The following is a 70594-nucleotide window of genomic DNA, read 5'->3' on the forward strand; positions in this document are numbered from 1 at the left end:
CCGCCGGAACTAGTGTTCGGTTTTCATCGGAAGGCAGACGAAGGGAGGAGGCATTCTATCTGTCTTTAGATGGCAATGCGGAGATCGAGGAGTTGTTGGAGCGCGACTACATGGCGATGGAGCAAGAGTTGTTGCAGCGCGACCGCCTGGCGGAGGAGCAGCGTATCGCCGATTTGCGCCGCCAACGGGACATGGAGCAGCAGCGCACCGACGCTCTGAGTCGCGAGCAGAGCGCCCGCAACTGGGCCGACTACGTGGAGGTCGGCGCCCGGCAAATAGCCCTAGAGGCTGTCGGGCACGCACGCGTTCGCGACGCCGATTTTTACTACCAGCTCATCAAGTGGGTTTCCCACTTGGAAGCTGAAGCTTCGATGGACCACGCCGGCATGGAAAGGGCCAACGCGCACGAGCAACGCGCCCTATCGCACCTCTTGCAAGTCCGAGGCGAGGCGCAGGACGCCGGTGCCGGCATTTAGCGTGTACCACAGATGGCGGCCGACATTGTCTAGTTAGCTAAGAGTAAGTTAGTACGTGTACGCTACTAGAGTATTAGTGGGAGTAGATAGTTAACTTGGCTATGATGGTTGTCAACGTGGAAGTTCAGTACTCTATATGTGGATCAGACCTATTACTTTGCTCTGAATGTTGAACTTTCCGTTTGAACATATGGAATGAGCTGTTATTTTTTAAATGGGTTGTATTTCTCCTCCACGGGTTTAAAGGCTGACTTGTGGGCCTAGCAAGTTGACGCGTACACAATCAGGAGATGATTGTACGTGGAGAGGATGACAGCAGGGACCCGCCAAGGTCATGGAGTACGCAAGCAAGTGCCTCCTTATTTCAAGACAATAAAAAAATGGCTCCTCCTAGTGGATTTCTGACATCTGGATCCCATGTCATTGTCAACGTAGTCAATAAACGAGAGAATTGCACAACGAGCGGCTGACACCAGGGGCCCAGCAGCTCGCTCAGTTATTTTTGTTTTGGGTTAATTTGATAAATGCCACTCCAAATCTGGTGTATCCGAGAAATGCCACTGCAATTTCCAAACTTTGAAAAATGCCATTTCATGCCATTTCTAGTGGCATTTTTCGAAGTCTGGAGTGACGTTTTTCAAAGTTTGCAAACTGCAGTGGCATTTTTCAAAGTTTGCAAAAATTGCAGTGGCATTTTTCAAAATTTGGAAATTGCATTGGCATTTTTATGAATCGCCATAATTGGAGTGGCATTTATCTAATTTATTTTTGAGACGGAATCAGGGTGTCAACTGGGCTGTGCGGGACACTCTGGCCTGTCTAGATAGCCTTTTCTTTTATGTTTACCACAGACCAGCCTAATAAATTATTTTTGCTTTCTGAAAATGGCTAGCCCTGTTTTTTTGTGATTTGTCAAGTAAGTCGTTTTATCAGGCCTGTAGGGCTGCAAATCTTTCAAGACGAGGAGAGCTTCATTCGGCTAGCCGAGAAAATGACCTATCAGTAATGAAAAATGGGCTGTACATTTTTAAAACACATCAAACCGGCAATTAGTTTGAAATATCTTTTTTTTCATTTCGAGATTTTAAATTGCATTGATTTTTATGCGTGGACAATTTATTGGATTTTATATTGATATACATTTATTTTCAAAATCAGTCTGAATGTGACTCGAAATTTCGGGATTAAAAACAGTTCAAACCGCACCGACATATGCAAAATTTCGTATAATTTTTTAACTGTGGCCACAATATGAGGTGTAATGCTAACAAAAAGAATATGGGCTCCAAAAAACCCCGTAAGAATTAACAAATGGGCTGTAAATTATTTGAAATAAAGGCAGATGGGCTGTATGCTGTTTTCCACAGATTTGAGGCTTTCCATAGATGGCCTGTATACTGTTGAATGTCCATCCAACGGCCGTCGTGCTTCTTCAATCTCTGCTCTTCCTGCTCTAGCCGCTCAAACAAGCGCCGGCGGACTGCCTGCTCCCTCCTCCCCGCGGCCGGCTGTGCTGCCGCGCAGGACTCACCGCCCCACCGTACTCCCATCGCTGGCCTAGCCATCCCTCTACTCACCCACAGTCCCACACCTGCTGTTATTCTCCGACGATGGCAGACGAACCAGTAAACCCTCGTACAGTCGTACTCCCCTCCGCGTGGGAAACAATGGCCGAGTCTTTCCTGCCTCCGTGTCGTTCCCTTCCTAGGCCTCGCCGTCGTCCACCGCCCTGGTGCTCTCGGCGTGGCGTGGCCAACGTGGTCAACGACCGACATGCATCTGAAGTGGACTGTACATGGAGAGGCTGACAGCTGGGTCCACGGCCACACGCAAGGAAATGCCTCCTTATTACACGCAAAATAATGATTCCTCCACCTAACATCTGGGACCCACCGAAAGGGTCTCTCTATTTCACGAAAAAATGTTACCGCCGCTGACAACTCGGACCCACCGGCTATATCTTCGCACGCAAGGAAGTGCTTCCTTATTACGCACAAAAAATGAATACTCCCCCTGCTAGCTGGGACCCAGTATAGTGGGCCTACTAAGTTGACGGGGATGAAGGACTTTGTCAACTTAGTCAATATGCATGATTCTAGCTCGACTGACCGTACGATGTCCATCCAACGGCCGTAGTGCTTCTTCAACCTCTGGTCTTCTTGATCTAGCCACCCAAAGCAGCACCGGTCATGCCGCCTGCTCCTGCCTCCCGTGGCCGGCTGTGCTGCCGCGAAGGCCTCACCGCCCCCATACTACTCCCACCGCTGGCCAGGCCATCCCTCCACTCCACTCACCCACACCCCCTGTTATTCTGCGGCGACGGCAGCGCAGCCGAACCAGTGAACCATCGTACTCCTCTCCACGTGGGCATCCACTGCCGCGTCTTCCCCGGCTCCGCGTCGTCCCCTTCCTAGGCCTCGCCGTCTTCCACCACCGTGGTGCTCTCGGCGCGGCGTAGTCAATATGGTCAACCACCAAATTCCATCGGAAGAATACTGTACATGGAGAGGCTGACAGCTGGGTCCACGGCAGCCGCAAGGAAGTGCCTCCTTATTATGCGGAAAATAATTATTGCTCCACCTGACAGCAGGGACCCACCGGACGGGCCACCAGTATTTCGCGAAAAAAACGTTTGCCCTGACCGTTGGGACCCAACCGACGGACCACCGTATTTCGTGAAGAAAACGTTCCCCCTGTTGTCAGCTCAGACCCACCAGAAGTGCCTCCTTATTACGCACAAAAAAATGAGTACCTCCTGCTAGCTGGGACCCACCTTGGTGGGAGGCTGACTTGTGGGCCTACTAAGTTGACGGGGACGAAGGGCTTTGTCAACTTAATCAATATAAATGATTCTGGCTCCAGTGACCGTACGATGTCCATTCAACGACCGTAGTGCTTCTTCAACCTCTGGTCTTCTTGCTCCAGCCGCCCAAAGCAGCGCCGGTCGTGCCGCATGCTCCTGCCTCCCGTGGCCGGATGTGCTGCCGCAGAGACCTCATCGCCCCCTACTATTCCCACCGCTGGCCAGGCCCTGCGGCGACGGTAGCGTCACACCGACCGCGGTAGAGTCGAGGGGCCGGGAAAGTAGAGCCGCCAGGGAGGCCGGCAGGTAGCTGACCGTGGAGGAGCCCGAGGTGGTGGATCCCAACATGGTGGCGGCGGCACGATCTCAAGGACGGCGACGGCGCGACGTGATCGACGAAAACGGCGGCGACGGCGTAGGGTTTAGCGAAAGCGTTTGACCTAGTCTGATACCATGTAAGACAATAGGTTTGGGGAACTGGCTCAATCCTCTAACTCTCTAAGGGTGGCCTATCACATATATATAATGAAGGGGCACAACGTTACATCATACGTACACATACGTACACATATACAGAAGCTATACAGTCTAACACTTACCACATGTTGAAGCAATGCCGAACGACCTAGTATGTAGAAGACGAACCTGTACCGCCCTGCCCGGACGTGGATCCTGACCCACTCGCGGTTGCCGTTCGGGACGAGGTTCACCACCGACTGAATGCTCCTGAAATCACCTCGCCCTTCACTGTCCATGGTGATGGTCCTCGACACCGGCACCCACGCAGAGCTCGACGCCGGCCACCGGAGCAGCAGCACGACCACGAGCACGACCAAACTAACCGTACGATAGCACTCCATGTTTTCCCTACTCACGTATCTTGGTCGTTTTGCTATGTGGAGGACAGGAATCGATCCGACCAGGCGCGTACGAGTCCCGTACGTATGAGTGAAGTCTATTTTAAACCTTGAATTTGTAGGCCTCGTCGTAAACAAACCTCCATCTCTAAATCCCTAAAGTTCATACCCTATGCTCATCGATCCTGGTCAATCTTGACCCCGAACCTGTTTATATTGGTTTGGCACGCTAGGAAAATAATGATCCCGGCCGGGATTACTCTCTAGTCCCACTGACTGCACGGGACCACATGTCATATTCATCTTCCCCAATCTCTCCATCTCACTCTCTCTCTCTCAACCACGGCATCTCCTTCCTCAGGCATGGTGACGGGCTGCCATTGACTTGGACGCCGCGGTGTATCTGCCAATCGAGCCGTCGTTGTACCCAGCCACTCCTCACGCGCCGCTCGATGTCGTGCAAGCCACTCCGTGTTTGCATCGGCCGGCAGCATGGCGAGCGTCAGACTCGGGTGTGGCTGTTGATGGGGAACGACCGAGTCGATGGTGCCGTTCCAACAGCCGCGACGCGCCTTGCGGCACAAAGGAGCCCCCTGCCACGCCGAGGCGCCGCCGCGCTCGCCTGTTGCAAGCGTTCTTGGCCGCTGCCATCTCCGTCGCGTGGCTCGGCTCCATGCTCGCTGTGTGTGCACGCCGATCTGCCGACCGCAGTGCCATGCCGGTACGGCTACCTCCGCACCTCGAGCCAGTTGCGGCCACGAGTCGCCGCCCCGTACGAGCTTGAAGCGTCACTATGCACTGGCGCGAGCACCTTTGTCGCTGCTTGTCGAGGGCTCACCGGCTCATTCTGGCGGGCTACATGCAGATAGGCGGCGGGGCCTGTAGGCGTGTTCCGCGCAGTGGCACATCGGACGCCGGGCAGGAGTTTTTCCATGTGCTGCGCCGGCGGGTGGATGGCGGCGTGGGTCATGAAGTGGCGGGGCGGCGGGCCATGAACAACGACCGGGCCAACGTCCACGGCGGCGCCAGGGGCGCGGTGGGGCACTACATGCCCTTGTCCGTAGATGAGCCCCGAGGCGGGCAAGTGTCGCCGTTCCGCCATGTTGGTGCCGTCCAGGCGCTGCGCTGGTTTCAGGAAGGAGAGAGACAGGAGGGGATTGGGGGTAGAGGATAGATATGACAAGTGGGGCAGGGATGTAAGTGAGAGTAGACTTTGATCCCGGACGGGATGTATCTTTTCCCGGTGCGCCGAGCAGGTTAAGGGTTGAAATTGACCGGGATCAACAAGCATAGGGTACAAATTTTAGGGATTTAGAGGTGAAGGTTTATTTCCGACGAACCCTACAAATTCAAGGTTTAAAACAGACTTTACCCCGTATGTATTAACACAGCCCTTTTATGATCCTCAAAAAAAAAAACACAGCCCTTTTGTGATCCTCATAAAATAAACACAGCCCTTTTATGTAACGTTTGGCTGGTGATTATATGGAGAGCTCCTGTTGGACGCTCGTGAGCGTCAAAACGAGCTGGTTTCGCTAAAGGTAGCGCGCAAATGGGGCAGCCCCAGTTCGCAGGCGCCGAGCGAATCGCAAAAAGAAAAGCGCATCGGCTGGGAGTCGAACTCCCAACGTAGCGATGCGTACTAGCAGTGCTAGCCAGCTAAGAGTACGCCTTATATATGGCAGTACTTGATATACAATCTAAAAGCCGTAGGTACGAGTTATTTCAACATTTTCAACATTTCTTGGACAAAAAACAGAAGATTTTATAATAATATTTTTTCTTCAATACGGTGAACAAAAGGGAATTCCGAACTTTTTTGGAAAGGTGAACAAAATTTGAAAACAGGAACAATAATCTAAAATTGTGAAGAAATTTCGAAAATCTGAACAATTTTTTAACTGTGAACAATTTTTTAAAATAATTTAAAATACTCATTGAACATTTTCTTAGTATACCATGAACATTATTCAAATACGCACTGAACATTTTTTTTAAATATGATGAACATTTTTTAAAATGCACTCGAACAAAGTTTTCTATACACTATGAACCTTATTGTACAGGAGTGAACATTTTCTAAATGTACGGTGAACATTTTTCTTCAACACGGCGAACAAAAGGGAATTCTGAACTTTTTTGGAAATGTGAACAAAATTTGAAAAAAGGAACAATAATCGAAAAACTTGAACAAAATTTGGCATTTAAAACATTTTTCTGAAAATTTTGAACCTTTTTTCGGAAATATTGAATTTATGAAAAAACAAAATAAAAAACGAAAAACAATAGAAAAAGAAAAGAAAATGAAGAAATAAGCAGGAAGAAAAAGAAAAGAAAATGAAAAACAAAAATAATGAAGAAAACCGGAAAACCCTGCAAGAAAAAACAAAACAGGGAAAAACCGGTTCAGGAACCTTCTAGAAAGATCCCAAAACCGGTTCCTCGCTGCTAGTGGGCCGGCACGTGTCGGTCGCTCGCTTCGCTTCGCTTCAGCGAAGCTGCGCCAATTTGACGCTAACGGGCGTCATATAGGATCCACCGATTATATGCGCCTTAACAGTGGCGGAGCCAGCGGCCGGGACACTTTTCCCGGGCTCGCTACGTAGCGGGATCCCCTATACAGCGATAGCGTGCGCCCCCCGGAGCTCCCCGTTCAGGGTATGGGCCGGCCCGTTTTGCGGTTTATTTTGCCACCGGTTTTGCGAAGGTTCTAGAACCTTCCCAGAACCTTTTTTTTTGTTTTTTGCGTTTTCTTTACTGGTTTTTCGTTTCCTCCTTTTTTTCCTTTTTTTTCTTTTTTTCCTTTTCCTTTTTCTTTTCTATTTTCTTCTTCTTCACTTTTTTGACTATTTTTGGCATTTTTTATTTTCATTCGTTAAAACCATTTTTTTCATTGAATTCAAAAAATGTTCAACCATGTAAAAAAATGTTCAAAGATTCAAAAAATGTACATCAAATTCAATTTTTTGTTCACCAGATTTAAAAAGTGTTCATAAAAATTCAAAAATTCTTCATCGAACTAAAAAAAAATGTTCATTGGATTCTGTTTTTTGTTCATTGCATTTTGACTCGCTCTCTTCATTTTGCCAGAAAAAGCATGATCAATAGAAGTCCAAACTTTTCCGTACCCCCAGAGGTAGTTCAAAGAAAGGCAAGAGGAATATCGGCGTACTCATGAGTATGGAATTAATCAGAACTAGTCGTCCCCCATAAGACATAAGCCTGCCCTTCTAGCATCTTAGTTTTTTTCTCAAATCCATCTTCAATGCACTTCCATTATTTGTTGGTAAACGTCTGGTGATGAATTGGTATTCCGAAATATCTAAATGGGAGAGATCCCAACTCACTGATGACCTACAAATATAAGGGATCAATCGCAATCCTTTTCATAAGTAAGAGTGTCGAACCAATGAGAGTTAAATGCCATGTTGGACGCTTGTCCTATTGAAATTGCATGTTGGTACAAGCATGGAGTGGAATTACTTCTATCATAAGACTTTAAAAAGGCAGGCACGAATTGCACATGGTTGCAGAACTGGTGCCTTAAGCGAATGAAAGAATTTTCGGATGAACAAGGCTTTTAAGTGCACTTCCCAAATCATTTTGGAACAAGCCCGGGTTCCTTCACTATAGGCTACGAAGATTTATTCTTACTCTACAACTTCTGACCTCTTGATGCGAGTCCTATGACACGCTTTGCCTTGTAAGTATAGTCCTCATCATTGTTTGTTGAAATGCTTCTAAATGATAAATGTTGATTCCTTTGGTCTCAGCCTAATGGTGACTCAATGCAAAACAAGACATGAAATGGTTGGTTTCTTCTACCCAGTAATTACATCGAGAAAATGTTATTGGCTTCTAGAAGGACATTGCCTTTGAACATGGCATCACGACGCTTAATGACCAACAATTTGCAGATTTCTTGCTACTTCCATACTACAAACGATAAGTTTATCACACATCAATCTACATTTTAAACATATATTTCTGATGAAGTTATTTCTTCTTGTAGTGACCATTGGATCTTGATTGTGATTGTACCAAAGCTTTGTTGGGGAACGTAGCACAAATTCAAAATTTCCCTACGTGTCACCAAGATCTATCTATGGAGAAACCAGCAACGAGGGGAAGGAGAGTGCATCTACATACCCTTGTAGATCGCTAAGCGGGAGCGTTCAAGAGAACGGGGTTGAAGGAGTCGTACTCGTCGTGATCCAAATCACCGGAGATCCTAGTGCCGAACGGATGACACCTCCGCGTTCAACACACGTACAACCCGGTGACGTCTCCCATGCCTTGATCGAGCAAGGAGAGAGGGAGAGGTTGAGGAAGACTCCATCCAGCAGCAGCACAACGGTGTGGTGGTGATGGAGGAGCGTGGCAATCCTGCAGGGCTTCGCCAAGCACCGCGGGTGAGGAGGAGGACTTGGGAGAGGGGGAGGGTTGCGCCAGAACTTGGGGTAAAGCTCCCATGCGCCTCCCCACTATATATAGGGGTGGAGGGGGCTGGTTTCTTGCCCTCCAAGTCCATTGAGGCGTTGGCAAAGGTGGGAGGAAAGAAATCCCATCATTTCCTTCCCCACCGATTGTTATCCCCCTTTTTTAGGGATCTTGATCTTATCCCTTCGGGATATGATCTTATTCCTTCTAAGGGGGGAACTTGGTGCGCCTTGACCAGGGGTGTGGGGCCTTGCCCCCACTACCCATGTTCATGTGGGTCCCCCCATGCAGGTGGGCCCCACTCCGGAACCTTCTAGAACCTTCCCGGTACAATACCAAAAAATCCCGAACATTTTCCGGTGGCCAAAATAGGACTTCCCATATATAAATCTTTACCTCCGGACCATTCCGGAACTCCTGTGACGTCCGGGATCTCATCCGGGACTCCGAACAACATTCGGTAACCACATACAAACTTCCTTTATAACCTAGCGTCATCGAACCTTAAGTGTGTAGATCCTACGGGTTCGGGAGACACGTAGACATGACCGAGACAACTCTCCGGCCAATAACCAACAACGGGATCTGGATACCCATGTTGGCTCCCACATGTTCCACGATGATCTCATCGGATGAACCACGATGTCAAGGACTCAATCACTCCCGTATACAATTCCCTTTGTCTAGCGGTATAGTACTTGCCCGAGATTCGATCGTCGGTATCCCGATACCTTGTTCAATCTCGTTACCGGCAAGTCTCTTTACTCGTTCCGTAACACATCATCCCGTGATCAACCCCTTGGTCACATTGTGCACATTATGATGATGTCCTACCGAGTGGGCCCAGAGATACCTCTCCGTCACACGGAGTGACAAATCCCAGTCTCGATTCGTGCCAACCCAACAGACACTTTCGGAGATACCCGTAGTGTACCTTTATAGCCACCCAGTTACGTTGTGACGTTTGGTACACCCAAAGCATTCCTACGGTATCCGGGAGTTGCACAATCTCATGGTCTAAGAAAAAGATACTTGACATTAGAAAAGCTTTAGCATACGAACTACACGATCTTAGTGCTAGGCTTAGGATTGGGTCTTGTCCATCACATCATTCTCCTAATGATGTGATCCCGTTATCAACGACATCCAATGTCCATGGTCAGGAAACCGTAACCATCTATTGATTAACGAGCTAGTCAACTAGAGGCTTACTAGGGACATGGTGTTGTCTATGTACCCACACATGTATCTAAGTTTCCTATCAATACAATTATAGCATGGATAATAAACGATTATCATGAACAAGGAAATGTAATAATAATAACTAATTTATTATTGCCTCTAGGGCGTATTTCCAACAGTATCCCACTTGCACTAGAGTCAATAATCTAGTTCACACCGCCATGTGATTAACACTCACATGTCACATCGCCATGTGACCAACATCCAAAGAGTTTACTAGTGTCGCTAAACTAGTTCACATCATCATGTGATTAAGACTCAATGAGTTTTGGGGTTTGATCATGTTTTGCTTGTGAGAGAGGTTTTAGTCAACGGGTCTGCAACATTCAGATCCGTATGTACTTCGCAAATCTCTAGGTCATATTGTAAATGCTGCTTCCACGCTCCACTTGGAGCTATTCCAAATGGTCGCTCCACTATACGTATCCGGTTTGCTACTCAGAGTCATTCGGATAGGTGTTAAAGCTTGCATCGATGCAACTCTTTACGTCGAACTCTTTATCACCTCCATAACCGAGAAACATATTATTTCTCTAAGGATAACTTTGACCGCTATCTGGTGATCCACTCCTTGATCACCTTTGTACCCTCTTGCCAGACATGTGGCAAGGCACACATCAGGTGCGGTACTTAGCATAGCATACTATAGAGCCTATGTCTAAAGCATAGGGGACGACCTTCGTCCTTTCTCTCTCTTCTGCCGTGGTCGAGCTTTAAGTCTTAACTTCATACCTTACAACTCAGGCAAGAACTCCTTCTTTGACTGATCAATCTTGAACACCTTCAAGATCATTTCAAGGTACGTGCTCATTTGAAAGTATTATTAAGAATTTTGATCTATCCTTATAGATCTTGATGCTCAATGTTCAAGTAGCTTAATCCAGGTTTTCTATTGAAACACACTTTTCAAATAACCCTCTATGTTTTCCAGAAAGTCTACATCATTTCTGATCAACAATATGTCAACAACATATACTCATCAGAAATTCTATAGTGCTCCCACTCACTTGTTTGGAAGTACAAGTTTCTATAAACTTTGTATAAACCCAAAATCTTTGATCATCTTATCAAAGTGTATATTCCAACTCCGAGATGCTTACTCCAGTCCATGGAAGGATCGCTGGAGCTAGCATACCTTTTAGCATCCTTAGGATCGACAAAACCTTTCTGATTGTATCACATACAACCTTTCCTTATGAAAACTGGTAAGGAAACTCGTTTTGACATCCATCTGCTAGATTTCATAAATGCAGCTAATGCTAACATGATTCTGACAGACTTAAGCACCGCTACGGATGAGAAAATCTCATCATAGTCAACTCCCTTGAACTTGTGAAAAACTCTTCGCCACAAGTCGAGCTTCAAAAACGGTGACATTACCGTCCATGTCCGTCTTCTTCTTAAAGATCCATTTATCTCAATGTCTTGCCGATCATCGGGCAAGTCCATCAAAGTCCATGCTTTGTTCTGATACATGGATCCTATCTCAGATTTCATGGCTTCTAACCATTTGTCGGAATTTGGGCCCACCATCGCTTCTCCACAGCTCGTAGGTTCATTGTTGTCTAGCAACATGACCTTCAAGACAGGATTACTGTACCACTCTGAAGTAGTACGCATCCTTGCCACCCTATGAGGTACGATAGTGAATTGATCCAAAACTTCATGATCACTATCATAAGTTTCTACTTCAATTCGTGTAGGCGCCATAGGAACAACTTCCTGTGCCCTACTACACACTTGTTGAAGTGACGGTTCAATAACCACATCAAGTCTCCACCATCCTCCCACTCAATTCTCGAGACAAAACTTTCCTCGAGAAAGGACTCGATTCAAGAAACAATCCCTATTGCTTTCGGATCTGAATTAGGAGGTATACCCAACTATTTTGGGTGTCCTATGAAGATGCATTTTATCCGCTTTGGGTTCGAGCTTATCAACCTGAAACTTTTTCACATAAGCGTCGCAGCCCCAAACTTTTAAGAAACGACAACTTAGGTTTCTCCAAACCATAGTTCAAACGGCGTCGTCTCAACGGAATTACGTGGTGCCCTATTAAAGTGAGTCCGGTTGTCTCTAATGCCTAACCCATGAACGATAGTGGTAATTCGATAAGAGACATCATGGTACGCACCATATCCAATAGGGTGCAACTATGATGTTCGGACACACCATCACACTATGGTGTTCCAGGCGGTATTAATTGTGAAACAATTTCCACAATGTCCTAATTGTGTGCCAAAGCTCGTAACTCAGATACTCATCTCTATGATCATATCATAGACATTTTATCCTCTTGTCACGACGATCTTCAACTTCACTCTGAAATTACTTGAACCATTCAATAATTCAGACTTGTGTTTCATCAAGTAAATATACTTAGTATCTACTCAAATCATCCGTGAAGTAAGAACATAACGATATCCAATGCGTGCCTCCGCACTCATTGGACTGCACACATCAAAATGTGTTACTTCCAACAAGTTGCTTTCTTGTTCCTTTTTACTGAAAACGAGGCTTTCAGTCATCTTGCCCATGTGGTATGATTTGCATGTCTCAAGTGATTCAAAATTAAGTGAGTCCAAACGGTCCATCTGCATGGAGTTTCTTCATGCGTATATACCAATAGACATGGTTCACATGTCTCAATCTTTTCAAAAACGAGTGAGTCCAAAGATCCATCAACATGGAGCTTCTTCATGCGTTTTATACCAATATGACTTACATGGTAGTGCCACAAGTAAGTGGTACTATCATTACTATCTTATATCTTTTGGCATGAAAATGTGTATCACTACGATCGAGATTCAATAAACCATTCCTTTAGGTGCAAGACCATTGAAGGTATTATTCAAATAAATAGAGTAACCATTATTCTCCTTAAATGAATAACCGTATTGCGATAGACATAATCCAATCATGTCTATGCTCAACGCAAACACCAAATAACAATTATTTAGTTTTAACACCAATCTCGATGGTAGAGAGAGCATGCGATGCTTGATCACATCAACCTTGGAAACACTTCCAACACATATCGTGAGCTCACCTTTAGCTAGTCTTCGTTTATTCCGTAGCTTTTATTTCGAGTTACTAACACTTAGCAACCGAACCGGTATCTAATACCCTGGTGCTACTAGGAGTACTAGTAAAGTACACATTAACATAATGTATATCCAATATACTTCTATCGACCTTGCCAGCCTTCTCATCTACCAAGTATCTAGGGTAATTCCGCTCCAGTGGCTGTTCCCTTTATTACAGAAGCACTGAGTCTCGGGTTTGGGTTCAACCTTGGGTTTCTTCACTAGAGCAGCAGCTGATTTGCCGTTTCATGAAGTATCCCTTCTTGCCCTTGACCTTCTTGAAACTAGTGGTTTCACTAACCATCAACAATTGATGCTCCTTCTTGATTTCTACTTTCGCGGTGTCAAACATCGCGAATACTTCAAGCATCATCATATCTATCCCTGATATGTTATAGTTCATCACGAAGCTCTAGTAGCTTGGTGGCAATGACTTTGGAGAAACATCACTATCTCATCTGGAAGATAACTCCCACTCGATTCAAGTGATTGTTGCACTCAGACAATCTGAGCACAAGCTCAACGATTGAGCTTTTCTCCCTTAGTTTGCAGGCTAAGAAAATCGTCGGAGGTCTTATACCTCTTGACGTGGGCACGAGCCTGAAATCCCAATTTCAGCCCTCGAAACATCTCATATGTTCCGTGATGTTTCAAAAATGTCTTTGGTGCCTCAACTCTAAACCGTTTAACTGAACTAGCACGTAGTTATCAAAACGTGTATGTCCGATGTTCGCAACATCCACAGGCGACGTTTGGGGTTCAGCACACTGAGCGGTGCATTAAGGACATAAGCTTTCTACTGTCCGCATAATCGCTACTGTCAACTTTCAACTATATTTTCTCCAGGAACATATCTAAAACAGTAGAACTAAAGCGCGAGCTATGACATAATTTGCAAAGGGTTTTTGACTATGTTCAGGATAATTAAGTTTGTCTTATGAACTCCCACTCAGATAGACATCCCTCTAGTCATCTAAGTGATTACATGATCCGAGTCAACTAGGCCGTGTCCGATCATCATGTGAGACGGACTAGTCATCATCGGTGAACATCTTCATGTTGATCGTATCCACCATACGACTCATGCTCGACCTTTCGGTCTCTTGTGTTCCGAGGCCACGTCTGTACATGCTAGGCTCGTCAAGTCAACCTAAGTGTTTCGCGTGTGTAAATCTGGCTTACACCCGTTGTATGTGAATGTTAGAATCTATCACACACGATCATCACGTGGTGCTTCGAAACGATGAACTTTCGCAACGGTCACAGTTAGGGGGAACACTTTCTTGAAATTTTAATGAGGGATCATCTTATTTACTACCGTCGTTCTAAGCAAATAAGATGTATAAACATGATAAACATCACATGCAATCAAATAGTGACATGATATGGCCAATATCATATTGCTCCTTTTGATCTCCATCTTCGGGGCTTCATGATCATCATCGTCACCGGCATGACACCATGATCTCCATCATCATGATCTCCATCATCGTGTCTCCATGAAGTTGTCTCGCCAACTTATTACTTCTACTACTATGGCTACCGGTTAGTAATAAAGTAAAGTAATTACATGGCGTTGTTCAATGACACGCAGGTCATACAATAAATAAAGACAACTCCTATGGCTCCTGCCGGTTGTCATACTCATCGACATGCAAGTCGTGATTCCTATTATAAGAACATGATCAATCTCATACATCACATATCATTCATCACATTCTTCTTGGCCATATCACATCACATAGCATACCCTGCAAAAACAAGTTAGACGTCCTCTAATTGTTGTTTGCATGTTTTACGTGGCTGCTATGGGTTTCTAGCAAGAACGTTTCTTACCTACGCAAAAGCCACAATGTGATATGCCAATTGCTATTTACCCTTCATAAGGACCCTTTTCATCGAATCCGATCCGACTAAAGTGGGAGAGACTGGCACCCGCTAGCCACCTTATGCAACAAGTGCATGTTAGTCGGTGGAACCTGTCTCACGTAAGAGTACGTGTAAGGTCGGTCCAGGCCGCTTCATCTCATGATGCCGCCGAATCAAGATTGGACTAGTAACGGTAAGCATATTGAACAAAATCAACGCCCTAAACTACTTTGTGTTCTACTCGTGCAAAGAATCTACGCAATAAACCTAGCTCATGACGCCACTGTTGGGGAACGTAGCACAAATTCAAAATTTCCCTACGTGTCACCAAGATCTATCTATGGAGAAACCAGCAACGAGGGGAAGGAGAGTGCATCTACATACCCTTGTAGATCGCTAAGCGGAAGCGTTCAAGAGAACGGGGTTGAAGGAGTCGTACTCGTCGTGATCCAAATCATCGGAGATCCTAGTGCCGAACGGACGACACCTCCGTGTTCAACACACGTACGGCCCGGTGACGTCTCCCATGCCTTGATCCAGAAAGGAGAGAGGGAGTTATTGAGGAAGACTCCGTCCAGCAGCAGCACAACGGCGTGGTGGTGATGGAGGAGCGTGGCAATCCTGCAGGGCTTCGCCAAGCACCGCGGGTGAGGAGGAGGATTTGGGAGAGGGGGAGGGTTGCGCCAGAACTTGGGGTAAATCTCCCATGCGCCTCCCCACTATATATAGGGGTGGAGGGGGCTGGTTTCTTGCCCTCCAAGTCCATTGGGGCGTTGGCAAAGGTGGGAGGAAAAAAATCCCATCATTTCCTTCCCCACCGATTGTTATCCCCCTTTTTTAGGGATCTTGATCTTATCCCTTCGGGATATGATCTTATTCCTTCTAAGGGGGGATCTTGGTGCGCCTTGACCAGGGGTGTGGGGCCTTGCCCCCACTACCCACGTTCATGTGGGTCCCCCCATGCAGGTGGGCCCCACTCCGGAACCTTCTAGAACCTTCCCGGTACAATACCTAAAAATCCCGAACATTTTCCGGTGGCCAAAATAGGACTTCCCATATATAAATCTTTACCTTCGGACCATTCCGAAACTCCTCGTGGCGTCCGGGATCTCATCCGAGACTCCGAACAACATTCGGTAACCACATACAAACTTCCTTTATAACCCTAGCATCATCGAACCTTAAGTGTGTAGACCCTACGGGTTCGGGAGACACGTAGACATGACCGAGACAACTCTCCGGCCAATAACCAACAGCGGGATCTGGATACCCATGTTGGCTCGCACATGTTCCATGATGATCTCATCGGATGAACCACGATGTCAAGGACTCAATCACTCCCATATACAATTCCCTTTGTCTAGCGGTATAGTACTTGCCCGAGATTCGATCGTCGGTATCCCGATACCTTGTTCAATCTCGTTACCGGCAAGTCTCTTTACTCGTTCCGTAACACATCATCCCATGATCAACCCCTTGGTCACATTGTGCACATTATGATGATGTCCTACCGAGTGGGCCCAGAGATACCTCTCCGTCACACGGAGTGACAAATCCCAGTCTCGATTCGTGCCAACCCAACAGACACTTTCGGAGATACCCGTAGTGTACCTTTATAGCCACCCAGTTACGTTGTGACGTTTGGTACACCCAAAGCATTCCTACGGTATCCGGGAGTTGCACAATCTCATGGTCTAAGAAAAAGATACTTGACATTAGAAAAGCTTTAGCATACGAACTACACGATCTTAGTGCTAGGCTTAGGATTGGGTCTTGTCCATCACATCATTCTCCTAATGATGTGATCCTGTTATCAACGACATCCAATGTCCATGGTCAGGAAACCGTAACCATCTATTGATCAACGAGCTAGTCAACTAGAGGCTTACTAGGGACATGGTGTTGTCTATGTACCCACACATGTATCTGAGTTTCCTATCAATACAATTATAGCATGGATAATAAACGATTATCATGAACAAGGAAATGTAATAATAATAACTAATTTATTATTGCCTCTAGGGCGTATTTCCAACAGTATCCCACTTGCACTAGAGTCAATAATCTAGTTCACACCGCCATGTGATTAACACTCACATGTCACATCGCCATGTGACCAACATCCAAAGAATTTACTAGTGTCGCTAAACTAGTTCACATCATCATGTGATTAAGACTCAATGAGTTTTTGGGTTTGATCATGTTTTGCTTGTGAGAGAGGTTTTAGTCAACGGGTCTGCAACATTCAGATCCGTGTGTACTTCGCAAATCTCTAGGTCATATTGTAAATGCTGCTTCCACGCTCCACTTGGAGCTATTCCAAATGGTCGCTCCACTATACGTATCCGGTTTGCTACTCAGAGTCATTCGGATAGGTGTTAAAGCTTGCATCGATGCAACTCTTTACGTCGAACTCTTTATCACCTCCATAACCGAGAAACATATTATTTCTCTAAGGATAACTTTGACCGCTATCTGGTGATCCACTCCTTGATCACCTTTGTACCCTCTTGCCAGACATGTGGCAAGGCACACATCAGGTGCGGTACTTAGCATAGCATACTATAGAGCCTACGTCTAAAGCATAGGGGACGACCTTCGTCCTTTCTCTCTCTTCTGCCGTGGTCGAGCTTTAAGTCTTAACTTCATACCTTACAACTCAGGCAAGAACTCCTTCTTTGACTGATCAATCTTGAACACCTTCAAGATCATGTCAAGGTGCGTGCTCATTTGAAAGTATTATTAAGAATTTTGATCTATCCTTATAGATCTTGATGCTCAATGTTCAAGTAGCTTAATCCAGGTTTTCTATTGAAACACACTTTTCAAATAACCCTCTATGTTTTCCAGAAAGTCTACATCATTTCTGATCAACAATATGTCAACAACATATACTCATCAGAAATTCTATAGTGCTCCCACTCACTTGTTTGGAAGTACAAGTTTCTTATAAACTTTGTATAAACCCAAAATCTTTGATCATCTTATCAAAGTGTATATTCCAACTCCGAGATGCTTACTCCAGTCCATGGAAGGATCGCTGGAGCTAGCATACCTTTTAGCATCCTTAGGATCGACAAAACCTTTCTGATTGTATCACATACAACCTTTCCTTATGAAAACTGGTAAGGAAACTCATTTTGACATCCATCTGCTAGATTTCATAAATGCAGCTAATGCTAACATGATTCTGACAGACTTAAGCATTGCTACGGATGAGAAAATCTCATCGTAGTCAACTCCCTTGAACTTGTGAAAAGCTCTTCGCCACAAGTCGAGCTTCAAAAACGGTGACATTACCGTCCATGTCCGTCTTCTTCTTAAAGATCCATTTATCTCAATGGCTTGCCGATTATCGGGCAAGTCCATCAAAGTCCATGCTTTGTTCTGATACATGGATCCTATCTCGGATTTCATGGCTTCTAACCACTTGTTGGAATTTGGGCCCACCATCGCTTCTCCACAGCTCGTAGGTTCATTGTTGTCTAGCAACATGACCTTCAAGACAGGATTACTGTACCACTCTGAAGTAGTACGCATCCTTGCCACCCTATGAGGTACGATAGTGAATTGATCCAAAACTTCATGATCACTATCATAAGTTTCTACTTCAATTGGTGTAGGCGCCACAGGAACAACTTCCTATGCCCTGCTACACACTTGTTGAAGTGACGGTTCAATAACCACATCAAGTCTCCACCATCCTCCCACTCAATTCTCGAGACAAAACTTTCCTCGAGAAAGGACTCGATTCAAGAAACAATCCCTATTGCTTTCGGATCTGAATTAGGAGGTATACCCAACTATTTTGGGTGTCCTATGAAGATGCATTTTATCCGCTTTGGGTTCGAGCTTATCAACCTGAAACTTTTTCACATAAGCGTCGCAGCCCCAAACTTTTAAGAAACGACAACTTAGGTTTCTCCAAACCATAGTTCAAACGGTGTCGTCTCAACGGAATTACGTGGTGCCCTATTAAAGTGAGTCCGGTTGTCTCTAATGCCTAACCCATGAACGATAGTGGTAATTCGATAAGAGACATCATGGTACGCACCATATCCAATAGGATGCAACTATGATGTTCGGACACACCATCACACTATGGTGTTCCAGGCGGTATTAATTGTGAAACAATTTCCACAATGTCCTAATTGTGTGCCAAAGCTCGTAACTCAGATACTCATCTCTATGATCATATCATAGACATTTTATCCTCTTGTCACGACGATCTTCAACTTCACTCTGAAATTACTTGAACCATTCAATAATTCAGACTTGTGTTTCATCAAGTAAATATACTTAGTATCTACTCAAATCATCCGTGAAGTAAGAACATAACGATATCCAATGCGTGCCTCCACACTCATTGGACTGCACACATCAAAATGTGTTACTTCCAACAAGTTGCTTTCTTGTTCCTTTTTACTGAAAACGAGGCTTTCAGTCATCTTGCCCATGTGGTATGATTTGCATGTCTCAAGTGATTCAAAATTAAGTGAGTCCAAACGGTCCATCTGCCTGGAGTTTCTTCATGCGTATATACCAATAGACATGGTTCACATGTCTCAATCTTTTCAAAAACGAGTGAGTCCAAAGATCCATCAACATGGAGCTTCTTCATGCGTTTTATACCAATATGACTTACATGGCAGTGCCACAAGTAAGTGGTACTATCATTACTATCTTATATCTTTTGGCATGAAAATGTGTATCACTACGATCGAGATTCAATAAACCATTCCTTTAGGTGCAAGACCATTGAAGGTATTATTCAAATAAATAGAGTAACCATTATTCTCCTTAAATGAATAACCGTATTGTGATAGACATAATCCAATCATGTCTATGCTCAACGCAAACACCAAATAACAATTATTTAGTTTTAACACCAATCTCGATGGTAGAGAGAGCATGCGATGCTTGATCACATCAACCTTGGAAACACTTCCAACACATATCGTGAGCTCACCTTTAGCTAGTCTTCGTTTATTCCGTAGCTTTTATTTCGAGTTACTAACACTTAGCAACCGAAACGGTATCTAATACCCTGGTGCTACTAGGAGTACTAGTAAAGTACACATTAACATAATGTATATCCAATATACTTCTATCGACCTTGCCAGCCTTCTCATCTACCAAGTATCTAGGGTAATTCCGCTCTAGTGGCTGTTCCCTTTATTACAGAAGCACTGAGTCTCGGGTTTGGGTTCAACCTTGGGTTTCTTCACTAGAGCAGCAGCTGATTTGCCGTTTCATGAAGTATCCCTTCTTGCCCTTGACCTTCTTGGAACTAGTGGTTTCACTAACCATCAACAATTGATGCTCCTTCTTGATTTCTACTTTCGCGGTGTCAAACATCGCGAATACTTCAAGGATCATCATATCTATCCCTGATATGTTATAGTTCATCACGAAGCTCTAGTAGCTTGGTGGCAATGACTTTGGAGAAACATCACTATCTCATCTGGAAGATAACTCCCACTCGATTCAAGTGATTGTTGCACTCAGACAATCTGAGCACAAGCTCAACGATTGAGCTTTTCTCCCTTAGTTTGCAGGCTAAGAAAATCGTCGGAGGTCTTATACCTCTTGACGTGGGCACGAGGCTGAAATCCCAATTTCAGCCCTCGAAACATCTCATATGTTCCGTGATGTTTCGAAAATGTCTTTGGTGCCTCAACTCTAAACCGTTTAACTGAACTATCACGTAGTTATCAAAACGTGTATGTCCGATGTTCGCAACATCCACAGGCGACGTTTGGGGTTCAGCACACTGAGCGGTGCATTAAGGACATAAGCTTTCTACTGTCCGCATAATCGCTACTGTCAACTTTCAACTATATTTTCTCCAGGAACATATCTAAAACAGTAGAACTAAAGCGCGAGCTATGACATAATTTGCAAAGGGTTTTTGACTATGTTCAGGATAATTAAGTTTGTCTTATGAACTCCCACTCAGATAGACATCCCTCTAGTCATCTAAGTGATTACGTGATCTGAGTCAACTAGGCCGTGTCCGATCATCATGTGAGATGGACTAGTCATCATCGGTGAACATCTTCATGTTGATCGTATCCACCATACGACTCATGCTCGACCTTTCGGTCTCTTGTGTTCCGAGGCCACGTCTGTACATGCTAGGCTCGTCAAGTCAACTTAAGTGTTTCGCGTGTGTAAATCTGGCTTACACCCATTGTATGTGAACGTTAGAATCTATCACACACGATCATCACGTGGTGCTTCGAAACGATGAACTTTCGCAACGGTCACAGTTAGGGGGAACACTTTCTTGAAATTTTAATGAGGGATCATCTTATTTACTACCGTCGTTCTAAGCAAATAAGATGTATAAACATGATAAACATCACATGCAATCAAATAGTGACATGATATGGCCAATATCATATTGCTCCTTTTGATCTCCATCTTCGGGGCTTCATGATCATCATCGTCACCGGCATGACACCATGATCTCCATCATCATGATCTCCATCATCGTGTCTCCATGAAGTTGTCTCGCCAACTTATTACTTCTACTACTATGGCTACCGGTTAGTAATAAAGTAAAGTAATTACATGGCATTGTTCAATGACACGCAGGTCATACAATAAATAAAGACAACTCCTATGGCTCCTGCCGGTTGTCATACTCATCGACATGCAAGTCGTGATTCCTATTATAAGAACATGATCAATCTCATACATCACATATCATTCATCACATTCTTCTTGGCCATATCACATCACATAGCATACCCTGCAAAAACAAGTTAGACGTCCTCTAATTGTTGTTTGCATGTTTTACGTGGCTGCTATGGGTTTCTAGCAAGAACGTTTCTTACCTACGCAAAAGCCACAATGTGATATGCCAATTGCTATTTACCCTTCATAAGGACCCTTTTCATCGAATCCGATCCGACTAAAGTGGGAGAGACTGGCACCCGCTAGCCACCTTATGCAACAAGTGCATGTCAGTCGGTGGAACCTGTCTCACGTAAGAGTACGTGTAAGGTCGGTCCAGGCCGCTTCATCCCATGATGCCGCCGAATCAAGATTGGACTAGTAACGGTAAGCATATTGAACAAAATCAACGCCCACAACTACTTTGTGTTCTACTCGTGCAAAGAATCTACGCAATAGACCTAGCTCATGACGCCACTGTTGGGGAACGTAGCACAAATTCAAAATTTTCCTACATGTCACCAAGATCTATCATGGAGAAACCAGAAACGAGGGGAAGGAGAGTGCATCTACATATCCTTGTAGATCTCTAAGCGGAAGCGTTCAAGAGAACGGGGTTGAAGGAGTCGTACTCGTCGTGATCCAAATCATCGGAGATCCTAGTGCCGAACGGACGACACCTCCGTGTTCAACACACGTACGGCCCGGTGACGTCTCCCATGCCTTGATCCAGAAAGGAGAGAGGGAGTTGTTGAGGAAGACTCCGTCCAGCAGCAGCACAACAGCGTGGTGGTGATGGAGGAGCGTGGCAATCCTGCAGGGCTTCGCCAAGCACCGCGGGTGAGGAGGAGGACTTGGGAGAGGGGGAGGGTTGCGCCAGAACTTGGGGTAAATCTCCCATGCGCCTCCCCACTATATATAGGGGTGGAGGGGGCTGGTTTCTTGCCCTCCAAGTCCATTGGGGCGTTGGCAAAGGTGGGAGGAAAAAAATCCCATCATTTCCTTCCCCACCGATTGTTATCCCCCTTTTTTAGGGATCTTGATCTTATCCCTTCGGGATATGATCTTATTCCTTCTAAGGGGGGATCTTGGTGCGCCTTGACCAGGGGTGTGGGGCCTTGCCCCCACTACCCACGTTCATGTGGGTCCCCCCATGCAGGTGGGCCCCACTCCGGAACCTTCTAGAACCTTCCCGGTACAATACCTAAAAATCCCGAACATTTTCCGGTGGCCAAAATAGGACTTCCCATATATAAATCTTTACCTTCGGACCATTCCGAAACCCCTCGTGACGTCCGGGATCTCATCCGAGACTCCGAACAACATTCGGTAACCACATACAAACTTCCTTTATAACCCTAGCATCATCGAACCTTAAGTGTGTAGACCCTACGGGTTCGGGAGACACGTAGACATGACCGAGACAACTCTCCGGCCAATAACCAACAGCGGGATCTGGATACCCATGTTGGCTCCCACATGTTCCATGATGATCTCATCGGATGAACCACGATGTCAAGGACTCAATCACTCCCATATACAATTCCCTTTGTCTAGCGGTATAGTACTTGCCCGAGATTCGATCGTCGGTATCCCGATACCTTGTTCAATCTCGTTACCGGCAAGTCTCTTTACTCATTCCGTAACAAATCATCCCGTGATCAACCCCTTGGTCACATTGTGCACATTATGATGATGTCCTACCGAGTGGGCCCAGAGATACCTCTCCGTCACACGGAGTGACAAATCCCAGTCTCGATTCGTGCCAACCCAACAGACACTTTCGGAGATACCCGTAGTGTACCTTTATAGCCACCCAGTTACGTTGTGACGTTTGGTACACCCAAAGCATTCCTACGGTATCCGGGAGTTGCACAATCTCATGGTCTAAGGAAAAGATACTTGACATTAGAAAAGCTTTAGCATACGAACTACACGATCTTAGTGCTAGGCTTAGGATTGGGTCTTGTCCATCACATCATTCTCCTAATGATGTGATCCCGTTATCAACGACATCCAATGTCCATGGTCAGGAAACCGTAACCATCTATTGATCAACGAGCTAGTCAACTAGAGGCTTACTAGGGACATGGTGTTGTCTATGTACCCACATATGTATCTGAGTTTCCTATCAATACAATTATAGCATGGATAATAAACGATTATCATGAACAAGGAAATGTAATAATAATAACTAATTTATTATTGCCTCTAGGGCATATTTCCAACAAGCTTAGCATAGCCTACTACCTTTATTCTCTCAAGAACTCTCTCAAACCTCTGGATTTGACATTCATTCAAGAATTCTTGAGAAGGTATTGGCAATTTTGTTGCATAAACTGTACCCATCTCCCATATTGTAATTGATTACACAACTGTCCATCTTGTTTTCTAGCGCTTTTGCCAAGTACAACAAGCGTTGAGGAGCGAACTCGAGGGCCATCGTTAACAAGAAAGAGTTGCAACACACAACCCATGTATTAAGGTACCTGAGATACCAAAAACTTATTTCTAGTTGCTTATACGCTGCAATTTACAGAAACCCTATTTTTTAATGTAGGGATGTGTTGAAGCTGCTTCGCAATCACATTTTTAATTATATGATTTTATGTTCTTCTTAGTCACATGCCAGATCTCACTTTTTAAACAAAATTTCAGATTCCTCCCCAGCAACTCGGGACCAATCTCTGTGGCTTATATGTTCGCAAACATATGTCTAGACTCTGCCCAACTGCGAAGACGAGGACTACTGATAACTTAATCTCGGTACACCGATATCTCTAGTAATTATTACTCTTAGAGCATGCATGCAAATCTTAACATAATAAGACAACACAGATCCTAACATCGATGAACGAGCAACTGATGCCTGATGACGACACGAGGGAGGTAAGTGCAAAGATTGTTTCATTCCTTACCAAACATGCTATCCCAGAGAATCATTGATTTTAAGATAACAAACATTGCTAGTTAATTCTGTGATTGATTGTCTGTCTCATGTGCTCCTTTGGTATGTTTACTATCCTTCATACATGGTAATCTTCCATCATAATTAGACTACATGCACTAGTAGAAAAACGACCTTTAGTACCGGTTTGTAAGGACCTTTAGTCCCGGTTCTGGAATCGGCACTAAAGGGTGGGGACTAAAGGTACCCCCTTTAGTCCCGGTTCAACACGAACCGAGGCCAAAAGCCCACCACGTGGCACGAGCCCACGCGGTGGTCTGCGGGACCTTTAGTACCGGTTGGTAACACTAATCGGGACTAAAGGATTTTTTTTGAAATTTCTGAAAAAATGATTTTTTTTTAAATTTCAAATTTCTGAATTATTTGATGATTTAGTCTCTAATCACCCCTCATAACTGCTCAAGTGTACACCACTCATTCCAAATCATCTAACTTTCCGGCCGGTCACCCATCCTCTCACTACTCCAGCCTGAGCATGCTTAACTTCTGAGTTCTATTCCCCCTAGTTTCTAAGTCAGCACTTGTTGTTTTCCTGACAATAGTAAGCTGTCAATCCTATTAACCCTCAGGAGTTTAGCTTGAGTATGAAGTCACACGTTTCACTATTTGAGTTTGAAAATATTATTCTAAAATACAATAATTATTTAGTAACAGTAATATTTCTTGAATAAGTAGTTTGACCACAGTTTGACCAAAATTCGAAAAAGCTAAAACAATTATTTAGCAACACTAATATTTCTTGAATAAGTAGTTTGACCATAGTTTGACCAGATTTAACAAAATTCAAAAAAAACTGAAATTTGAGCATAACTTTTTTCCTTTAAGAATTTGAGGATTCTAAAAATTTGCAAAACGGCCTACGGCGGTCGAAATTGGATGCGGATTTTTGTGCTGATTTTTTTGATATATTATGCAATTTTTTTTCGACATCGTATGCAAAAGATATGGTTGTTTTACTTTTTCCTAACATTTTTTTGCAAACCATGTCAAAATTTATATTTTTAAATTTCCCTAACTACTAGATGTAGTAACATAACTACATCTCGAAGGATTTTAATTTTTGAATTTTTTATCATTTTCTTTTTTTTTAAACAGAAAAGGCGATACATGGGGGGGTAGAGTTTGAAAATTGCCCTTTAGTCCTGGTTTGTGTCTCCAACCGGGACTAAAGGTTAGACCCCTTTTGTCCTGGTTTGTGATACAAACCGGGACTATAGGTTGGCCCTTTAGTCCCGGTTTGTGTCACAAACCGGGACTAAAGGGGCTCGTGGGACCCCGACCTGACGCCAGCCTGCCACCACCCCGACTAAAGGGGCACGAACCGGTACTAAAGGTTCAACACAAACCGAGACTAATGCAACCGTCCTCTACTACGTAGCTAAGGTGTGGATATGAAGCATGCGCTCAGTTTGTGTAAAAGCCAGTGTGGATATGGTTTGCTATACCTGTTAATGTGAGCTGCTGATGTTTAGGTTCTATGCTGTTCATACTCGTACTCCTCCTGACAATATGCCTTCTGAGTTATGATAATGCTACAAAAGACCCAGAGTGGTCGGACTCTTCTCCGGACCCTGCGCAAGCGGGAGCTATGTGCACCGGGCTGTCTTTTTTTATGGTTTTGTGATAGTTGTTGCAGCACATAAACTCTTCGTTCTAGTATTTTGTTAAACCTTGTAATTATCTCTCCTTGTGGTGTTTGCTTGTGCCTTGTTAAACCTTCCTAACATAGACCCTTCTCAGCTGCAGGTGTTCTCAACTCCTGCTGAGAACCAGACGCAAGTGGTATCCGTGTGATGGCAACAGACAACAAGCTCCTGGGCGAGTTTGACCTTGTCAGCATCCCACCAGCACCAACAGGCAAGCAACCGCCCGAAGACCAAGACCGTGTCCACCACAGTTGCACGCCGGGAGAGGAGCAACAGATGTTACCTCCACATGTTCGCATTTCCCCCAGCAAATCCAGGCCGCTTGCTCTAGCGAAGGTAATCTGATCTATTCATGACTAACTGTTATTTTTTGATTTACCCTAAGAAGGATATTCTTCAACTTAAGCAGAGTTCCTAGTCTCTAGTAAATAAAACTGTTGGTGATTGTCGTTAATTTTGCATGGTCTTTACTACAGTGCTCTCTTGTAATTAGATCCTTTAGACCATATATAGGAGTTAATTTGACTGGAGAAGTGCAAGTTAAGCAAAAGAGAATATATTATAATCTACTCCCTCCGTTCCTAAATATAAGTCTTTCTAGAGATTTCAACAGGTGACTACATACGGAGCAAAATGAGTGAATCTACACTCTAAAATATGTCTACATGCATCCGTATATTATAGTCCATTTGAAATATCTACAAAGACTTATATTTAGGAACGGAGGGAGTAGTCTGTAATGTCAAGGCATGCTGTAGTTTTTTGTCGTCTCCTGGTAGTATAAGCCAACATTTGGTGTTAGATTGTCTTGTGCCTTTTTGGATCAGTCGCTATAAAACATTTTTGGTTTGTGAAGTTGATGCTGGTAGTACTTTTGTGGCAAAGCTATGCCACCAGCTTATCAAAGATGATGCTGTAGGGGCGCTGCCAACAATTAGATTCTGTGATAGTCTGTCGTTAGTATTGCTAGTTTATGTACAGTTGATGGGTTCCTCTCGTTTTTGATTTTAGCAAAGCATGTCGCCTCCTTGCAATAGTATCAGCCAACACTTTTGTGTGAGGTTTTCTAGTCTCCTTTTTGATGACTCACTATGGAACATTTAGTAGTTTGTGAAGTTGTTCTGGTTACAGATACTTTAACTTGTTGCGTGTGGATTTGAAGCTCTGATTTGGTCCTATGGCCTCCAGGTTCCGTGTCATGGAATGGATGGATGATTGTGAGCGACGAATGGGTCTGGCGGAATATGCCTTGCGGGTCTAGGGAGTCCTTGGAAGCGGACGGCGGAGGCGCCCAAATGTGCAAGGTGACGGCCCTATTTGAAGGCAGGTGGGAACTCGCTCGATGTATCTCAGCAATCAACAGGCACGATGAACTAAGAGTGTCTTCTTATGGTTTAAGTGTCTCCTCGGAATGGACCAGGATACCCGGAAGGGAATATATAGGCTGAAATACAAAGAAGGCCCAGTCGAGCGAATCTCAAAGATAATGCGAGAACCTGTGCTCGTGCTGAGATAGGCATTTTCATGTTTATGTTTACTTTTTTGTTGGATGCGGTTGGTTGAATTGTCTCGGGAATTTGTAAAATCTGGATGGAATGGCGATGTTGGTCTTGTATCATACATACACACATACAGTTTTAAAACAGATTATACTGGTTGGCTCCATGGAAGAATGAATGTCAGCTTGTTCATTCATTCACTTGGTATTTATACAATATAAGAGGTAATTTATGAAATTGGGTGCATCATGAAAATGTCTAATATCTATGTATGTTGATGAACACCGTCTGATGATTTTTGGAAAGCAACTGAATGCTTTGAAATTCACCACTAGAAACTGAAGGCATGTATGTTTAAAAATTGTGTTTCTGTGTACTTGAGAAAGCAGAGGATCATTTTTGGCTGGCAACCATGAGCTAGTCTGGAAGGCCATTGATCTTGTACTTCTTGGCATACATACATACAACTCCTCTGTCTCTTTGCCACGATCTGATCGAGCTAACGCTGCTGTGGATTCTATAGACCCCACACTCTTTTGTTTAATTTGTTATGAATCCAACACTGCAATAGCAAGCATACATGAGAGTTATCTTTTCATCAGTGCATTGTACATGATGGTTGTTTCACCACCACAGCGGCACCAATGCATGTTGCTCCAGTTCAGGCGCCCGCCACAGCTTAACCTGTTTGCAGCTGAGCCCTTCAAAAAAAAACCTGTTTGCATCTAATGAATAAGTGACCTCCATCCTTGTCTAACCTTTGACAGCAGACACACAAAGTCTCACATCTAATGCCTCGGCGGTTGATGTTCGACAGTGTGGGAGACTCCACAAGAACACGTCCTGGTTCTTTTTGCATTGAATTCCCTCCTTCACTTCCATTGATGCAAAACCTGACCAGGCATCATCTCTCTTACATATAGTTGATATGTCGATTTAACAGAGAACATGCCCTTGCCGTCATATTGCCAGGCGAAAAAAATCCTCAAACACTTCTCGGATTGGTGTTGCCAGGATCCTCTTGCCAGAAACTACCTCGGACCATCGCCTCATCCCACTCCATTGTCACAGAATCGATGAGGTCTGTGACTTTTGTTACTAGGCAGTGGCCTCTCCGTGTGTTTGGTCATCTCGATCCATCTCTAGAAATCCACGGCTCGCTCCATATTTTAACATTTTTACCATCTCCAGTTCTCCATATGATCCCTTCCTTCAACTCTACTCCCTTGAGAATTAATACTTCGGCATGTATAAGAGATCCCTGGATTTGCCTCAGCTTCAAAGAACAGAGCAGTTAGCTAGGAAAGTACTTGGTCTTCAAGACCAAGTTAACATTAATTTGGAGCACAACGTCGAATCTGTGTAGGTAGTACTAGTATCTAATTTATGTTTTATATACACGCGGTGCATTTCTCTTCTCTAATCTAATATACGAAATCTTTTTTTCTTTATCGTAATTAGTAGGAAAGCAGACACAAGTTTGTTTGGATAGGACCCGCAAAAAAAAGTTTGTTTGGATAGACAAAAGGAGACGATTAGGGATTAGCAGAGAGAGATGATATCACACGAAACAAGTTACAGTTAGTGTGAAAAAAATCCTCACAGTATGGAAACTACCTTCCTGGCGTTATTTTAGGGAGGGGAGCTTAACAAATCTTGGTACATTAGTTATCTCGTCTTCCTCCTTGAAATCAGTAGGCACTTCCAAAACCAACACATCCCCTTTGATTGCTGCTATCCTTTCGCCTCCTCCCCATTACTCCCCCTCCCTCGACCCCTCCACCCCTCCCGTTCGTCCCATTGGCTCCGGTGAGCGTCACGCGGATAGGTCTCCCATCCGACGTCCCAATGTTGCCCAAGCCGTAGCCATCTTCTCTATAAATGGTCAACCCTTTTGTACTGCCTTTGATCTTTCCCTCGCGCCCCACACATTACTCCTGCCTTTGATCTTTCCCTCACGCACACACGTTGCTCCTTTGATATTTCCCTCGCGCACACACGTTGCTCCTGCCTTTGATCTTTCCCTCGCGCCCCACACATTGCTCCTGCCTTTTCCTCAAACGAACACACAACAAGTACCCAAGTGCCATGTCCATGACATGCGGTGTCACTGAGCGGCCAGGGGCGCACACCAAGAGTTATCTAGTTGAGTGGCCACACCCTATTTTTGACGCACTGGCCATACCTTTGGCTGCTGCCCAGCAATCGTCCACAATGTCAGGTTTGTTGATTTTGTCCCCCATCTCTCGTTTCTCCATCTAATAACCTTCTTCAAGGAAATCTTGGCCTGGTGTCAGTCAACCTGACAAGTGTTCTATTTTGTATGTGCCTTGTGATGCAGATGGTCCTCCTTGACCTGAGGAGGCAGAGATGCAGGCAAGTAGCACACTTCCGCACAGGCATCAATGATGATATGCTCCTGACAAGGGCGATGGGTCATCCCGTGTACATGATGGGTGTTTGATTCGGAAGATCCACACGAGTTCATCCAAGCAAATGTACTGAAGAAATTATATGTGCTTCCTTGCAAATCAGTAGAATTCTTAGGAAACCGTTGTAATTTTATAAATATACAGAGAAATGCCCATCTATATGTATTCCTAAGGAAACAGTTATGTGTGCAGCCAAAATGCCCTTAAAATAAGAAAAGCATGCATCTAAAGAATCATTCTCATATTGTGCAACTAGGTAACTGACCCTTTTTAATCCAGGCTCCATGCTACCAGAAAGAACCACAACCAGGAGGGACTCGCTCCCACTCTCCCAGTCGTAACCATTAATCCCTTCCATATGATCAATGCCGATGTACCAATCATACCTGGCACAACTCCAGTATAAGAGCACCGTTTCAATCAATCAATCAGAGTTTTAGCTTGGTGAATCATGCTCTACTTCTTGTGATGACACACATATCCAGTTCGCTTGGTGCAAGCGTTTCTATTGTTAGTAGTAATTATTTACACTTGATGGGTTCATCCGAATGCTCATGTATTATTGCTAGCTAGCATGCATGTCTATGAGTGGAGTAGAGGTTATTAAAAATTGGTGTCATGATTTGGCATGTAGAACATTATATAGAGAAGACTCTATGGTTTTAAGCAACTTACTGCATCTTTGCCACCAATTTGCCTTTCACTCATGTGTTAATCCATCCAATTCTTCCCAACGCGTTATGCTGCCGAAATTTCTATCCGAGATTCCCCTGATCTTAATGGTGCATGGCAAGGCAATAAGTTAACTTGTACTATCCGCAGATCAGTAGAATTCTTAGGAAATCGTTGAAATTTTATAAATATACAGAAAAATGCCCATCTATATGTATTGCTAATGTACCTTGTGACATTTAAATTGGTCACAGGCACCATGCTACGAGAAAGAACCACAGCCACGGGGGACTCGCTCCCACTCTCCCAGTCGCAACCATCAGTCCCTCCCATATGATCAGCGCCGACGTATCAATCAACCTATCCAGTTTTAGATTGGTGAATCACGTCATATTGCTCGTGATGACACCCATACCCAGTTTTAGCTTGGTGCAAGTCTTATTATTAGTAGTGGTATTAGTAATATTACTATTTTAATTTTCTGGGTTGATACGAATGCTCAAGTGTCATTGCTAGCTAGCATGCATGTCTACCAGTGGAGTAGAGGTTATTCAAAATTGGTGTTATGATTTGGCATGTAGAACTGTATATAGAGAATACTGTGGTTTTAAGCAACTTACTGCATGGCTGCCACCAATTTGCTTTTCTCCCATGTGTTAATCCATCCGATTCTTCCAAACGCGTTATGCTGCCGAAATTTCTATCCGAAATTTCCCCGACTTGTCAAAATTTTGGCCATGTTTGTAACAAAACTAAAATTTTAGGGTGTTGGCTGCAAGCTTTTTGGCCTTTGTTAACAGAACAAAAAATTTACGGTGTTGGCTGCAAGACCTTCTGGCCGCGCGTCCTCCGGATTTTGGTTGTGCGCGAGTTCCCCTCATCTTCCACCCGGCAGGGGCGGCTTCAGCCCGGTGGCCATGGGCCTGCTTCTCCTCCGGTGCTCCTGGCCTGGCGGTGCGGCTTCGGACCCGGTGCGCCCCGGGAGCTGCGTTTTCCGGCTCCCTTGGCTCGCTGGTTCTTCGGCATCTCCGCGTCACCACCACCCTTTCGGTACCTTGGCTGGCCGTCCATCCCGGTGCATCTTCGCCTCCGGCACGCTTCGGGAGCTGCGCTCCCTTCCGGCTCCCTGGGCACGCCGGTGTCCCTCCTGCTCCGGTCCTGGTGTCCTTGATCTGTGCCCCTTTCCAGATCATGGCTCGTCCGGGGCTCCGGCCACCATCGCATCCCACCACCTTTCACTCCGCTCAGCCACGCAACCTTGTCCTCCTCCGTAGCTCGCGCGTCCAGCGGTGTCCGATGCCTCCTTTGGTGTCGGGTGCGGTTCCCCTTCATGCAGTCGCTGCTCCGGCATAGGCCCAACTTCCTCATATCCGATCTGTGCTCCGATGCTCGGAATTGCTCGGAATTTGGCAAGGGCGAAATCCCTGCAGCTTATGCTGGCAGCGGTGACATCTGCGACTGCCGTCTCCTTCTTGAAGGCGCTGCCATGGCCATCTTCTGGGCCCCTCTTCGAGCTTCGGGGGAAACCCTAGGTCCAGTTTTCTGGACCGGACGACGACGGCGCCTCGGTGTCGTTCTCCTTCGTGAAGGCATTGTCTTGTTTTGCTCGTGGCGTCCTTGGTGCTAGTTCTGGAGCTGTGTGCTCGTGGCGTCCTTGGTGCTAGTTCTGGAGCTGTGTGTAGTTTGATTGTTAGTTGGATAGCTTCTCTGGTAGGAGAGTTTACCTGTGTTCTTCTTTGCTTGGGTCGAGCATATTTTCTTCTTTCCGCTTTGGGCACCATGTTCATACCCCTTCGCGTTCGTGTCATGTGTTGTACCACCACCTCATGTACTCATTCTATCTTCTTCTATCAATGAAATGATACGCATGCTATGCGTATTCCCCAAAAAGTTTTCTGAACTTGTGCTCTAGTTTTCTATTTGTAAAAGGGTACATGCACTTCCCTCTTTCAACGAGTGCTTCATTTTGCTTCGCGGAAGCCTTATGTGCTTGGTGCCATATAAAAAGAACTTAATACCCACAATGTTTCATGTAGTTTCTTACTCTCTTACTTATGCTATTGTTTGCTCGGTGCCATACAAACTGTACATGTTTTTGCTGAATCTTCTTTTTGAATGGAGTATACCTTTTTTTGTTATCTTCATTCTGAATACTCCTTAATTTGTAGTTATTTATATTCCCAAGTGGATTATACTTCATTTCTAAGTAAAAATAGTATATGTTCCTTTACCCCCAAAAAAGAGTCGCAATATGTGGTATATACCCCATTAGAAAACAGTATATACTAATTAAAAAAAGTATATGCTTCCAAACCAAAATAGTATAGTATATACTACAATATAAAAATGTACATACTTAGATACAAAAAAATTATATACTCTATACCAAAAAAGTAGTATATATTTGTCGTGAACAAATAGTGCATACTTGTATGTAGAAAAAGCTCTATAAACTACAATGCAGATAGCAGTACATACACTCGTGCGAAAAAATTAAAAAGAGTATGTTCTTCCATAAGAAGTGGTATATACTCATATAAAAAAACTATATGCTTCCAGACCAAAAAAAGGAGTATATAGTACAATATAAAAAATAAGTGTATACTCGCATAAAAAAAGTACTCCCTCCGTAAATAAATATAAGAGCGTTTAGGTCACTATTTTAATGATCTAAACGCTCTTATATTTCTTTACAGAGAGAGTAGTTTGTACTCCTTACCAAAAAATATGTATGTACTCCTAAAAAGGATACTAATATAGTTTTTATAATATTGATCAAATTTAAAGAAGTATGACTTAGAATACACTTGAGTAAATTTGAAACTGAGAGAGTACCAAATTTTTGGCCTACTTTTGGTGCCATTAATTTGCACACGGGAGTTAGTAGGAAACAAATAGGCCAGGCCCCCCTCTTTCTCTCTAGACCACAATGTAAAATGAGTGTAAGCTCGCACTCATCCTGCTATTTCCTATGCCATATGTGTGCAGCTCTACACGTGATCCGATCGAACCCCGGCTATGGCTGCTTGCTTAGCCAACCGTCGTCGATGAAGCTCATGTCCACGAACTTCTCCACCTCCGCCTCCGTCAGATGCTTCGCCCACGGCACTCTCCTAGCCATGTTTGACCCCGGTCCGGTGCACCCAACCACTGCGAACAGGACGTCGTTAGTCTCATCGCTGGCGTACCACGGAGCCCATCCCTGCGGGACGACGACGCTGGACATGTTCACGTGGTAATAGACGACGGTGGCGTACTTGTTCCACGCGCGTCCGAGATACTGGCGCCCGGTGCCTCGGAGCTCCCCGCCCTTGAACACAAAACCGCCAGGGTCGGCGGCGTGGCGCCCAGCGTGCGCCGTCACCCACCCGGCACGGCGGCGGCCGTACCGCGGGGGTATGTTGGACACAAGAGTGCAGCCGTCGTAGACTGACCGGGCATAGCCGAAGATGAAGTCGACGCCGCCCTTGATGAAGCATTCACGGAAGTAGTGCCGTCCGGTGTTGTCGCAGAGCGTGTCCTCGAAGCCGTTGAAGGATCAACGGTGGAAGGCGTTTGGGTCGGGCGACGAGGAGGGCGACGCGGCTGGGTCGGGCGTCGCGAAGGGCGATGCGGCGGGCACCGCGGCGGAGGCGGTGCGGCCTGCTGTGGGGCGGCCGCGGTGGGGCGTGATGCCCGAGGGGCGGCCCCTTGCTCCATCCTTCTCTGGTAGCCGGTTCTGGGCGCTGGAGGGGATCGACTCCGACAACGACGACGACGAGGTATGTACTCAGGTAAGTGATGGTGGTTCCGGTGGTTCGCCGAGGCCCAGTGCTGGGTGCTCGGTGGGTGATTTCATCGCCCGTGCGGAGGAGCTCGGGGGCTCCTTCGTGGCTGGCCGGTGGCGTGCTTTTGCTCCTGGAGGGCAGGGAGGTCGCCGCCTGGCGGCCCGGATCTGGCGTCCGCCGAAGGGGGTGGATGCGGGCCCAGAGGGCCGCTCGTGCGCCATTCCGGAGGCGGGTCGCCGGGATCTAGTGCTGGCGGAGCTCCCTCAGGCTCCTTCGTGCTCGTCGGAGCCGACAGGGGTTGGCGACGGTGGCGGCGGGGCTGGCTGGGCAGGGGACTCGCGGAACCTGGCTAGGGTTTCCGGGGAACCGACGACTGGGCCTGTTTCGTTGTTGGGCCAGTATGACTGGCCCAGCCTGCCAGGGGGTGGGCTGGGGGGCCCTGCGTTGGGCCTGCAGGCTTCCGCGCCAGCGGGGCCGACGGGTCCAGCATCGCGCTCTGCTGTTTCCGGGCCAGGAGGGGGGCAGGGGCTCTCCGCTGTGTCGGGGCCAGCCCAGATAGGCCTGGTGGCCTCCTGCGAGCCTGCGCCTTGGCCCGGGCCCATCGCGAAGGAGAAGCCGCGGTCGCCAGTCCCTATATATAGGTGGCTGTGGGTGCCAAAAGGAACCCTAGATCCGTCGCTAGGGTTTCCCGCTTCCCCTTCGCAGGTGCGGCGCTTCGGGCATCTCGCGCGTCGTCTGCGTTGCTCCGTCCCTCCCCCTCCCCTCTCTTGCTCATACGCCACTGCGGTGCAGATGGGCTCCCACCGTGGTGACAAGCCGCCCATGTGGCCTCCGATTCCGGCGGCGGAGCACCAGCGCGAGAAGGATCTGCGGGCGATGGCGCTCGCCAAGGTGCCTGCGACCCCTGCGGAGGACGGGGGCTGGGGGCCGCCGCCTCCTTGGTGGCTCGCTGAGCAGGAACGGAAGCAGCAAGAGGAGCGCGAGCGCAAGAAGAAGAAGAAGGAGGAGTACCGGCGGCGGGAGCTCGAGCAGAAGAAGGAGCTCAAGCGGAAGGAGTCCCAGCTCCCTCCGGGCGGTGAGCGGGGCGGGGACCCGCAGGCCAAGAAGCCGAAGCACAAGGGGGGCGGCTCGGCGCCGCTGCTGCTGGAGGCCGGCCCCGAGGCTTCGAAGGGGTCGGCTGACGCCCCGATCCCCGTGGAAGAGGTCGACGGGCCGGAGTGTTTCAAATGCGGCAGGGTGGGGCAAAATCAAAACATGTGCTCCTTCAAACCTCTGTGCGTCGTCTGCCACGAGGAGGGCTGTGACGCCCTCGATTCAACCGTACACTAATCATACACGCAAATGTGTACGATCAAGATCAAGGACTCACGGGAAGATATCACAACACAACTCTAGACACAAATTAAAATAATACAAGCTTTATATTACAAGCCAGGGGCCTCGAGGGCTCGAATACATAAGCTCGAATACACAAGAGTCAGTGGAAGCAACAATATCTGAGTACAGACATGAGTTAAACAAGTTTGCCTTAAGTAGGCTAGCACAAAAGCAACATTGATCGAAAAGGCAAGGCCTCCTACCTGGGAGCCTCCTAACTACTCCTGGTCGTCGCGGTCTTCATGAGGTAGTAGGCGCCCTCGTGGTAGTAACAGTCATCAAAGGTGGCATCTGGCTCCTGGACTCCACCATCTGGTTGCAACAACCAGGAAGAAGAAAGAAAGGGAAAAGGGGGTAGCAAAGCAACCGTGAGTACTCATCCAAAGTACTCGCAAGCAAGGATCTACACTACATATGCAACATTACCAAAGAAAGGTTGTATATGTGGACTGGGCTGCAGAAATGCCAGAATAGAGAGAAAGCCTAGTCCTGTCGAAGACTAGCATCTTCTGGAAACCACCATCTTGCAGCAAACATGAGGGAGTAGAGTAACATAAGGTAAAGTAGTAGTAGGGTTATCAACCTCGGCCAGAGATCCTTTCTCGACTCCCTGCGAGAAAGCAATCCCAGAGCCATACTATCCAATTATCATCACAATCCAATTCTCATCACCATCCAATTCTCATCACAAGTATCCAGTTCTAGTTGTATCGATCGGGATACAACTCCAAGTGTCTGTTACCGTAGGACAGGCTATGCATAGATTAGTTCTTCCCTGCAGGGGTGCACCAACTTACCCACCACGCTTGATTAACTCCCGCCAGACACACTTTCTTGGGTCATGCCCGGCCTCGGCCAAACAATACGCCGCAACCCGACCTAGACTTAACAGAGAGGTCAGCACGCCGGACTAAACCTATGCCCCCAAGGGTCATGGGCCATCTCCCCGGAAACTCCTGCACGTTGCGTACGCGGCCGGTGAGCAGACCTAGCCTCCCTTATACAAGAGAAGGCGTAACCAGTCCAACCCGGCGCGCGCCGCTCAGTCGCTGACGTCTATTAAGCTTCGGCTGATGCATACGACGCAGAACGCCCATACTATGCCCACGTGATGGTTAGTGCTATCAGGCCAGAGGCCCCTCGGATCAAATATCCAAATCGTAGTGGATTGGGAACGCGCGGTAACAAGCAGAGACTCACGAAAGATGTGACCCCGTTGCCCCGTCTCGAGGACTTGCGGCAAGGGCTAAGAATGCCCGGCCACGCCTCGTAATTATCTCACGGGCACCTTCCAGGTCAACCCGACTCCTCATCACTCGCAATTATGCTCGCGCGGGCACCCCTCAGGGTCGACCCGTCTTTAGTAACATGGTTCAGTGTAAAGTCATAGTAACCATAGTAACCGTGTGTCCAAACATCAAGGGGAAAACCCAAGGAATCACCCCCGGTGAATTTCACTCGATGTAATCATCAAGGTGAACGTAAGAGGAATCACCCCCGAGGTTCACACTTGAGGGGTTGCATGACAGAGTCGTATCGGAAGTGGTTAAGGCGGAATCACCCTCGATGACCACGACCGAATAGCTACACTACAGGGTTAACATCAGAAGTGCTGTAGAGATCTCACCCTCGGCACTCGATAGTAACCCAACAATGTCGAGCAACTAATGGGAAAGTGATGTGCGGTGCCGGGGCCTGGTCTTCAATCCCGTTGATCGGGTCTTCAATGATGAAGCAGGGGCAACAAGGACAAGGTGGGGGTCACTGATGGATCACTAACCAACCTATACTAAGCAGTTTAGGATAAGAAGGTAAGGTACAACAGCAGATACAAAAGCAGGCTATGCATCAGAATAGGAGCATACAATAACAGTAGCAAAATCTAATGCAAGCATGAGAGAAAGGAATGGGCGATATCGGGATGATCAAAGGGGGGGCTTGCCTGGTTACTCTAGCAAGGAGGGGTCATCGTGGACGTAGTCGATCACAGGGGCAGCATCGGTCTCGGGGTCTACCGGGGAGAAGAGGGAGAAGAAACAGTAAATATAAAGCAAACATAGCATCACAAGGCAGAACGTGGCAATATGTCGTGCCGGGTGTGACCTAACGTATGGCTACACGATAAAGGTGAAGGGGGAATTCAACCGGGAATGTTTTCCCGGTTCCGGAGCTGTGTCAAACAGATGACCGGAGGGGGAATGTTCCATGTTCAGATAGTTAGAGGTATCTGACAGGTAAACGAACCGCGTATCCGGATTCGTCACATTTTTCTAAGCAACTTTCATGTAGAAAACATTTTCATCCGAGTTACAGTTTATTTTCTATGAATTTTCAAAGATTAAACCATTTTCTGGATTTATTTAAATTAACAGAAAAGATAAAATGACGTCAACATGACGTGCTGATGACGTCAGCAGTCAACAGACTCGCTGACCAGGTCAAACTGACCAACAGGTCCCACATGTCATAGACAAAGGGCTAACAGTGGGTTATTTTAAATTAACAGGGTGTTAATTAGCAGTTGGGCCCCACATGTCAGTGACTAATTAGCTAAACTAATTACTTTTAATTATAAAACCATTTTAATTAGCTTAATTATGTGGTGGGGCCTACACGTCAGTGGTACTGGGCTGCCTAGTCAGCAGTTGACTGGGTCAACCCGGTCAACTGGGGGCCATGGGGCCTGCTGGCAGCGACCCTGAGGGTGGCCCCAGGTCGGCCACGTCGGCAACGCCGGAAACGGCGCCGGAGTTGTCTCCGGCGACCATATTCAACGGCGGCGCGCTCGAGAACGGCCGGAAATCGGCTACAAGGGGTCGCTCGGCCCGTGCGTAGGCTCGTTTGAGCGAGCGTCGAGCCGCGTATCCAACGATGCTGATGGGAGGGCTCGGGGGCGGCCGGAGCATCGCGGGCGACGAGCAAGGCGGCGGTGGCGTTCGGTGGCACAAGGAGAAGTGGGCTGTGGGGGCTCTTTCGGTGCGGAAACAGGTGCATTCGAACGCGGGCATCACACCGTGTCGAACGGCGGCAACGGTGGCCGTTGAAACGGCCCGCAGCGTCGGCTGCGAAGTCTAACGATGGTGGCCAGAGCTCGAGCACGCGTGGAAGCTAACTACGGTGCACGGGGAGGAGAAGGGAGAGGGGGTTGAAGCGGCTGCTCACCGGGCCCTGCAGGTGTGCACAAGTGGGCTCGGGGAAGAACCGGTGGAGCAGATCGACGGCGTGGTCGTGCGGTGGCCGTAGATGAGGAAGATGAAGAAGGCGACGACGATGGCGCTCCCGGTCCCGATACAGTGTGGAGGAAGAAGAGGTGGACCACGACAGAGCTCCCGGGCTTGTCGGAGCAGCGGACGGGCGACGGCGGCCGCGGGCTTCACGGTGGCGCGGCCATGGCGGAGAGGAGAAGCAGCAGCCCGTGGGGGAAGGGGATCTGAGTGGGGAGGCGGAGAAGGAGCGCAAGGGTGAGTGGGCGAGTGGCGGTAGGTGAGGGGGAGGATCCAAGGCGTCGAGGGGGCGTTCTCATCCCCACCCTCGTCGACGGCGAGGTGGTTCGGCGGCGACGCACGGGCGCGCGCCCTCGGTCGGTCGAACAGGGGGAGGGGAGAGCGATGCGGGGAGCTGGGTGGCCTGGGTCGGCCAGGTGGGCTGAGGTCGAGGGGGCGCGGTGGCCAGCTGGGCCAATCGGCCCAGTTGAGGGGGGGGCTTTTCCCTTTTTTTATTTCTCTTTTATGTTCAAAAATTCAGAGACATCTAGGGAATATTTTGGGCTACCAAAATACTTTGAAAAAAAATGTGGGACTGGACACTTAAATTCTTTCTAGTATTTGTCACTGCCACAAAGATTTTGGGGCCATCAGGAGTTGTCCAAGCATTTTTAGAAAATGAAAAGGACATCTTAAATACTGTTGGACTAGATAATAAATTCCCAGGGGCAATTTGGGAATTTCAAAAATGTTGGCTTCAACATGACAACTATCTAGGGATTATTTGCCATAGGATGAACTTTTTTTTTAGATTTAATGTCTGACAAATATGAATTTCTGACTTTAGATTGGATTTGAATTTGAAGTGTTATTTGGATCAAATGAAGATTAGCAACAGTAACATGATGACATGGCACCTTTAACAGGGGATTACTGTAGCATGACACTGGGGGTGTTAAAAATCTCCTCCACTACAAGAAATCTCGTCCCGAGATTTAAGAAGTGGAGTAAGTGAGAAAGACTCAGGAAGGACGGAGCTCAATACAAGATAGGTACCTGGGGGCTATCTCAGTGAACGTGGCATAGAGGCATCTCTCGAGTTGAAATCCAAGAAAGTCATCGAGAGCAAGGTAAGAAGGTGCAATAAGAAGCTTCAACTTGGTAGGCAATCATTCTTTGCCTGGAACAGAGGGTGAAAGGGGTTCAGAGCAATGGGAATAAGTATTGCGTCTGATACCAGAATAGATCGCCTCTCGGAAGGCGGCTCGGGATTTTCATAAGAAGCCAAGCGTGAGAAATAACCTTAGAAACAAGGGTGTACAGGAGAGTCAGGTTTCGATCTAGTGGAACTGTGGGTTATGGGCCCAACATGTGGGTTAAAAGCAGGAAGACGCTAACATCTTGAATGGTCATGATAGCAAGGCAGGTCAGAGGATAGCCTGTCAGTTGTGTTGGCAACAAAGTTTGGTACCAAGTGCGTGGGACGAAGAGAACCATTTTCCTGCTCGTAAGACAAGGCGGACCAATAGGCAAGTTCTCGTCCATCGGTGGTTACCGAAATGTCATCAACAATAGTAACAGGGTCTTACTGACAGAGTTGTACACCGAGGTGCTTACTTAAGCAGTGATTTATCTCCGGTCAGACAAGTTAGTTCACAAGAAAGGTTAAACAAAACAATGGAAAGGAAAATGTGATTATCATATTAAATAGACCAATGGCAAGGAAAAATGTGTTTATATCTGAGTATCAAGAGTATATCTTTGCCAAGGAAAGGCAGAGCATGATATACATGATAGAGCTCCAAATATGAAACCATGTAGACAAGGGGCAAGGAATTTATGAGGTTTACCATTACCACGGTGTTTGGATAGTTAATCAAGAAACATTTAGCATTGAGCTTCCAATGTTCTTGTGGATATTCGGAGTATTAGAGTCATGTCTCGGGATAACATTGACTAGGTCATTAGGTAAGGTCAGACTTTGGATACATAAAGGATTCATCGAAAACAACTTAATAAATAAGTCAGACAATTTCAGCAAGGAAAAGATGAGGATGTTGCCGATGGGTTCCGCTGCAATCCATCAACGTGTCAAAAAGGATGTATTTCCAAAATTATATGAACACGTTTGTGTTGGGGGAGGGGAAGGCTAGAATGTTGTCGATGATAACACAAATCATCGAGGGGCAATGATGGTGTTTCTCATCATGAATTCAATTGATATCCTAGAAGAGCTCGGAATGTTGATGATGGTCACGACACATTTGTCGAGAGATTTCATGAAGATGTAATCGATCGACGATGACATCAAGTCATAGGAATGATGAAGCGAAAAGTTATTGGAACCACATGTACAACACAAACTCGAAAACAAGCTTGCTTTTCAAGGCGAAAAATGATAAGGCAAGGAATATCAATGTAAGCTTAGCTCATTGTCGGAAATTGTGCTCCAGGAAGAAGGACCAGATAGCACAGGTAAAAAATTTAGTACGATAATGATATAGCCGATCAGGCTAGGACTGACTTGAAGGATTATTAAACTCGTAAGCAACAAAAATGACTTAGAGTTATTGAATCGGAGTGTGGAATCTATTCACTTATCGGTGTTCTCGGTTGACAAACAACCCAGAACCCATGAAGTGACAAGGACAGGGTAAGGTAGTGCTCCATCAAAAGTTCATAAGATGTAGTGCAATGGCATGATATCCTCGAAATACCAGGGGTAATACTCGAAGGTAGATCATAATAGAGGTTGGGCAGGCGTATTGACCTGCAGAAGACAAGTGATATAACTTGTCCAAGAAATGGGACCAAAGAAGAACAATCATGGTCGGAACCATGGTTGCGAAGGATCAATTCACCGATACCAGATGATATTATATCAAGGAAATAATTATTATTACACGAAGCTTACATGATAAGTTCCACATCGTGTCCATGGGCATGAACACAAAGTTCAAGGTCGACTCCCACTTCTTCAATGCATAACCTTTCATTCACTCCTCGTTTTCAAAGAAATTGTAGGGCAGAAGATTTATCTGGCGAAGTACCAGAAGAGTAAGACTCATGGGAACTCTCGGGTTCATACGAATTATGGAAGGCATAAGTTCAACCCATCAGGGCATTTTTACGAATCTATACAACCATCAACCAAGCAAGAGATACGATTTCGAAAGCAGAGTACCGAAACCAAAGCAGGTGATACAATTTACCGAAGGTATTATGTATCAGGGAAAAACTCACAAGATTTTGGATGTGAAGCACACTGTCGGATAACAACCCAACAATGGATCTGGCGATTCACGACAGAGTTGAGGTGAGTATCGGTAATCAATCAGATGAAGAAGGGGATGCAAAGGCATCAGCTTATAGAAACTTATGAATAATTCGATGCTTGAGTACAAAGGAGTTATGGTTCCAAGATGAAGGATCAGAAGCAGAGGCTCTGATCAAAAGATGAGTAAGTTGAATAGACTTAGAGGTGCACCCGATCAAATCTTGATTGGGTAAGAACCAGCTCATATTCGAAACAATGCCTGAGCCGGAAAGAAAATTTCCAAGGATTAATTGATGATCGTGTGCATTCTCACAGATGCTTAATCAATAGGATCAGAATGTTAATCCCAAAGGATTTTAACGAATATCGCTAGACAAATGGAATTAACCAGAAAGCAAGTATGCAAGAATTGCAAGAGCAACAGGTTGTAGAGGATTTTCGGAAGATCAAATAGTATTTCGAAGAATTTTGTGAATCACACGAACAACTGAGTATGAACCGATCCTCGGTGAGTGCGAGGAATTATTCGAAGGGGGGTTATTCATGGGGCAAAGAACTGCAAGGCAGTAAGCTCAAAGGATTCTCGAAAAATAGAGAATTTCGGGGCATCTTGTAATATCAGAAGCAACTAGGGATGAAGGTACAAGCGGCAAGGATGTTATTCAAGGGGATTATCGGTGGTCAGGAACTGCAAGGCAGTTGGTACAGGGTCTCGAGAAACATCGAGGAGTATCCGCAGAATCTTCTGGCGAAGCAAGCGATCATCGATAATGTCGAGGCTCTCAGGGAGGAAGTGGGTACGAGAACCTAATGTCAGAGTTTAGTAAAATGGTTAACCCGAATAGAAGAGAGATCAGAGTCCCGGAGTATAGACGAGGAATAAAAGATCCTAATACCACCCGATGGCGACGTGGGCCCGTAAGCCACACAGCCAACGTTATTAAAAGTTTTTCAGTGACTAGACTCAACTTCGGCCAAGGAGTTGGAAAGGGGGCTACCTACAGGCAGTCGGCTCTGATACCAACTTGTGACGCCCTCGATTCAATCGTACACTAATCATACACGCAAATGTGTACGATCAAGATCAAGGACTCACGGGAAGATATCACAACACAACTCTAGACGCAAATTAAAATAATACAAGCTTTATATTACAAGCCAGGGGCCTCGAGGGCTCGAATACATAAGCTCGAATACACAAGAGTCAGCGGAAGCAACAATATCTGAGTACAGACATGAGTTAAATAAGTTTGCCTTAAGAAGGCTAGCACAAAAGCAACATTGATCGAAAAGGCAAGGCCTCCTGCCTGGGAGCCTCCTAACTACTCCTGGTCGTCGCGGTCTTCATGAGGTAGTAGGCGCCCTCGTGGTAGTAGCAGTCGTCAAAGGTGGCATCTGGCTCCTGGACTCCACCATCTGGTTGCAACAACCAGGAAGAAGAAAGAAAGGGAAAAGGGGGTAGCAAAGCAACCGTGAGTACTCATCCAAAGTACTCGCAAGCAAGGATCTACACTACATATGCAACATTATCAAAGAAAGGTTGTATATGTGGACTGGGCTGCAGAAATGCCAGAATAGAGAGAAGGCCTAGTCCTGTCGAAGACTAGCATCTTTTGGAAACCACCTTCTTGCAGCAAACAGGAGGGAGTAGAGTAACATAAGGTAAAGTAGTAGTAGGATTATCAACCCCGGCCAGACATCCTTTCTCGACTCCCTGCGAGAAAGCAATCCCAGAGCCATACTATCCAATTATCATCATAATTCAATTCTCATCACCATCCAATTCTCATCACAAGTATCCAGTTCTAGTTGTATCGATCGGGATACAACTCCAAGTGTCCGTTACCGTAGGACAGGCTATGCATAGATTAGTTCTTCCCTGCAGGGGTGCACCAACTTACCCACCACGCTTGATTAACTCCGGCCGGACACACTTTCCTGGGTCATGCCCGGCCTCGGCCAAACAATACGTCGCAACCCGACCTAGACTTAACAGAGAGGTCAGCACGCGGGACTAAACCTATGCCCCCAGGGGTCATGGGCCATCTCCCCGGAAACTCCTGCATGTTGCGTACGCGGCCGGTGAGCAGACCTAGCCTCCCTTATACAAGAGAAGGCGTAACCAGTCCAACCCGGCGCACGCCGCTCAATCGCTGACGTCTATTAAGCTTCGGCTGATGCATACGACGCAGAACGCCCATACTATGCCCATGTGATGGTTAGTGCTATCAGGACAGAGGCCCCTCAGATCAAATATCCAAATCGTAGTGGATTGGGAACGCGCTGTAACAAGCAGAGACTCACGAAAGATGTGACCCCGTTGCCCCGTCTCGAGGACTTGCGGCAAGGGCTAAGAATGCCCGGCCACGCCTCGTAATTATCTCACGGGCACCTTCCAGGTCAACCCGACTCCTCATCACTCGCAATTATGCTCACGCGGGCACCCCTCAGGGTCGACCCGTCTTTAGTAACATGGTTCAGTGTAAAGTCATAGTAACCATAGTAACCGTGTGTCCAAACATCAAGGGGAAAACCCGAGGAATCACCCCCGGTGAATTTCACTCGATGTAATCATCAAGGTGAACGTAAGAGGAATCACCCCCGAGGTTCACACTTGAGGGTTGCACGACAGAGTCGTATCGGAAGTGGTTAAGGCGGAATCACCCTCGATGACAATGACCGAATAGCTACACTACAGGGTTAACATCAGAAGTGCTGTAGAGGTCTCACCCTCGGCACTCGATAGTAATCCAGCAGTGTCGAGCAACTAAGGGGAAAGTGATGTGCGGTACCGGGGCCTGGTCTTCAATCCCGTTGATCGGGTCTTCAATGATGAAGCAGGGGCAACAAGGACAAGGTGGGGGTCACTGATGGATCACTAACCAACCTATACTAAGCAGTTTAGGATAAGGTGGTAAGGTACAACAGCAGATACAAAAGCAGGCTATGCATCAGAATAGGAGCATACAATAACAGTAGCAAAATCTAATGCAAGCATGAGAGAAAGGAATGGGCGATATCAGGATGATCACAGGGGGGGCTTGTCTGGTTACTCTGGCAAGGAGGGGTCGTCGTGGACGTAGTCGATCACAGGGGCAGCATCGGTCTCGGGGTCTACCGGGGAGAAGAGGGAGAAGAAATAGTAAATATAAAGCAAACATAGCATCACAAGGCAGAACGTGGCAATATGCCGTGCCGGGTGTGACCTAACGTATGGCTACACGATAAAGGTGAAGGGGGAATTCAACCGGGAATGTTTTCCCGGTTCCGGAGCTGTGTCAAACAGATGACCGGAGGGGGAATGTTCCATGTTCAGATAGTTAGAGGTATCTGACAGGTAAACGGACCGCGTATCCGGATTCGTCACGTTTTTCTAAGCAACTTTCATGTAGAAAAATTTTCATCCGAGTTACGGTTTATTTTCTATGAATTTTCAAAGATTAAACCATTTTCTGGATTTATTTAAATTAACAGAAAAGATAAAATGACGTCAACATGACGTGCTGATGACGTCAGCAGTCAACAGACTCGCTGACCAGGTCAAACTGACCAACGGGTCCCACATGTCATAGACAAAGGGCTAACAGTGGGTTATTTTAAATTAACAGGGTGTTAATTAGCAGTTGGGCCCCACATGTCAGTGACTAATTAGCTAAACTAATTACTTTTAATTATAAAACCATTTTAATTAGCTTAATTATGTGCTGGGGCCTACACATCAGTGGTGCTGGGCTGCCTAGTAAGCAGTTGACTGGGTCAACCCAGTCAACTAGGGGCCATGGGGCCCGCTGGCAGCGACCCTGGGGGTGGCCCCAGGTCGGCCACGTCGGCAACGCCGGAAACAGCGCCGGAGTTGTCTCCGGCGACCATATTCAACGGCGGCGCGCTCGGGAACGGCCGGAAATCGGCTACAAGGGGTCGCTCGGCCCGTGCGTAGGCTCGTTTGAGCGAGCGTCGAGCCGCGCATCCAACGATGCTGATGGGAGGGCTCGGGGGCGGCCGGAGCATCGCCGGCGACGAGCAAGGCGGCGGTGGCGTTCGGTGGCGCAAGGAGAAGTGGGCTGTGGGGGCTCTTTCGGTGCGGAAACAGGTGCATTCGAACGCGGGCATCACACCGTGTCGAACGGCGGCAACGGTGGCCGTTGAAACGGCCCGCAGCGTCGGCTGCGAAGTCTAAGGATGGTGGCCGGAGCTCGAGCACGCGTGGAAGCTAACTACGGTGCACGGGGAGGAGAAGGGAGAGGAGGGTTGAAGCGGCTGCTCACCGGGCCCTGCAGGTGTGCACAAGTGGGCTCGGGGAAGAACCGGTGGAGCAGATCGACGGCGTGGTCGTGCGGTGGCCGTAGATGAGGAAGATGAAGAAGGCGACGACGGTGGCGCTCCCGGTCCCGATCCAATGTGGAGGAAGAAGAGGTGGACCACGACGGAGCTCCCGGACTTGTCGGAGCAGCGAACGGGCGACGGTGGCCGCGGGCTTCACGGTGGCGCGGCCATGGCGGAGAGGAGAAGCAGCAGCCCGTGGGGGAAGAGGATCTGAGTGGGGAGGCGGAGAAGGAGCGCAAGGGTGAGTGGGCGAGTGGCGGTAGGTGAGGGGGAGGATCCGAGGCGTCGAGGGGGCGTTCTTATCCCCACCCTCGTCGACGGCGAGGTGGTTCAGCGGCGACGCACGGGCGCACGCCCTCGGTCGGTCGAACAGGGGGAGGGGAGAGCGATGCGGGGAGCTGGGTGGCCTGGGTCGGCCAGGTGGGCTGAGGTCCAGGGGGGCGCGGTGGCCAGCTGGGCCAATCGGCCCAGTTGAGGGAGGGGGGATTTTTCCCTTTTTTTTGATTTCTCTTTTATGTTCAAAAATTCAGAGACATCTAGGGAATATTTTGGGCTACCAAAATACTTTGAAAAAAAATGTGGGACTGGACACTTAAATTCTTTCTAGTATTTGTCACTGCCACAAAGAGTTTGGGGCCATCAGGAGTTGTCCAAGCATTTTTAGAAAATGAAAAGGACATCTTAAATACTGTTGGACTAGATAATAAATTCCTAGGGGCAATTTGGGAATTTCAAAAATGTTGGCTTCAACATGACAACTATCTAGGGATTATTTGCCATAGGATGAACTTTTTTTTTAGATTTAATGTCTAACAAATATGAATTTCTGACTTTAGATTGGATTTGAATTTGAAGTGTTATTTGGATCAAATGAAGATTAGCAACAGTAACATGATGACATGGCACCATTAACAGGGGATTACTGTAGCATGACACTGGGGGTGTTACAAGGGCCATGCATCGTCTTACTGTCCCACGCGGGGGAGGCCCCTGGCACTGCAGATCATGGGCAATGTGATCCCTGGCGAGGGCTTCTTCTGCCTCCCCTTCGTGGACACGGAGGGTGAGGAGGTCCGCGCTCCTCTCGTGTCGGACACGGCGATCATTTCGGCAGCGCCCGGCAAGTTGTCAATCCCCATCTTGGAGGCGGAACTCCCCCACCTCTTCGAAGGGGAGTGGGAATGGCAGGTGTCGGCCGTCGGAGTCGATCAGTTCTCGATCGTCTTCCCCGATAAGGCCATGCTGCGGATGGCGACCCGCAGCGGCAAACTCTACTTCTCCCTCCACGACATCATGGCAGACATCAAGGAGGCTCGCCCGGAGGAGCCCAAGGCCGAGCTCATGCCGGACACTTGGGTCAAGCTGTGGGGTGTGCCGCCCAAATATCGTCGCGTGGATCACCTCATGGCCGCCACGGTGATGATTGGGCGTCCTATGGAGGTGGATCAGGCGTCGCTGTCAGGCCTGGGACCGGTGCGGATGCGTTTCGCGTGCCGTGCCCCGGCCAAGCTCAAGGGATACGTGCAGGTTTGGTTCAACAGTGAGGGATTTACCTTCCGCCTGGAGGCCGAGGCGGGCGCTCTGCAGGGTGCGACTCCCGCTCCCCCTCCCCCTCCGCCAACCAATCACGACAAGGGCCAGGAAGACACGGACAAGGACCACGACATGAGCATGGGGGATGACTCCATCGACACGGCAACATGGGACAAACTTGGTCTCAAGGACAAGGACGTGCAGGCCGCGCCTCCGACGGCGGGCGCGGCTCAGGACCAGGAGGAGTGCCAAGTGGTGGTGGGCAGCAATGAGACGGGTTTAAACCAGTACGGATCCAACATGACCATGGGCCTCGACATCGACAAGGGAGTCTCAGCGTCCTATGACTTGGAGGGTCGCTCGACGCTGGTCTCCCCAGTGGCTGCGATGGCGGGCGAGCCTCAGGCCGCGGCAAGCTCTCCCAAGGTGTTGACCGGCCTCGGCGAGGGCGGGTTGAAGCTCCAGAAGAAGACGGCGGGCTGCAAACCACCTGCGGTGGCACCGGTGAGCCCCCCAGCGGCCCGTGCGAGCGCGTCGGTCCCGCAGCGGCCGGTGGTGATGGCGCTGGCCTCCCCTGGGGGTCCGGCTGGGGGCACTTCGTCGCCCCCCCCCACCTCGGATACTCTTCGGGTGGAGGTGTCCAAGGTGGTGCCCATCCCCACGGCCAGGCGGTCCAAGGCGGTGGCGTCCCCGGCGACTCAGGAGAGGATGAGCTCTCGTCCGAAGGATGCCAAGGGCAACATGCCATCCCTCCAACGGGCCCAGCTCCTTCAGGCGCAGAAGAATCTCGAAATCGAAGGTAACCCCATGCCCCGCTTTACGATCTTTGAAGATTATTCAGATGCGAGCTTGGGTGGTATCTTAGCGGATAGTGGCGTGGAGATGTCTGACGCGGGGGAAGCGCACGAGGTGCTATCTCTCATTCGCGCAAAGGAAATTACGCAGGCTGCGCTTGCTCAGGCAGCGCTGGCCCGCGTTGCACCAGCAGCAGATGAAGCAGGGGCTTCTCTAGTGTCAGTTGTGCGGCCCGATCAGGAGGACAAAGTAGCAGGGGCTGCGCCGTCCTCCTCCAACCGTCGTCTTGCTAAGACACGTCGCGTGGCCAAAGCGGTTACCGCTCGCGGTATCCGTCTACGCAATCGCATCATATAATGCATTTCATCTTCTAGAACATCTGAGGCTTCGGCCACGCTGGGAGGCGGACCCAGTTAAAAGAGTTCATTAGGAATGAAGAAATTGACGTGGTCGGCTTGCAAGAGACTATCAAGGCCGAGTTCAACTATCGAGACCTGCTAGCTGTCGACCCGTTGGAGCGTTTTGTTTGGCATTGGGTGCCTGCGGTAGGTCACTCGGGGGGCTTGCTGCTAGGAGTTAACCTAGTTTGCCTTGAGGTGGTGGCTTGGGATGCCGGCCGATTCTTCCTGTCGGCACACGTGCGACACCGCGCTACTCTCCAAGAGTGGGTGGTGATTGCCGTGTATGGTCTGGCCGATCACTCGCTTTCGCTTGAGTTCTTGGGAGAACTCCAGACCAAGGTGATGGCTTTGGGCGCGAGCAACCTACCTCTGCTGGTGGGTGGTGATTTCAACTTGATCCGTTCGGGAGCGGACAAGAATAACGGTATTATTAACTGGACGAGGGTGGCCATGTTTAATAATGCTATTGCATCCATGGCCCTTAGGGAAGTGGCTCGCGTGGGGGCTCGATACACCTGGACCAACAAACAGCTAACGCCGGTGCGATCGGTCTTGGACAGGGTTTTTATGTCCTCGGAGTGGGAGGTGTTGTTCCCCTTGTGCTCTCTGCACGCCGAAACCAGGATTGGGTCGGACCACGTCCCCTTCATCCTTTCCTCGGGGGAGGAGAGGCTAAAACGCAGCCCGCGCTTCTTCTTTGAAACCGCGTGGCTGGAGTCTCCGGACTTTGAGCAAATCTTCCTTTCGAAATGGGAGAATTGCGTCGCTCGCATCGGGCGCGTGCGCGGTCCGATGGAGTTCTAGATTGCCGCAGGGGCGGGTATGCGTGCGGCTCTCAAAGGGTGGGGAGCTAACCAGGGTCGCGAGGATAAGCTGTTAAGAGCGCGCCTGACCGAGGAGCTCGCCCAGCTGGACGCTGCGGCAGATGTGCAGGTCTTTTCCGAGCAGGACTGGGCCCAGCGCTACCCGCTTGAAGCCCAAGTCGAGTCCCTCCTTAGGGCCGAGGAGGAGTACTGGCGCAGGCGCAGTGGAATAAAGTGGACGCTCAAGGGTGACACGAACACGAAATATTTCCACGCCTACGCAAATGGCAGACGCCGTAAGTGCGCCATCCTGAGACTTCAATCGGAGCAGGGGCTCCTATTGCGGCAACAGGATATTGTCCGACACATCTACGAGTTTTACATCCAACTTATGGGTTCCAGGGAGGAATCCAGGGCTCGACTTAGGGCGGATGTGTGGGACCCTGCGCTGCGAGTCACGGACGAGGAAAATGAGAACCTGAGCTTGGCCTTCCTCCCTGAGGAGATTGACAAGGCGACGCTGGGTATGAAATCTGACACTGCGCCCGGGCCGGATGGGTGGCCGGTGGCGATGTTTAAGCGGTTTTGGCAAGTGCTCAAAAGTCCTATTTTCGACGTTTGCAATGGTTTTATGCGCGGTACGGTAGATATCTCTTGCCTGAACTTTGGGGTTCTCTCTCTGATCCCCAAGGTCCCGGGCGCGGATCACATTAGACTTTTCCGCCCTATCGCTTTGATTAATGTTCCGTTTAAAATTTGTGCTAAGGCTTGTTCTACTCGCATGTCTCCGATAGCCCATCGCATTATTAGTAGGACCCAGTCGGCTTTCATTCGTGGTCGTAACATCTTGGAGGGGCCGTTGGTCCTCCAAGAAATAGTCCACTCCCTAAAACGCGCTCGACAGCCCGCGATTCTCCTCAAACTTGATTTTGAGAAGGCGTACGACCGTGTGAACTGGGAGTTTCTCCGATAAGTCCTCCTGGATCGAGGATTCTCGTCGGTTTGGGTTCATCGCATGATGCAGTTGGTCTCGGGAGGCCAGACGGCGATTGCGGTGAATGGAGAAGTAGGGAACTTCTTCCGCAACAAGCGTGGGCTGCGTCAAGGGGACCCAGCCTCGCCGTTGCTTTTTAACTTTGTGGCAGACGCCTTAGGTGCCATGCTAGACAGAGCTCGTTTGGCCGGCCACATCAGGGGAGTGGCGGACAATCTAATCCCGGGAGGAGTGTCTCACTTGCAATACGCGGACGACACACTTCTCCTATTCGAGCCCGATACACACAGTATCGCTTCGGTCAAGGCAATATTGTTGTGTTTTGAACTCATGTCGGGTCTTAAAATAAACTTCCACAAAAGTGAAGTGGTGTCCATAGGGATGGACGCGACCGAAAGTCAACGGGTCGCCAACTTGCTTAACTGCAAACTTGGCCAGTTCCCGTTTACCTACCTCGGTCTCCCCATTGCGGCGAAGAAGTGTGCAATCTCCGACTGGGAACCCCTCTCCTCCAAGGTTGCGAATAGGGTTTGCCCGTGGAGGGGCCGCTTTATGTCTTCAGGGGCAAGACTAATCCTAACCAACTCCAGCCTCTCTTCTCTGCCCATGTTTGCCATGGGCCTGTTCTTGCTGGCGGACGGGGTACACTCTAAGTTTGACACACCGCGGTCCCGTTTCTTTTGGGAAGGAGCGGGACCGAAACGGAAATACCATATGGTTAAATGGCAGGCCGTATGTCGTCCTAAAGCCCGGGGGGGTCTTGGGATCATCAACTCCAAGTTGATGAACATCGCACTAATGTGCAAGTGGATCTGGAAAATGACTCAGGGCGAGACTGGCCTCTGGATCGACCTCCTCCGTGCAAAATATTTCCCGCATGGGAATTTTTTTGACGCGGCTCCCCGTGGGTCTCCTTTCTGGAACTCCATTCAATCCCTCAAACCCTTCTTTGCCAGGGGTGCAAAGTTTGCGGTTAACAATGGACGCTCTACGCGTCTTTGGCTTGATCTTTGGATTGGCCAACGACCCTTATGGGCGAAGTTTCGCCAACTCTACTCCATAGCGGTCGAGCCCGAGCAACGGGTTGCCTCGGCTCTTCGCGTCTCCCCCCCCCCCTGTATTAACTTCAGGCGCGAGCTATCAGGGCCGGAGTTGGCGGATTGGGATCGCCTTCAGGCTCTGCTTGCGGACGTCCGATTGTCGGATTCCACGGATTCGATCTTGTGGAGGCTTTCGAGCTCTGGCAAATTCTCTGTCAACTCCTTGTACAGAGAGCTTTGGAAGGCTAAAATCCCGCTCAAAATCAAGGTCTTCCTCTGGCAACTTTGCCAAGATCGCCTTCCTACCTCTATTAACCTCGCTAAGCGCAACGGCCCCGCCTCCGGCCCCTGTGCGCTGTGTGGGGTCCCGGAAGATGCTGACCACGCTTTCTTCCGGTGCTCTCTGGCTCGTTTTGTGTGGGGTCCTTCCGAGCCTGCGTGCTCGTAGTTCTGGGCTGATATTGCCTTGTACCGCAACTCTTCGCTCATCTAGCGGTCTTTCCCTTAAACTTTCGCCTCTCAAGGCGCCTTATGTTGGTCCTGTGGTTGTCATATTTTACCTAAGTTTGTGGGCTTTATTAATTTAAAGCCGGACGTCCCTGACGTCTATGTTTTAAGAAAAAAGGCGATGTCCCGGGCAACGAAGTCGTTGGCGTAGACACTGAAGGTGGCGGTCTCGTACGTCTGCATCGCGTCGGCGCAGCGGCGCTTCAGGCCGTCGGTGTTGCCGTGGGCGTGGTCGTTGAAGTAGATCTCCGTGCTCGAGTGGCCCTCCCCTTCGAGCAAGATGTAGCCTTTCTCTTTTGGGATGGTCACCTTCTCCCTGCATGCACCATATGTGCCATCATAACCATACTTGCTTACCACATGCCGAACGACCTAGTATGTAGAAGACGAACCTGTACCGCCCTGCCCGGACGTGGATCCTGACCCACTCGCGGTTGCCGTCCGGGACGAGGTTCACCGCCGACTAAATGCTCCTGAAATCCCCTCGCCATTTACTGTCCACGGTGATGGTCCTTGACACCGGCGCCCACGCAGAGCTCGACGCCGGCCACAGGAGCAGCAGCACGATCACGAGCACGACCAAACTAACAGTACGAATGTACGATGGCACTCCATGTTTGTTCCTACTCACGTATCTTGGTCGTTTTGCTATGTGGAGGACAGGAATCGATCCGACCAGGCGCGTACGAGTCCCGTCCCCTATACAGCGATAGCGTGCGCCCCTCGGAGCTCCCCGTTCAGGGTATGGGCCGGCCCGTTTTGCGGTTTATTTTGCCACCGGTTTTGCGAAGGTTCTGGAACCTTCCCAGAACCTTTTTTTTGTTTTTTTGCGTTTTCTTTACTGGTTTTTCGTTTCCCCCTTTTTTCCCTTTTCCTTTTTTTTCTTTTTTTCCTTTTCCTTTTTCTTTTCTATTTTCTTCTTCTTCACTTTTTTGACTATTTTTGGCATTTTTTATTTTCATTCGTTAAAACCATTTTTTCATTGAATTCAAAAAATGTTCAACCATGTAAAAAATGTTCAAAGATTCAAAAAATGTACATCGAATTCAATTTTTTGTTCACCAGATTTAAAAAGTGTTCATAAAAATTCAAATTTCTTCATCGAACTAAAAAAATGTTCATTGGATTCTTTTTTTTTTATTCATTGCATTTTGACTCGCTCTCTTCATTTTGCCAGAAAAAGCATGATGGATAGAAGTCCAAACTTTTTTGTACCCCACAGGTAGTTCAAAGAAAGGCAAGAGGAATATCGGCATACTCGTGAGTATGGAATTAATCAGAACTAGCCGTCCCCCATCAGACATAAGCCTGCACTTCTAGCAGCTTAGTTTTTTTCTCAAATACATCTTCAATGCACTTCCATTATTTGTTGTTAAACTTTTGGTGATGAATTGGTATTTCGAAATATCTAAATGGGAGAGATCCCAGCTCAGTGAAGACCCACAAGTATAGAGGATTAATCGTAGTCCTTTCCATAAGTAAGAGTGTCGAACCAATGAGAGTTAAATGCCATGTTGGACGCTAGTCCTATTGAAATTGCACGTTGATACAAGCATTGAGTGGAATTACTTCTATCATAAGACTTTAAAAAGGCAGGCACGAATTGCACATGGTTGCAGAACTGGTGCCTTAAGCGAATGAAAGAATTTCCGGAAGAACAAGGCTTTAAGTGCACTTCCCAAATCATTTTTGAACAAGCTCGGGTTCCTTCACTATAGGCTACGAAGATTTGTTCTTACTCTACAACTTCTGACCTCTTGATGTGAGTCCTATGAGATGCTTTGCCTTGTAAGTATAGCCCTCATCATTGTTTGTTGAAATGCTTCTAAATGATAAATGTTGGTTCCTTTGGTCTTAGCCTAATGGTGACTCAATGCAAAACAAGACATGAAATGGTGGGTTTCTTCTACCCAGTAATTACCTCGAGAAAATGTTATCGGCTTCTACAAGGACATTGCCTTTGAACATGGTATCACGGCGCTTAATGACCAACAATTTGCAAATTTCTTGCTACTTCCATACTAAGAACAGTAAGTTTATCACACATCTACATTACTTTACACCATTAAACAAATATTTCTGATGAAGTTATTTCTTCTTGTAGTGACCATTGGATCTTGATTGTGATTGTACCAAAGCTTAGCATAGCCTACTACCTTGATTCTCTCAAGAACTCTCTCAAACCTCTGGATCTAACATTCATTCAAGCAAGGTTGTCAGAATCGCGATTTTGAATCGGATCGGAGCTTCGATGGTAGGATCGCAAATCGTAGAATCTTCACTATTAGGATCGTAGAAACGTAGATTCTATGAACTAAAATCATAGGATCATAGGGGTTAGTTTGGATCGTAAAGTCGTAGAATCGTATAACAGAATCGCGATTCTGATAACCTTGCATTCAAGAATTCTTGACAAGGTATTGGCAATTTTGTTGCATAAACCGTACCCATCTCCCACATTGTAATTGATTACACAAACTGTCCATCTTGTTTTCAAGCGCTTTTGCCAAGTACAAGAAGCGTTGAGGAGCGAACTCGAGGGCCATCGTTAACAAGAAAGAGTTGCAACACACAACCCGTGTATTAAGGTACCCGAGATACCGAAAACTGATTTCTAGTTGCTTGTATGCAGTAATTTACAGAAACCCTATTTTTTAATGTAGGGATGTGTTGAAGTTGCTTCGCAATCACATTTTTAATTATATGATTTTATGTTCTTCTTAGTCACATGCCAGATCTCACTTTTTAAACATAATTTAAGATTCCTCCGCAGCCACTCGGGACCAGTCTCTGTGGCTTATATGTTTGCGAACATATGTCTAGACTCTGCCCAACTGCGAAGACGAGGACTACTCATAACTTAATCTCGGTACACCGATATCTCTAGTACTTATTACTCTTAGAGCATGCATGCAAATCTTAACATAATAAGACAACACAGATCCTAACATCGATGAACGAACAACTGATGCCTGATGACGACATGAGGGAGATAAGTACAAAGATTGTTTCATTCCTCACCAAACATGCTATCCCTGAGAATCATTGATTTTAAGATAACAAACATTGCTAGTTAATTGTGTGATTGATTGTCTGTCTCATGTGCTCCTTTGGTATGTTTACATCCTTCATACATGGTAATTTTCCATCATAATTAGACTACATGCATGTTCATGTGGCTGTAAAACTGTTCATTGTTCATTGTTCGACTCTATATCTACATGTTCATGTGTGATGATGGTGTACCGTACATGATTTCTCGAAAATGGTGTATTTGGTCAAACGTGAGGGGGCTAATAACTTGAACTGCTGACTTGATTTCAACAAGTCACACACGATTTGAAATAACCAATTGTATGCGATCATAAAATAGAAGCACACGCGTATGACTCCGCAATCATGTGAAATGTTGAAAACAAAGCCCATGGGTAAAGACACAACAACTGGGTGAAATGTTAGAGACATATAACACAGTCAACATTCAAAAAATGTGGGCGATAATACAAGATATAGCATACGATGAAATGTGATAAACTATATGTGACGTATTAAGATTACCACACGATTTGTAAAACAAAATAGTGTTCGATCACTTGCTCTATCTCCAACGATTTCTTATCGGGAAATGTGTGCAGTGAGTACAAAGATCGCATGCATTTTCTTGAATGTAACTGTTTTCCATTAGTAGTTCAACATGCACAGTTTGCTGATGCTAGTCGTCCGCGTTTATCAAACATATTACACATGATTTGCAGTCCGATCGTGATTAATGACTTAGTCTAGCACACAAGATTTTCTTACGTGTCAGCGAGGGACCCCCCAATCGCCAACCCACTCGAGCACCTGGATTATTAAACTGTCTGTGATTGGGGGTAAAAACCGTGTGAATAGCGGCCGGGTGCACTACTGTGTGTCTGAAGTTATAAAATGTTCTCGTGCAGGTATAGTAGCAGATCTTCTGAAGTTTGGGATAGTTCAATCCTGGGTTTTATTTCTCATCTTATTGTAATGGCTTTCTACCGTTCGAGAAATAAAGTCTTTTTCCTGTTAAAAAAAGAAAGAAGGCCCGGCCCTCCCAATCTAGACGGCAAGATGAAATGAGTGTAAGCTCGCAATTCATCCTGCTATTTCCTATACCATCACTACTGCAATCGACACGTACGCTGAGTGCCAGGAACACTCGGCAAAGGGCCAAAACCTCTCGGCAAAGACTTTGCCGAGAGTTGCACTCGGCAAAGGCCACCCGACGTACACCCATTTGGCAAACAGGAATTTGCCTCAGCGGTTGATGTTCGACAGTGTGGGAGACTCCACAAGAACGACCTACCAGATATGATCTTTTTCAATTGAATTCCCACCTGCACTTCCATTGATGCAAAACCTGACCGGCCATCATCTCTGTCCCTTACATATAGCTGATATGTCAATTTAACCGAGAACATGCCCTTGCCATCATATTGCCAGGCGAAGGGCATGTTCGAGGGTTTTCTTCGAAAGTTGATTGATTTAGTCTCGCTACATGTCTTGATTTGCTTTTTTTTCTCTAGTAGTATGTATAATCGAGCCAATAGGGTGTGGAATCCACATTCCGTCCTTGTCTCATAGGAAAACATACACCAGTTTTAGCAGAAGATTCAATCAGATAATGAACTGTAAGGAAACCTACCTGTGAATCATGCAAAATAGAACTCTGAAGTGAAACTAAAACTAGATGATATCCATGGATACAGTTTGCCAAATAGGGATTGAAAATTTGGGGATTAATGGGATCTTAATGGTGCATCACAAGGCAATAAGATAACTTGCACTATTCGCAAATCAGTAGAACTCTTAGAAAACTGTTGTAATTTTATTAATATATAGAAAAATGCCCATCTATATGTATTGCTAATGCACCTTGTGACATTTAGATTGATCACACGTAAGTGCATATTTTTCATATAAGAAGTCAAGGAAACACTTATGTGTGCAGCTGAAATGCCTAATGATAAGAAAAGCGTATGTGCATCTACAGTATGATTCTCATATTGTGCAACTAGGTAACTGACCCGCGCGTAAAAAGACTATTTTGGCGCTGTGAAAGAATTATACCGCGCCGAGGCGAAGCACGCCTGTTGGAGATGCTCTTATCTTCTCGTCTCCATCTCCATTGACCCCTTCTCATCCCGCAGCTCTCGACACCTACTCCTACTGCTATCTCCGCCATGGCTATGGACGCGCTCCACACGCTGCCGCCCAAGCTCCGCGAGTTGGTGCTGCAACACGCCGCTCGTCGGTGGGCACCGGTGCTACGATGCAGCACTCCTCCCGGCCGTCGTCGCTGCGATGTGGCGCTCGTCATGGACTAAAAGTGCTACGGCGAGCCGAGGATAGCCCTCGTTGGTGCTTGTCGACGCTGCAATGCAGAAGCTTCCAACAAAAGCACTAGCAAGCTTGTGGGTCTTGCGATGGAGCATCCACGCATGCCTGTCGGTGCTGCGAATGAGCGTCACGTGTGGCCGCCGGTGGTGCGATTGAGTGTCGCAGGTGCTGCGGTGGTGACCGCAACAGGCAGCGGGCGGGGCGCTGCAACTTCCTGATGTTGCTCGTCGATCGCGGACCCTTGACCATCGCATGCAGCAGGCGTCCATTCTAGGCCATTGCCGCCACCGCCACTAGCCGGAGAAGACCACGCATACGCGAGCCACCATCGTGCTGCAAGCTGCAAGGTCGGCAACCACCGCTGCAGATGGCAAGCAGCAGCCCCGATGCTGCAATGGGCAAGCTCGCATTGGCGGCGACATTGCAGGGGTGGTGGGAGGTGAGCGGCGACGCTACATTGGAGCATCGCCGGGGCTGCGGGGCACAAGAACTTCACTGAGGCTGTAATGGAGCATCGATGGCCACCGTGTGGTGCTACAGAAGCATCGACATTGCTGCATTGGAGCATCGTCGGGCCATCGAGAGAATCATTTGTGCTAAAGTGGAGCATCGTCGGACCGCCGAAGCATCGCCAGTGCTGCAATGGAGCACGCCGGTGCTAGGTGTTGCAATGGTACAGGGAGAGGGGAAAGGGAATGCCGGAGGCGCAGCGCTGGAGACGTGGGAGTTGCGGATGGAATCGGTGGCATGTTCCTGGTGTGCTGCTGTCATCAGGGATCAAGCGGTCTAAATTAAATTATGTGTGGGCAAATCAACAGCGGGCAGACGGCTGATTTCTAGCAGCCGCCTATTGTAAATGACCTTTCTATTGTTTTTGAGAAATGAAGTCCTTTTCCCGTGAGAAAAAGAAGGTGGGCCCCTTGCTCTCTAGACCGCGCGCAAGGTGAAATGAGTGTATGCTCGCAATTCATCCTGCTATTTCCTATGCTATATGTGTGCAGCCAGCTACTCGTGATCCGATCGATCCCTGGCTATGGCTGCTTGCTTAGCCAATCGTTATCGATGAAGCTCATGTCCACGAACTTCTTCACCTCTGCCTCGCTGAGATGCTTCTCCCATGGCACTCTCCCGGCCATGTCTGACCCGGGGCCGATGAACCCAACCTCTGCGAACAGGACATCGTTAGTATTGTTGCCGGCGTACCACGGAGCCCACCCCTTCGGGACGACGACGCTGGACATGTTCATGTGGTAGTAGACGACCGTGGCGTATCTGTTCCACGCGCGTCCGAGATACTGGCGCTCGGTGCCTCGGAGATCCCCGCCCTTGAACACAAAACCGCCGGGGTCACCGGTGTGGCGCCTGGCGTGCGCCGTCACTCACCTTGCACGGCGGCCGGACCGCAAGGGTATGTTGGACATGAGGGTGCAGCCGTCGTAGATGGACCGAGCGTAGCCGAAGATGAAGTCGACGCCGCCCTTGATGAAGCATTCACTGAGGTAGTGCCGGCCTGTGTTGTCGCACAGCGTGTCCTGAAAGCCGTTGAAGGCGCAGCGGTGGAAGGCGATCCGGTCACCGTCGACCAGCGCCGTGATCGCCTGGGTGGCATTGCTCTTGTTGACGCCGTTGTGCGTGTTGGTGAAGGCGATGTCCCGGGCAACGAAGTCGTTGGCGTAGACCCTGAAGGTGGCGGTCTCGTACGTCCCCATCGCATTGGCGCCGCGGCGCATCAGGTCGTCGGTGCTGCCATGGACGTAGTCATCGAAGAAGATGACTGTGTTCGAGGGGCTGTCCCCTTCCAGCAAGATGTAGCCTTTCTCCCTTGGGTTGGTCACCTTCTCCCTGCATGCACCACGTATATACCATCATAACCATACTTGCTTTGCTTACCACATCTTGAAGCAATACCGAACTGTGTAGCAAGACGAACCTGTACCCCCCTGCCCGGACGTGATCCTGATCCACTCGCGGTTGCCGTCCGGGACGAGGTTCACCGCCGACTGAATGCTCCTGAAATCTCCTCCCCCTTTACTGTCCACGATGATGGTCCTCAACACCGGCACCGACGCAGAGCTCAACGCCGGCCACCGGAGCAGCAGCGCGAGCACGAGAACGACCGAACTAACAGTACCGTGGCACTCCATTGTTCCTACTCACGTATCTTGGTCGTTTTGCTATGTGGAGGACAGTAATCGATCCCACTAGGTGCATACGAGTCCCGTACGTATTAATACAGCCCTTTCTTGACCGTTTGGCTGGTGATTATATACGCCTTAATGCACTACCTCTAAATGAGTAGCATGACCATGCAAAAAAAGAAAAAGAGTAGTATGAAAGGAAAACTCCATGCAAAAAAATATATGAAGGGAAACATTACTGTATAATTTTCTGCGCTGGCAGGTATTTTTTTTTAGAACAAGGTATTAATTTATTTTTACCATATGGGAATATATCTATTGATTTCTGTATAAAGTATAAACATGGTGATATTTTATTAAGAAAATGCATGGCAATATGGTGAGGAATTGGTGGTTTGGATTGATCTTGAAGAAGCTCCATTCAGAAATGAAGGTTTCGAAGAAAAATCAAGCTACCACTTGCTGGATAGATTTTTTTTCTACCATACGACCTCCGAATGTAGATATAACCTAACTTGTTTTGGTAATGCCACATGGTAGAGCATGACATTGAGTAGGAGCTCAATCTGGCCGCTTGGGGTTTTCCAACATAGGAATGGGCCCTGAAGGATCCAACAATTGGATTGAATTGTGAAAGAATGATTTGATCGAAGTGTCTTATTCCATTAATGATCACACATTTATACAAGGGGAACCGGCGCTTATGAGAAGATGCGCCTGTTCGAGGGGATGCGAGGAGCGGATGCGACGGTTGCCTGGAGAGGCTCCCGCACGAACGAGGCGGCGGTTGCCTCGAGAGGATCACGTGCATGCTGTTATTTACAACAAGGATTATCTCTAATAATTAAATCCTAACACTCCCCCTAATCCTTGCTTGTCCTTGTGACTGATCATCCTTTGGAATCATATCCTCCAAACCCCAGTGGGAAAAATTGAGGAGAAATATACAATATGCCATGAAAAACTCCTTCTAAAACCCAGTGGGAAAATAAGGAGAAAACGACATATATCAAACATGCTTGCATTGATATTGCCTCATTAAAAACCTTACATGAGAAACCATTTGGAAAAACTCATAAAGGAAAAGAGTGCAATATTAATGATCTTATGATCTTAACAGGTTATATCTTAGGAGATTTCTCCCCCTGAATTTTGCAAGTCTCGAAGTCGTCGCATACCAATTCCAGTTATATATTTATGAAACAGAGAACTTGGTAAGGACTTAGTAAACAGATCAGTGAAGTTGTCGCATGACTTCGTTTGCAAAATACTTATCTCCCCCTTTTCTTGCAGATCACGAGGATAAATAATTTAGGAGAAATATGCTCCGTAATATTGCTCTTAATATAACCCGTTTGCATTTGTGCAATACAAGCAGCATTATCTTAATAGATAATGGTGGGTGATTTTAACAAACCAATCCCACTTGAACTTTGGACAAAGTTCATCATTCTGCGAAGCCATACACATTCTCGTGTTGCTTCGAACAAAGCAATTATCTTAGAATGATTGGTGGACATTGCCACTAAGGTTTGCTTTGTTGACTTCCAAGAGAAAGTCGTACCTCCATGTAAGAAGACAAAACCAGTCTGCGATCTGGCATCACGGGGATCTGACAAGTATCCAGCATCGCAATACCCCACCATGGTTCTCTCTTGATTTTTCTGATAGAATAAACCAAGATCTTTGGTGCCCTGAAGATATCTGAAAATATTCTTCACACCAACCCAATGCCTTTTCGTTGGTGATGCACTGTATCTAGCCAGTAAATTAACTGCAAATGCTATGTCAGGCCTGGTGCAGTTTGCTAGATACATTAGTGTTCCAATAGCACTGAGGTAAGGAAACTCAGGTCCTAATACCTCTTCATCATCACCCTTAGGCCTAAATGGGTCTTTATCTCTTTCAAGAGATCTGATGACCATAGGTGTTTTTGACGGGTATGCTTTATCCATATTGAACTTTTCCAATATCTTTTGGATATAAGCAGACTGATGAACAAGTATTCCTGAAGAAAAATGTTCAAGTTGCAAACCAAGACAAAATTTGGTTTTACCCAAATCTTTCATCTCGAATTCCGTCTTCAAATGATTACATGCCTCTTGTATTTCACGTGTAGTCCCAATGATGTTCAAGTCATCAACATACACAGAAATTATACAAAATCCATTAGTGGATTTCTTGATAAACACACATGGGCAATCATTGTTGTTTGAGTAACCCTTCTTCAGAAGGAACTCGCTTAGTCGGTTATACCACATTCTGCCCGACTGTCTCAAGCCGTATAATGACTTTAGTAGCTTTACGCAATACATGTTGCGATTAGCTTTTGGATTCAGAATCTTCAGTCCCTCGGGAACTTTCATATAGATATCCGTCTTAAGTGACCCATATAAGTATGCAGTCACCACATCCATCAATTGGATATACAAATTCATTTGCACTGCCAGTGATATCAAGTATCGGTACGTGATTCCACTCATCACAGGAGAATATGTTTCATCATAATCAATGTCAGGTCTCTGTGTAAAACCTTGTGCTACAAGCCTCACTTTATATCTCACCACCTCATTGTTTTCGTTCCTTTTACGAACAAAAACCCATTTTGCCCCCACGGGGAAAACATTAGGAGGAGTAGGTATTACTGCAGTAAATACCCCTCTCTTAGCAAGCGAGCGCAATTTGTCCTCTATTGCAACCTTCCAGTTGGACCAGTCTGAGTGTTTCATACACTCTGCCATGGACTTAGGTTCACGATCCAATGCCAGGTCATCTGCAATCTTTGAGGCGAAAAATATGTCGACAATTGTAGTCTTTCTGTTGAATGATTCTCCTGATTCAACGTAGTTGATGGAAATCTCATCAATACCTTCTGACTCATCGTGATTTCCCACAACAATCGAGTCAAGGTGTACCGATGTCCCAGCACCAATATTTGTGTGCACAGTTGTGCTGGGTTCTGGATGCATAACATCCTTCAGGTGTCTTTCAACACCTGCATTTACTATTTGAGGGATCCTCACTTCCCGTGGACGCTTCTGAGAAGCATTGTCCTTTTTGTCCAATTTTCTCCCCCTCTTGGGCGGTTGAGTGGTCTTATGAGATATCTCAACTCTCTCTGGAACATTCATAGCAGGAACATGGGATTTAGTGACACCTTTATAATCAGTAAATGCATCTAGCAGATTATTTGCAATATTTTGCAAATTAACAATCTTCTGAACTTCCAGCTCAGATTCATTCGTACGTGGATCTAAGGACTGAATGCCTTTGACATTCCAATCTATTTCCCGCCATTCTTTGTGGTTCTTTTCTCCCCCTAATGCCGGAAAATTGTCCTCATCAAAGATACAATCAGCGTACCGGGCTGTAAATAGATCCCCTGTTAGAGGTTCCAGGTACTTTATAATCGACGGAGAATTGTACCCCACATAGATCCCCATTTTTCTATGTGGACCCATCGATGTACGCCGAGGTGGTGATATCGGTACGTACACAGCGCAACCGAATCTTCGAAGATGGGAAATACTTGGTTGATTTCCACGTACTAACTGCAACGGGGAGGCCGTATGATATGCAGTTGGTCGAATTTGTATCAACTCCGCGGCATGCAATACCGCATGTCCACAACAAGATGTTGGAAGATTACAGCTCTGTAGGAGTGGTCTTGCTATCAACTTGATCCTCTTGATAAGTGATTCCGCAAGACCATTTTGTGTGTGTACATATGGTATAGAATGCTCCACGGTTATGCCCAAAGCTAGGTAGTAATTGTTGAATGCTCGTGAACTAAATTCAGTAGCATTATCCATTCCGATGGATTTTATCCTGTGTTCAGGATGATTTGCCCTCAGTTTAATGATTTGAGCAATCAACTTTGCAAAAGCATGGTTCCTTGTTGATAATAGACACACATTGGACCATCTTGTTGATGCATCAATGAGCACCATAAAATATCTAAATGGTCCCGATACCGGTTGAATTGGACCACATATATCTCCTTGAATGCGTTCAAGAAAATTAAGTGGTTCATTCTTGATCTTCAGATATGAAGGTCTTGTGATTAATTTCCCAGTTGCACATGCAGTGCATACGAAATCCGAGGATTTGGGGAAATTAGCAACCGTTATGTTGTGTCCAGTTGAACCATCAATAATTTTTCTCATCATCCCCACACCAGGATGACCCAGGCGATCATGCCATATCTTGAACTTGTCAAGATTCTGAAAAATTATTTTGTATGCCAAATGTTGCTCTGGCTTGATGTATGTGTAATACAGTCCAGAAGATAGAGCAGGCAGTCTCTCAAGGGTTTCCTTGTCGGATCCCTTCTGTTGAGTTATGAGCAGGCTTTCAACCGCATTGTCTTCATGAGTTTCAATGTGGTAGCCATTCATGCGAATATCCTTAAAACTCAACAGGGTACAAGTTGAATCCGGATACAATAAAGCCTCCTGGATTTCAAGTTTTGTACCATTCAGGAGTTTAAATGTGGCTTGACCAGAACCAACAATTACCGTGTCATGACCACCAATTGTCATAACACTTCCCTTACTCTTTATGAGACTTCAGAAGTATTTAACTTCCCATAGAATTGTGTTAGAGGCACCACTGTCCACTAAACAAATTTCCTCCTCCATTGGATTGTTTCTCGAAGTTTTCTATAGAGTAAAAGAATAAAATTCATTATTTATTCAATCTCATATAGAAATAACACATACATTACATACTATGTACGTCTGCTACATATTATAATACATTATGTTTAAGGACATAATTATTACAATACCATATGTCCGAGGACATAATTATTTTACAACACACAATATAACTAAGGACATATCACAATACTTATGACATTATTGGAAGATCAAAGCATATCTCCATATATGTCATTAGTAGAAGTGAAATCCACCATGTCTTCAACAGTAAGTGGTGGTCCTTCCTTTTGCTGAGCCTGATCTTGGTTCTCCATGTTGTCATGAACTTTGTTCTGATGAACGCCTTGAGAACATTCAATCATTGGACCAGTGAAGTGAGCTTCGTACTGGTTCCCTTGAGCCTTCTTGCTCTTACCAATTGATTGCTGATACAGCATCACCAAATGCTTAGAAGTTGTACACTTCCTTGCATGATGAGTAGTACAACCACATCTGTAGCAAGCTTGAGAGCTGCTACCCTTATCATTTTTCTTAAAATGATACTTGCCCTTTTGTACTCCATTGCTATTCTGATTCTCATTGCGTCTCCACTTTCCTTTAAACTTCCTATGGTTCCTTTTGGGACCACGGGATTTCTGAGTATTCTGAGAATTGAAATGTGCTTCAGGCAGCGGCAGTGTTCCCGTTGGACGGGACATATTATTCTTATCGAGAATTTCACTGTGCTTTTCTACCTGAAGAAGTGCATATATCAACTCAGAATGCTTCTTGTATTTCTGTTGACGATGTTGTTTAGCAAGAATCCTCATATTAGGATGGAAAGTAGAGAGTGTCTTTTCAATGAGATCCGCATCGGAAACTGCACTGTTGCAGAATCTCAACTTTGAGTTGATTTAATGCACGGCAGAATTGTATGCTGCAACGGACTTAAAATCCTGGAAACGGATAAGTGCCCATTCTCTTTGCGCTTCAGGAAACATCACCGACCTTTGTTGATCATAACGCTCCTTTAATGAGTTACACAGTGATAGAGGACTTTCCTCCATCATGTACTCTTCTTTCAGAGCAGGATCAAGGTGGTGTCAAATGAAGTGCAAAGAAGCATACTTTGCCGTATCTGCAATTGTAGGAGCACCTTGAGTAGGTGTGGTTACAGTGCTGATCAGATTCCTGGCCGCCAAGTTGATCTTAACATCCATGGCCCATGTCAAATAGTTTCTGCCATCAATGGCAAGCTCAGCAAATTCCTTCTTGGATATGTCGGCCATATCATGCATGAAAATATCATGTGCATTAATTTACACTCATGTAAATTAATTGTGTGTAAAACAAAATGCTTGAATCAAATATAAAGGTCTAGGAAAAGCCTAAACGACCCAAAATATGGCTTTCTACAAAAGATAATCACCATAAAATGGCGTAGATCTTTGTTTTGTAGAACACATAGAGGTAATCACATAGAGGCAACCTTCTGCCATATATGTGTGCCCTTTTGAGGTAACCTTCTGCCATAATATGTGTGCTTTCATTTTTGCTTTGAGGTAATCACTACTAAGTAGTGTAGACATTATTCTTATGATACTTTGTACAACCTTGTGTTACTTAAAACACTTTGAAGGTAAACACCAGATGGTGTAGACCTCACAGTTGTGAACAAAGCTATATATTGCCATAAGTGCAATCCATAAGATATTTGCAAAAACTGAAAGTAGTCATATAATTATCAAGCATAATCAACATGTAGCAATTAAAAATTGCATCCATAAAAACATGTTGACATTCATAAGCAGACATTACATAGTACTATGTTAGAAAATACTAACAAACACTTATGTACAAAAACTGAAAAAGATAGAAGCTAATCAGAAAAGAAAACAAAAAAATGGCAATAGGCCAAAACAGAACAGCCTACTACCGTGGCAAAGCCACCTTCTTTCTTTTCGTTCTTTTATTCTTTTTTCTTCTTCTGCTGCTCGTATCCCCTTGTTAGAGTCTGAAACAAAATGGAGCTCTCCCGTTCGTTTGGATTCTGGACCGTCGGATTAGCTGTCCAAAACAATCCAGGCCGTCGGATCTCTAGATGGAGCGATCTGGACCGTTGGATCTCAGACATCTCAGACGAAATGTTATGGACCGTCGGATCGATGTTGGGCATGCCACCGCCTGTAAATCCCGTGCCCCACCAAGGGTATTCTTGTCTTTTCACACGCAGGCGTATAAAATGCATCAGGTCAAAACCTAGCCGCCACCTGCCGCACACGCGCACCCCGCTCCTCCTCTCCTCTGCGCCGCTGCCGCCCGTCATCCTCCCCCGCATCACGCGCGCACGCGCCCCGCTTCATCCTTGCCTCGCTCCTCCTCTCATCCGCGTCGCTGCCGCCCGTCCTCCTCCTCTCCTCTACGTCGTCGCCATTGTCCATCGCCACCGCGCCCTCCTCCTCCTTCCACCTCCTAGCCCGCGCCCAATATCCGCAACCCTTCTTCCCTCCCTGCGCCCGAAACCCTAGCGCCTGACCATGGCGCCCGAATCTGCAGGAGGTGTAGCAGAGATGTCCCAGCGACCGCGGCGGCGCATTCGCGGCCGGTCCACCTCGGGCTGCTTCTCCACCACCACGCACCTGCCCCGCGTGCGCTCCTTCTCTCCCGGGAGTGGGCCGCAGCCATGGAGAGTGGCCAGAGGATCAAGGACGGACAACCCCTGCCTCCTCTCCAGCACGCTCGTCTCTGTCATCTCTGCCAAAAAAGGAGACGGGAGTAAGATGAGAAGACGAAGGAGAAGCCCTGCCATCTCTGCCCCGTCCACTGCGTTGAGCGCGGCGACCGTCTGGGCTCTGCTTATGCACCCCAAACTATTCACCTCCACGCCCCTTCCAATCTCCCCATCCCTTTCTTGCAGGTATCCACACTCTCTCTTCCTCCTGATTAACCTGCCCCCCATTCATGCCCTCCTCTTCTGTGATTTAATTACAAGAATTTCTTATCTTTGTTTGTGCAGGTCCTTTTTGTGTATGCCTACAAGTTGTTCGATAAAAATCCAAGCAGGTTGTAGGAGAAGGTTAATTCCATTTTATGCCCTTTTGTGTACTCAATGGTTCTTTTTTTTCCTAACATTTAGCATGCAGTCAACATAACTTACATGTACAATGTATTACCTGGTCATGAGACTTGCCTACTCAAGAAATGAGTAAATTGAGTAAATTCCCCAGAAAATATAGTTATGCTTGATTTAATATGGTTTGCTGTCACGCACAAGTGCACATTTAGTGAATTGCAAGCTTAAATCATGACACTGTTCTATGCTGAGCAAATCCACCCTTTGCAGGTATGCTTAGTAACGTTAAAGAGATGCCACCCATTACAAATTATGATATTCATCATTACACATTAGCACCACCATGGATAGCCAAGATCCTTGCCAGCCATGATAATCAGGTATCTTGAAAGGTGCAACACATTTGATTTTGGGTTGATTCTGGTTCTAGTATTGAAGGCTTGATGTCTGTGAGTATTTACTTAAGAGGAAACTTGCATATGATGGAGAAGGCATTCATGGTAGAGGGAAAGGTTATTGTTGATCCTTTTTGTAAGATTTCCCCACTTCGCTTTTTTACTTGTGCATGATTCCTTATGGAGATTCACAAAAGGTGGCTACCTCAGTACATGAATATACTTTTGGAAGATTCACAAAAGATTAGGGTTTATATGCATGTTGTTATCCATGACCTGTGATGGTTTAGATTGGAGCCTAACTGAATTAGTTGAATGTAGACTTTCTGATATGGATAAGCATATACAAATAAGGATCAACATTTGATTGGGTGCTACAGAAAAAAATGGTTCCAAGAAATTAGTGAAGATGTGATGAAAGATACAGATTTAGAGAATCAGTTTGCACTATTGCTTCTAATAAATGGTATGAAAGATTTAGAAAAACAACCTACACTATTACTCCCTCCGTGCCATAATTATATAAGATGTTACTACATCCAATATATGAGTACATTAGATGTAATAACATTTTCTATTATGGGACAAAGGGAGTGCCTTATAGGAAACTGTATGGCGAACACCCAGTTTATTACATGGTTTATGTATGTGCTTTATCCTGATTGTAGTTTCAGTCATAGGTCACACATGCACTATTTCTAATAAAGGGCCATGTTTCTGTATGGTGTTTATTGCTATGATGTTTACTATCGGTGGTACCTTAGATTGTTGACTATGTTTGTTTTGTACTTTGTTCTTCCAGAGTGAACTTTGCTGTCATTTTCGTCTATCCATCCAGAGGAAGTAGATGATTGATAGAGATTCAGAGGAAGCAATTAATAAATGAAGGCGTCGAGGCTCCTATTTCTTCAGGTACTTCCTTTCCTTGCAGTTTCCTTTTAATTACGAGCTACCTCTGCCAGTATAGTCATTTATTTATTTCATTGCCAATCTCTGTTGACTGAAATGTAATCGTGCATGGGCAGCTTATATGGCAGCAGTTCTTAATCAGTTAGTAAAAGACAACCAGATTAATCTTGCTTCCGATTATGTTTGTGCTGCTATTGCCCATCATCGGTTGTGTTGTTACTGCTGTTTAAACATACCTGGAACGGGTAACAAGCGGCAAGCCGCTCTTCAACATTGTCGATAACAGCCAGAGAGCGTCTGAATATGAGCATTGTCGATAACAAGATAGCTAAATATCTATAGTAAAATTCAGCTACACGTGTTTAGTTGGTCCATTGCTTCTAAAATTTATGCACCCTGAAACTTGATTTGCATACTCAGAATATAGTCAGAAATGACAAGGAATTTAGCTTCAGAATTGACAAGGAATGCTCTTTTTTCTCTCTTTAGATTCATTGCTAGCCCCACAAAGGAAGAGGATGCCAGGACGAGGACTGTAATCAATCCCTGCCTTACTGCCCCGACAACAGTGTCAATGACTCCGAGCCTAGGTGAGCAGCGGCCAGACCAGTACTTCCCCACCTGCGTTGCTTTCCCTGTTATTACTGAGTTTGTGTTGTTGTTGTGCTCCTTCTCTCCCTTCTCCCAGGTGCTCAACAGGAGCAGCGACAAGAGCAAGGCAGGCCAATGCATTTGGCACTCTTTGAGGCATACACAATCCTCTCTTCCCGAAGGAAGCCAAAGATTAGGACTACTCAAACTTATCGATATGAAGTATACTTTTCCAAAAAAATGCATTCTTCGATTCTAATTCAATGTTTCACATGTTATATGTTCCTTTGGTGAAGTTGTCCAGCCAGTAGAGTGGAATAAACCAGCCACAAATTTGTGATCAATTGAGTGGAGAGTCTACCCGTTTGTTAGGTATTGAAATATCGTTTGTGGGTGATGGAATCTTTTTTTTTGTGCATCTTTTTTCTTTGGGAGATGCCGCCTTTTCTTGACTCAGCCTACTGTCATGCGTGTGTCCATGGCCAGGTTAGAGCGGCGATGTCGGCTGCAGCGGGACGGATGGCGTCGGCGACGAGCAGTTCCTCATCTTTGCCTCTGACGAAAAGGATCATCTGGTGATGAACACCTTCTCCTTCTCTTCTCTGTATGTGTTGTTCCCATCGACCACTATTTATTTACTATTACTGCAACTGAAGCTAGCTTTGTATAAAACGGCTTTGGGTTCTTTAATGTTCCACCGAAAAGAATGTTACTCACCCCAGATCTTAGCTACAATATGTTCTGCCAAATAAAGCCTACCTACAGAAGACATGGCCTATAGACGATATAGTTGTTT

General features: G+C 46.7%; 1 long non-coding RNA gene and 2 pseudogenes across 5 annotated transcripts in view; 1 reads left to right on the plus strand and 2 right to left on the minus strand.

Moving 5' to 3' along the window:
* Positions 1-33687: 33687 nt before the first annotated feature.
* On the minus strand, positions 33688-53306 carry LOC119367335 (annotated as a pseudogene).
* A 5777-nt stretch (positions 53307-59083) lies between these two features.
* LOC119362534 lies at positions 59084-60196 on the minus strand (annotated as a pseudogene).
* Positions 60197-67116: 6920 nt separating this feature from the next.
* The window catches only part of LOC119362536, a 7927-nt gene continuing 4449 nt past the window's right edge, over positions 67117-70594 (plus strand). For 3 of the 5 annotated variants that reach the window (XR_005173458.1, XR_005173457.1, XR_005173461.1), the window contains exons 1-7: positions 67117-67747; positions 67847-67906; positions 68174-68283; positions 69101-69210; positions 69697-69797; positions 69896-70170; positions 70285-70373. This is a non-coding gene — a long non-coding RNA (uncharacterized LOC119362536). Of the gene's footprint in view, positions 67748-67846; positions 67907-68173; positions 68284-68369; positions 68435-69100; positions 69211-69696; positions 69798-69895; positions 70171-70284; positions 70374-70594 lie in introns of all 5 variants that reach the window. The other 2 variants (XR_005173459.1, XR_005173460.1) reach the window with 2 other exon arrangements.

Source organism: Triticum dicoccoides, chromosome 2B (assembly GCF_002162155.2).
Source record: "Triticum dicoccoides isolate Atlit2015 ecotype Zavitan chromosome 2B, WEW_v2.0, whole genome shotgun sequence".
NCBI classification, from domain to species: domain Eukaryota; kingdom Viridiplantae; phylum Streptophyta; class Magnoliopsida; order Poales; family Poaceae; genus Triticum; species Triticum dicoccoides.